At 40.3% G+C, this 70,641-nt stretch overlaps 5 protein-coding genes across 7 annotated transcripts in view; 1 reads left to right on the top strand and 4 right to left on the bottom strand.

Moving 5' to 3' along the window:
- Positions 1 to 6,159, bottom strand: part of ccdc112 (coiled-coil domain containing 112) — a 7,129-nt gene extending 970 nt beyond the window's left edge. Inside the window, exons 1-11 of one of the 2 annotated variants that reach the window (XM_028578717.1) lie at positions 5,937 to 6,159; positions 5,283 to 5,419; positions 4,076 to 4,197; positions 3,736 to 3,825; positions 3,391 to 3,466; positions 3,034 to 3,160; positions 2,645 to 2,761; positions 2,299 to 2,436; positions 715 to 836; positions 378 to 504; positions 1 to 152 (exon numbers count right to left, since the gene is read on the bottom strand). The exon at positions 1 to 152 is cut by the window's left edge and continues 16 nt beyond it. In XM_028578717.1, coding sequence (XP_028434518.1) covers positions 1 to 152; positions 378 to 504; positions 715 to 836; positions 2,299 to 2,436; positions 2,645 to 2,761; positions 3,034 to 3,160; positions 3,391 to 3,466; positions 3,736 to 3,825; positions 4,076 to 4,197; positions 5,283 to 5,419; positions 5,937 to 5,981 — 1,253 coding nt within the window. In that variant the 5' untranslated portion in view covers positions 5,982 to 6,159. The remainder of the gene's footprint in view (positions 153 to 377; positions 505 to 714; positions 837 to 2,298; positions 2,437 to 2,644; positions 2,762 to 3,033; positions 3,161 to 3,390; positions 3,467 to 3,735; positions 3,826 to 4,075; positions 4,198 to 5,282; positions 5,420 to 5,936) is intronic. The other variant, XM_028578718.1, reaches the window with a different exon arrangement.
- A 10,075-nt stretch (positions 6,160 to 16,234) lies between these two features.
- Positions 16,235 to 26,513, bottom strand: fem1c (fem-1 homolog c). The gene is made up of 6 exons (XM_028578493.1): positions 25,028 to 26,513; positions 21,593 to 21,762; positions 21,294 to 21,482; positions 19,225 to 19,736; positions 18,574 to 18,750; positions 16,235 to 18,272 (listed from the first exon to the last, which is right to left on the bottom strand). The coding sequence occupies exons 1-6, from the start codon at positions 25,569 to 25,571 to the stop codon at positions 18,008 to 18,010; spliced, it is 1,857 nt and encodes a 618-aa protein (XP_028434294.1). The 5' UTR covers positions 25,572 to 26,513; the 3' UTR covers positions 16,235 to 18,007.
- Positions 26,514 to 26,781: 268 nt separating this feature from the next.
- Positions 26,782 to 31,839, bottom strand: tmed7 (transmembrane p24 trafficking protein 7). The gene is made up of 4 exons (XM_028577279.1): positions 31,730 to 31,839; positions 31,225 to 31,428; positions 30,287 to 30,532; positions 26,782 to 29,469 (listed from the first exon to the last, which is right to left on the bottom strand). The coding sequence occupies exons 2-4, from the start codon at positions 31,381 to 31,383 to the stop codon at positions 29,233 to 29,235; spliced, it is 642 nt and encodes a 213-aa protein (XP_028433080.1). The 5' UTR covers positions 31,384 to 31,428; positions 31,730 to 31,839; the 3' UTR covers positions 26,782 to 29,232.
- Positions 31,840 to 33,766: 1,927 nt separating this feature from the next.
- LOC114555127 (RNA-binding protein MEX3B) lies at positions 33,767 to 39,605 on the top strand. The gene is made up of 5 exons (XM_028577278.1): positions 33,767 to 34,568; positions 35,592 to 35,830; positions 36,057 to 36,102; positions 37,048 to 37,772; positions 38,693 to 39,605. The coding sequence occupies exons 1-5, from the start codon at positions 33,968 to 33,970 to the stop codon at positions 39,101 to 39,103; spliced, it is 2,022 nt and encodes a 673-aa protein (XP_028433079.1). The 5' UTR covers positions 33,767 to 33,967; the 3' UTR covers positions 39,104 to 39,605.
- A 3,315-nt stretch (positions 39,606 to 42,920) lies between these two features.
- On the bottom strand, positions 42,921 to 54,116 carry LOC114555571 (mothers against decapentaplegic homolog 4). Of its 2 annotated transcripts, none has more exons than XM_028578058.1 (10): positions 53,899 to 54,116; positions 51,343 to 51,750; positions 50,811 to 50,985; positions 50,091 to 50,345; positions 49,733 to 49,840; positions 49,559 to 49,609; positions 47,965 to 48,148; positions 47,013 to 47,181; positions 46,513 to 46,651; positions 42,921 to 46,268 (listed from the first exon to the last, which is right to left on the bottom strand). In XM_028578058.1, exons 2-10 carry the CDS (start codon positions 51,580 to 51,582, stop codon positions 46,057 to 46,059), a joined length of 1,533 nt encoding a protein of 510 aa, XP_028433859.1. In that variant the 5' UTR covers positions 51,583 to 51,750; positions 53,899 to 54,116; the 3' UTR covers positions 42,921 to 46,056. The 2 variants fall into 2 exon arrangements, with proteins under 2 accessions (XP_028433859.1, XP_028433860.1); XM_028578059.1 differs by lacking the exon at positions 53,899 to 54,116 and adding an exon at positions 52,041 to 52,129.
- Between the last annotated feature and the right edge of the window lie 16,525 nt (positions 54,117 to 70,641).

Here is a 70,641-nt window from a genome sequence, read left to right as displayed (position 1 = left end):
TTGATGCCCTTTACTGCCTCCCTTCTCCTCTCGTCCATCTCCCTCTGTTCCTCCTCTATCCTCCTCCTCCCCTGTTCCTCCTCCTCCTCTCTCTTCAGTCGTAGCTGCTCCTCAACGGTCAGCTTCACTTCCAGCTGCCGGCGACGCTCTTCCTGATAAACAGAAATCATTTTGATAAAGCCAAATATTTCTTGAGGGCACCACAGATGCACTTAAATTATTTACATCAATGTATGTATGTATATCGATTATCATGCTTAATGAACTCAGAAACACACAGATGAGTACGTACCAATACAGAAGCACTATCTTTGATGATAAATAACCACAACTACAGTAAAATTAATTTTCACACACACACCCACACGCAAAATTACCTTTGCCCGTCTCCTCTTTTGTACCTCCTCAGCCAGCCTCTGCTCCTCTTCCTGTTTCTCCTTCCTTCTTTTCTCTTCCTTCCACTCCTCCAGTCGCTGTGCCGCCTCCCTCCTCTCCTCCTCAGTCCTTGAACAGAAGAGGGAAAAACACACAAAAACAGATATGTCACCAAAACATTTTAACTTCAGGTGACCAATCAAACACTTTGGGTGCACATCAGATCTGGGGGGATCTTATGACTTGTGGGTGATGTTAACGGCTTTAGCCATGGAATCAATGTCTGCTCCACCTCGTCTTTCTGTTTTTTTATTCTATTCTGATCTACTTCTGACTCACCTGTGTTGGTGGACCTGGCTCTTGTCCTCCTTCTCCCTAATCCCTGCCTCCTCCACCTCCTCCTGACTCTGTATTCTGGTCTGGCGTTCCTGATGCTTGCTGGCTTTCCACCGCTGAATAGCCTGGGTATAGTACGAAGACAAGTAGCAAAAATGAAAACTGTAAACTGCAAAAATATTTAGTGTACCACAGCTATCAAACAGCTTATTTTGAGCTCCAGGCAATGGCATGTTTATACAGAATAAAGACAGGTCTAACTGAAGTTAATGGAATACAAGTGTACAAGCAATATAGGCATACTATTGGAAACCCATCGTAAAGGTTGAACTATATCATGGAGTCGGTGGAGTGAACAAGGTAAAATGTTAATCTAAAACAAAATAATAATATAAATGACCAAAATCAGTTTGGTGTTTTTTTTATTCTGACAACTAAAAATGGCCGGGTTCTCGGTAGTAAGTCGGACTCGTTTCAGGTGAGGGTTGGCCTCCGCCAGGGCTGCGCTTTGTCACCAATCCTGTTTGTAATATTTATGGACAGGATATCGAGGCGTAGTCGGGGTGGGGAGGGGTTGCAGTTTGGTGGGCTGGGGATCTCATCGCTGCTCTTTGCAGATGATGTGGTCCTGATGGCATCATCGGCCTGCGACCTTCAGCACTCACTGGATCGGTTCGCAACCGAGTGTGAAGCGGTTGGGATGAGGATCAGCACCTCTAAATCGGAGGCCATGGTTCTCAGCAGGAAACCGATGGAATGCCTTCTCCAGGTAGGGAATGAGTCCTTACCCCAAGTGAAGGAGTTCAAGTACCTTGGGGTTTTGTTCGCGAGTGAGGGACAATGGAGCGGGAGATTGGTCGGAGAATCGGCGCAGCGGGTGCGGTATTGCATTCAATCTATCGCACCGCCAGGACGAAAAGAGAGCTGAGCCAGAAGGCAAAGCTCTCGATCTACCGGGTCAGTTTTTCGTTCCTACCCTCACCTATGGTCATGAAGGCTGGGTCATGACCGAAAAGAACGAGATCCAGGGTACAAGCGGCGAAATGGGTTTCCTCATGAGAGTGGCTGGCGTCTCCCTTAGAGATAGGGTGAGAAGCTCAGTCATCCGTGAGGAGCTCGGAGAGAGCCGCTGCTCCTTTGCGTCGAAAGGAGCCAGTTGAGGTGGTTCGGGCATCTGGTAAGGATGCCCCCTGGGCGCCTCCCTAGGGAGGTGTTCCAGGCACGTCCAGCTGGGAGGAGGCCTCGGGGAAGACCCAGGACTAGGTGGAGGGATTATATCTCCAACCTGGCCTGGGAACGCCGGGATCCCCAGTCGGAGCTGGTTAATGTTGCTCGGGAAAGGGAAGTTTGGGGTCCCCTGCTGGAGCTGCTCCCCCCGCGACCCGACACCGGATAAGCGGACGAAGATGGATGGATGGATGGATGGATGGATGGACAATCTGGATTAAATTCACTTAGCGTATTGAGGGATTTCGCTTTTTCTTTATCTTCATCTTAACATGCCAGTTCTTGTGATGCTGTTGTGACTGTTGTGTTTACCAAATGAGGTTTGCTTTCCTTTTGAGCTCATACATGTTTTGTCTCTACCTCTCTCTTTCTGTCCTGTAGGTAGATCAGCTCCTGATGCCAGTCCTCGTGTTGCTCTATCTCTTCCAATGTTTTACTAGGCAGGTACAGTTTGACCTCTTTCCTGTAGGCTGGTTGTCCACTGTGCTTTGTCCAGACCTGTAAATCAAACAGATGAGAGTAAGTCAGACCGGGATCTTAGGGCGATTTACCTTTGGCCTGGCATCTGCTGAAGTTGTCTGAAGCAGAAAACATCGAAGTCGGAGTGGTGTTCAGGGACGTGTGTGCAATGATCTGCAAGTGGAAGGTGGCAGAAGAACAAAGATACAACACAAGTTATCAAGACAGAATAAGAATAATGTCTTACTTTAAGGAAGGCTTGGTGGTCATATTGGTCCCAGCCACCACAAGGGCCTCCTGTCTTCAGCAGGAAAGCCTCCAGTGCTCTGACATCTGCAGGGAGGTCTCTGTCCAGGGGTTTGGTCTAATGAAAAAAAAAAAAAAAAAAAAGTATGAATCATATCCTGCAAGGGTCAGAATTATGGATGCATTTGGAAAAAAATACACTGAGAACAAGATACATATTTTTCTGTTGACTCCTAACAATATGTAAAGCATATTATCAACACTCTTTTTTGTGTTATTTATGTTATTACACACTCAATACTCAAACACAAACTCTCCGTTTTCTTTTCATTGTACAAAAGAAGGACAACAGAGAAAACACAGAAAGGAGAAAGATGAGGGGAGGCAGACCTTAACAGTGGGAGCTGTGGGTAGTTTGGGGTCGGATTTGACAGCAAGGCTCAAGTTTTCAATCTTCTTCTCATACGCAGCGATCTCCTGTCTGCATGTCCTCTCCTCCTTCAAAAGTTCCTCAAAGCTGAGAGGAACAGAGAAACACAGAGGACTATTCAACATATTTTTATTAGAGTACACATATTCATTCCCAGTGTGGAGCAAACACTAATCAGCAGCTGTCACTTGCCTGTAGTACAGTAAGTTAAGGTGCCATTTGTTAAAGGGTTATTGTGCACTACATTTTATAGTGGTTTCAATTAGCCTGGTTATTGAGTCAAAATTGGTCTAACGCTGTTTAATGTATCCTGTTACCATGAACGCTGTTCCTCCTTTAGGCTGTTAATTGAGATTTCCACCTCTGACATTATTTCCTTCAGTCTTTCAATTACTGAAAGTAGAAATGCAGAAACATAATTAACAATCGGATATGCATTGTACATGATTATGACACTACAATCACCATGCTTTTATTAAGCAGTGAACTACTTTACAATAGTATCTTTTATATCAATATGTAGCAGAATGGCACAAACATTGATAGAAATGATGACAACAAAGTAATGAATGTCTCACAAGAAGGCTGAATAAGTGATAGAATACAATTGCATAATTGTTTTTAAGGTACCATAAACAAACACTTCTAAGTACAAAACTTACACTCAGGAGTTGGCTTCACATCTATTAGCTGTCTCTGAAATTTCCTCACACCATTATGAATCTTCACTAGCTGCTTTTGAAGATTTGTCTCTAAAGAAAAAAATGCAAAGAACATTATAAATAGCAGTTTTGATTCAAGTGGCAGTGTGGACGGTGGATGTTTCCTTTAACATTGCTATGACTCCACTTCCACGGAGTAGGCAGAGAAAAGGAACTGGATATAAATCTTCACAGTATTTTATACCCCACGGTAACAATGCTGTCTCAGAGGGCCTGTCACCCTGCACATTAAAACATCTGGGGGAAATGTTAGGATACTGTAATTCAAACAAAGACCCACTCTCAGCATGTCTTTCTTCCTCCAGCACTTTCCCGTACTCTTCCAGTTCTCCAGGCACATCTGTCCAGCCATTCTTTCTGCACTGAGCAGTCAGCGTCCTCTCTTTCTCCAACTTTTCAATCCTGTGAGAAAAGAGGTATTTTACACCATTGTCCTGTAAAGACACACCGGATATTAAGGTTTAAATTCTTCACAAAGTTTAAGTATTAATTTGTTGTGTTAGTGGTTTAGTGATCGGTTACATATAATATAGCAAAAATACAGAATGTGCCTTACTTTTCTTATTATTACATTAAATTTTAAAGTAAAAGTATAAAATGGGTTTTGCTTGTCTCATTTACAGTGGTGACTCAGCAGCACTAAATCAGTTCTTGCTATTGTCAAGCTTGTACAAGAGTATTATCTTACTCCTCATACAAAAGATGTGTGAAAAGTAAGTAGGGCTAAAAATAAAAAACACATATGAAACACAGGCTGGACAAAACAAAACAAACACCATACAATGCAATACATTAGAAAAATAAATATATTTTTTTAAGCTTATACATAATGTACATTTTGTTTGTTGAGACTGTGTCAGACATGTACTTTATTTTGAGGCTGTAGTTTGTGGTAATGTTGGATTTCATTTATTGTAGGGCATTCTTGTCATTTTATTACCCACTGTATCTCCACAGTGAAAGTTAAATATTTAAATTCAATGTGAAATGATCCTGAGTAGCTTCACTAACTGCCTCTCAATCCAAAAAGGAAGAGTATGTTAAGAAGTAGGAGAACAAAACAGAAAGAGCAAGTAACAATAAGCAGGCTGAGAATAGGACACATCAACCTTTTTAGCACACATCACATTATAGGGAAGCATCTAACTGTTTCTGTGATCATTGTGAGGTACCTGAAACTGTACAGTATGTGGTTGTTAGTTGCAGGAAATATGTATCAGAAAGAAAGGACATGTTGGAAGAAATTAAACGAGTTGGGATAACAGGTGTGTTGAAAGTGAACAAGGCACAAGATGCTTTGGTCAGCTTCCTAATGAGAACAGGACTGATAATGAGGACAATCTGTCTTACTGGACACTGTAGGAGTTAACCAACTCCAGAAGATGGCAGTAGTGTTAAGGATTAATTAAGGATGCAAGCTACCGTTAAAACCCGTAGTTAAAACCCAAAGAAGAAGTTTTTTTTTGTTTTATATCTATGACACTTACTGCCTCCTGTTTTTCTCAGCTTCCCTGAGAAACTGAGCAGCTTTCTGCCTGGCTAGCCTCTGATCCACGCTGTCACTGCTGACAAGGGGTGATGTGCAGAGCTGCTGCTGGACACTGCTGGAGTCTCTCTCTCCCTGCTCAAATGCATTTAGTGAAAGGAAAACACAACAGCTGATCATAGTGCAATATATAACAACAAGTGCATTTATACATGTAATCCATTTTGGATGGAGCTTCCTTAACGTCAACGATGTCGATAATGTAATCTGTGCCTCGTCAATCTGGAACCACAGCACCATGTTAACCAAACCAACATATCCATTTTCGGACAGCTAGCTAGTAGGGGCGACATATCTCTTACAAAACACCAGGCAAACCATATGAGACAAACACTGCAAAATTATTACACTAATTAATGACGAGTGTACACCGGATTTCAGTAACGTTATGTCAGTAACGTTAGCTAAAGTATGCAACATCGGCTAGTATTGGTTAACGACCGCTAGCTCGTCAGTCGTTCAACAGTAGCGTTACGCCATATGTCCGCTTTCCCTGAAAATGTTAAACATTTGAAATAATTAAAATGTTGTCGACTAGCTAACTAATACAGGTCAATTGTACAACCCATGCAGTGAATAACTCTGTGATAGCTACCGGGCAATGTTTATCAGCGCATCGTGACGTTGCTAGGGTGGCCATGTTTAGCTAAATGAATTCTGTAAACAAAATAAACTTTATTTAAAAAGCGTAGTTCGCCAGTGCTCCAGCAGAGGACGCTACGTATCCCTAGCTAATCGACTGTAAACATGAAAGACTGGACTAGACTGGAACATATTAGCTGGCTCCGATAGACGTGTCTATGATAGCTTCCATCTGGATTCAGGCTACATGATGGGAGACTTTAACCAGGGGCGATTCTAGGATCAAACGTTTAGGGGGGCTCAGCCCCTTATGAGAATGTGACAAGGTGTCTGGAAAAGTGTTAACATCCCCTCCTAAATCAGTAATTTCATTAGCCGATAATCTCTGAGCTAGCTAGCTACTGAACAACAACGTCAGCTAACGTTTTTTTGACACTATTAACACTATCATGGAACTAAATTTGACACAATGTTGTAACGTTCAGCAATTTTAGTTGCTTACGTTTAATTTGGGTTCTAATCTGCGCCATGAAATTACCAATTTCCTCACTTCTTCTCTGCATGGGGATTACCAACATTAAACTTCACAACCGCACTCCTGCTCTCCCTCTGACAGATTATTAGATAGACACTCAGCCAAAAGCGGGAGTCTGGCACAACCACCTCCGATTGGCCAAAACTATGTTTCTGTTAACCCTTTCCTTGACTGGGTTACAGGTGCATAGCATTGGCGACACAGGATATTAAACTCCAAAAAAATGTCAAGCCCTTTGAACCTGTAATTGTTTGTCCTCTGTCACTAACAGACACATTCGTAAACTCTTACTTGAAGCACCAAAATTGATTTTAAAAAAAGTTTTTTGATATTATAATTTTTAGGGCTTAAATCCCCCATGACTTTAACCATGATGACAGACTTAAATTAACCAGAGTGCTTAACCATAACCAAATTACATGTTTTTTTCCATGAGATAATCAGACTATATAGCTTTCTTGAAATCAGCATGTAATAAAGTTTAGGCTCATTTCTGTGGCCCAGTTTCTGAGGTACAGACACATTTGACTGTACCCTGCTACAACTAGATGGGTAGAGTTACAGTTACCTACGCACCTCACTCTCTCAAATAACTGCCCATGTCGTCTACCGAGGCCTTGGTTTATTTCTGTAACAGCCTTTTTATGATGGCCAACAGCTATAATTATTATGAGAGCTGGCTGAATGACAATCATAGAGAAAGGAGGAGAGAGAAATACAGAGTATAAATAGAAACCTGAATCCATTATTGAGTGCAGATATTGGGGATGGTCTCTCCCATGGGTGCAGAGGCAGAGTTGTCATCGCAACATAAATAGCAACCGCTCGTCTTAATGAAGAGTGTTACAATTTCCTGTCTTCATCCTCAGCCAAGGGATTTGCTTAATTTGATAAGACAAGTAGAGGAACCGTCAACTGGTTGGCATAAAAAAATCTAACAAAACATGCTGGTATAAAACAGAGGATTTCCAAACAGGGTATATTTGGGTACAGAAATGTAAATGTCAAAGAGTGGTAAAGTTTAGGTCAGCTCTAAAAAATAAACTACTACTCTTTCTTTTGTTGCCCTTTGTGAGGGAAACCCATTTTAACTTCTGTTAGCTTTTTCTAATTAATTAGACCTTGTGAGAAAGAGTGTCAAACAGAAATACATTAGTTTGACAATAAAATATCCCAACTCAAGGTCTACTTACTAGTTTTTACAGACCTTTCAACTGCACTCTCACAGTCTTTCTTACTGGATAGACTTTTTTCAGTTGTCATGGAGATAGCTCAGTTGTCATCACGTTACCTGAGTTAACAGGTGGTTGTAAGACACAAGCACTCAGCTCTTTCATTCCAATAAAAGTAGTAATACCACAGTGTAGAAAGTACAAGTCCTGCATCCAAACTCTTACTTAAGGAAAAGCACATTAGTATTCACATCAACATATACTTACTTAAAGTACCCGTAAAAATACTCATTATAGAGAATGGCCTATTTCAGAATAATATATACTATATTATTGGATTATAATTATTGATGCATTAATGTGTAAGCATAATTAATGTTGTTCTAACTACTTCATATACTGTAGGATAGCTTAATCTTAAAATTAATTTAGGCCATGTAATGAGAACTGAGTAAACTATCTCCTTCTATATACAGTATAAAGCTCTGTAAAGAACTAGTGAGTGGACCTTGAGTTTAGATTTTCTATAGGCCTATTTATTTTGTCAAACCAGTAATTAATTGTCAAACCACTTTTTTTCCTCACAAAGGACAACAAAAAAGGGAAAGTGAGAAAGAAAGAAAGACGTGACCTTTGACCTCTTCTAAGGCACTGATGGGCTGTTTGGAATATGAGACATTATCTCTGTAAACTGAGAGGTCAGTTTTGCATTCATGGACGGTGGAACTCTGAGCTTCCTTCTTGCTGCTTCTTTGAATTAGACATGCTTATTTATAACATCTAGCACTGTTTGTGTGTGTGTGTGTGTGTGTGTGTGTGTGTGTGTGTGTGTGTGTGTGTGTGTGTGTGTGTGACTCCATTGGGAGATCCATAGTTGCGTCAGTACTCTTACACCACATGTGAGTATGTTTACGTGTGTAAACCCTCTGTCCTGCTGGCTGTGAGCCTGTTACTGAACAGGGCTGTTTGCAGTCAACATGCCTGCTTTCATTAGGGTTAACTATGTGAACAAACACACATAAACAACATGCACAGACAAAAATGCATACTGGCATGGACACACACACACACACACACACACACACACACACACACACACACACACACAAAATTTGTTCTGACACCTGACTAGAGATGTCATTTTATATGGTGTTAAAAAGAAACATGATCTGACTACGTCCTGCACATGTTGAGAATGTTTGACTCAGACAGACAACTGCTAATGTGTGTGTGTGTGTGTGTGTGTGTGTGTGTGTGTGTGTGTGTGTGTGTGTGTGTGTGTGTGTGTGTGTGTCACCCTACCCCTGGGGTTTTAATAAGTGGAATAACACTGCAGTCAGAGCAAGTGCCTAACAGAGAGAAAGTTCACCTCTTAAGGCAAGGAAAAGAGGAGAATACGATGGTTTTATTCTTATATTAAAAAAAAAATGATGTGCCTTTGAAGTCTGCCAGAAGTTGGGTCCTGGTGCTGCTGTTTTTGGAGAAGCCTTTGGAGGTTTCTGCCTTTTCATGCCTGAAGGATTGTCATGCCTTGAGGACTTCTGAGGTGTCTTCACACGAGACACAGAGAGAAAAGCTTCAAAAGAATAAATTGAAGCATAGTCAAGTGCTCTGACTGACAGGTGCTTTGATGGGCAAACTGGAATTTCTACTTTCATTCTGGCATGTGGGCAGATCAGCTCTTCCCCTCCATTTGTCACGCCTATGACATTCTGTGACTCTTCTAGTACGATTAACAATTTAGCAATGAATTCTTATAGACACATAAAAAAACAAAAGGTTCAAAACCAATGCAGCAGAACCAGACATATCCTTTTTTTTTATTCCACATATTCTTCTTTGCCAAAACCTGGCGCCCACATGACATACTATGCAACTTGACTGGCCGACAGTTCAGTCGAAGAATCAAGTGTGTGCTAGGTGTGGCTAATGTAGCCTCAAGCAGAGATGAGAAGCAAGCCACAGAGGTCTGGAAAGTTCACTTCTTTCTAACTCCACACCACCAGAAAGACTTTGCTTCACATATGTAGTTATACATCCAAAGACCTGTAAACTGACTTTGATGTGTACAATTGTTGGGAGTTCCCCTTAAAAGCACAATATGTGTCCATCTGTGTTTGCAGGTAAAGATGCGGAGAAATGGGAACACCGAGAACAAAGTTTTGAGACGAGAGAGATGAGTAATGGACACCAGCAGTTTGGCGCATCTGGTTTAACCTCTGGACACTGGATCTGTCCCTGTCTGATCCTGGCAGCTCAGGACCAGAGCAAACACTGTCGCTGCTTTTTGTGTAAATTATCAACTGCTTATGGTGCCAGGGCAGAAAAAGAGAGGCGACTGTGTGTGTGTGTGTGTTTTTACACATGCAAGTCATAATGTGTGTGGGCACTGGAGGCATGACATACTTTTCAAACAGGCAAACTCCACAATAAGGATGAGGATTAGATTAGAATAGAAAACCTAACCTTGTTCCATAAATAAAGACACCTGCATTATGTATCCACACATTTGCAGTTTTGACCATGACTGCCCTTTTATCTGCAACACTTTACGCCCACATACTCAAGTCTGTGTTTGATTAAAGAGCCACAATGAAATACTGGGGAAGGTACAGTGCATGGTGATTAGACGAAAAAGGAGGTACCTTGTGGAAATGGTGGACTCTCAAAAGAGCGTGGGTGGGCTTGATGAGTCAGTGTGGCAGATGGTTTGGCATTGGCAACAAATGTGTGCACAGCCAAATATTTAGACTGATCAAAAGGACTTGTTGTACAGGCTGAATGCTAAATGAGGGAAATTATAACAATTTTTATCTTGGACACATATAAAACAAAGGAAATAAAGACAAACAAATGCACAATATGACGAAAAAAAACAACTAAACATGCTTTCTCTTGGTCAGAGATAAATACCTAAATGGAGCTTGTAATTGGGCAGAAGGTGACCGGCCTTTTTTAATAAGTTGTCGTGATAAGGCAACTAGCCCAGATTGACATTTATCTTCTCCTGTTTGCTGAGTCGTATAACCTGTCTCGTACCTTGCTAGTTATGTGCAGAAAATGGTAATAAAACACGCTTGTTGTATGTGACGTACAATTGCAACTTCATATTAAGTACTTTATTACTGTATATCTGACACCCTAACCTGTCTACAGGTACTAAGCTGGAGTTGCTTTACGAAAGAAGCTACATCTCATTACTATGATAAACTGTGTAAAAATGACACGCACAAGTGATGGAAAAACTCACAATACATTTATTATGCTAAAACAAGAATACAACAAAAGTGAAACCCTGAGTGGCGCACAACATTCGTAAAAAAGTTTTGCTTTGGCGGCTTAACCGCTTAATCATTTCCAAGATCCCACAACCTACAGTATATACAAAGTTATACATGAAAGGATTAGGACAGGGTCAGAAAAAGTGCATTTTATGCTCATTGATAAAGGCAAAATACCAATAAACAAATGAATAAACAAAGTAAATAAATAAAGTGTGTGTATCCAGGTGGTGTGCTTGTAAGTGCAGGTGTGTGTGTGTGTGTGTGTGTGCATGTGAATACTTCAGATTATTTCTCAGCTCTCTTTTCAACACTGTACATTAGTTAGCTTTAGTGACTACCTAACCCACAGTCAAATGAGGACCACGTGTGTGTTTTTACCAGCTGCAACAGCGATGGTATTGTTGCTTGTGAGTCTGTGTGTGTGTCCTGGATACACCTAATGTAGTGAAAACCACCACAGAGGCGGATTTGAGCACTTTGCTAGGTGTTTATATATCTGTCTGTAGCCCGATTTTGTCACCGCAACTGTCCAAGATGCAGTCAGAAAATTTAACAGGTGTGTAGTTGAGATCGAAATGAAGGCTGAGTTTGAAAATGGGTGTGGTCCGAACAAGAGCACTAGAACTAGGGAGATAGAGAGTAGGGAAGGGGGCATTGCCCCCCGCTTTACGCCCCTGGCCAAATTCAGCGTTGCGACTGGTGTGGTCCTATCGCAAGATGGTCTTTAGTTTGCTTATGTGTGTGTTGAATTTGTGTATTTGTTGTTATAATCACTGCCGTGCCAGCTAATTCTCCCTCTATTTATATGAGTGTTGTTTTTACAGCTGACTCAAAGTGGAAAGTCAGAGTGCTTGGAGAAGAGCAATATCTCTTTTCACTCACTCACTCACTCACTCACTCACTCACTCACAAATTAACAGTGCCCCTGGTCCAATCAGGGAGGATATGTGTGTTAGTGAGACAGAAAGAGAAAGAGCGAGACAGAGACTGCAGTGTCCAGTCCAGACCAGTATCAGATTCAGATCACAGTGATCCCCATGTTAATACCCTACCTATCTATTTTAGCTGCTGGGACTCTTATGCAATCGGTCACGTTTTGCCAACACTACTTTATCAGTCACCACCTTCTTATGTTACATTCAGCAGGTGCACCTCTCATCCATAGCGATGCACTCTGAGAGCATCAAAGTAAACAAGAAAACAAAGTGCGGTACTCTGGTGAATCAGTGCAGATGCATCTCCATTTCAACTCTGTTTAAGAAAGACAGTGTTGATAGATTGACTGTCCCAGGGCAAGAGGAATCAAAGATGCAGTGGGGTATGGCATCAGCATTTATTCACACCAGGGAACTTGTGGAAATGTATCTGAACGTCTTTAGCTTATGTTGGCAGGTGAACCCGCTTAAATTGGTTCGTCCTGAAAAGCTGCACTGAGGAGCATATGGGTCTGAGTCCTCTCTCAAGTCAAAATGAAGTGGCAATGTGGTTTGTTTGGAATAGGAATGTAAACAAGTACAGTAAACAGCACAGAAACATCTGATTGTGTTTATATCTACCTGACTGGTAAAATATTTTAATACAATGCAATCATGGTAAAACAGGTTACCAAACCCCTGTCTGGTAATTGATTAATTGTACATCCATATAAGTGCATACATTAATCCAAAATAGTTTAGAAGAGAGAAGTCATCTTATAAACTAGATTTGTACTGTGATAAACTGCATGAAAGCATGTTTCTTTGGATTTGACATCCAAAGGGATGACAAATGTTGCAATAAACACAAATCAAAATTGTTGTACTTTAGCCCTAAATGTCACTGCACTTGATGCTTTTACCCATTTCAGTGCTGGAAGATATTCTCTGACTGGAAAATTCACAATGAAACTTGTTAATGGACCTTGTTCAGCTAGGTATTTGGGTATATGTACTGTTTAGAAGCTCAAGTATATCTATATGTTTACAATAGAGAATTAGCTCTCTTCTATATATATAATGTCCTCGTTAAAAAGGCACATTGAAAAAAAAAAAAACAATGTGTGGTTAATAATTAGTTTGTCGTTCATTGTAAAAAAAAAAAAAAAAAAAGGGGGATTTAACGTTTTGTTGAGTTGTGAGCCAATAAATTCTTATTTATTTTTTAAGATACATTTGTGGGCTTTTCCACCTTTAATGTACAGGACAGTTAGGTTAGAAAGGGTCACAGGTCAGACTTGAACCCTGGACCTCTGCGTCGAGGTATAAACCTCCATGTATATGTGCACATGCTCTACCCACTGAGCCAACCCGGCCACAAATGCTTCTTATTTATAACTGTCTCTCCTGTGAATGTGCCCCAACTTTATTGTCTGTCATGTCAGTGAAACCTGAATTAAACTGAAATGGATTGAGTGGCACGTGGAGACAGATGGAGGCACGGGGACAGGAAATGTGTCTGGTGACTGAGGCTAGTTCACCTGCAGATATTCAAAGATGGAGGAGCACACTTAATGTAGGACAGCTTTCCAACAGGGCATTCTTCAGCCCTAAATATAGACAGGACAGAAGTAGGCTGAGCGGAGAGCAGTGCCAAAGGGCCACGGAAAATAAGTCATAATGTGAAGCCTTGCGTATTCACACACATAAAACCCAAGTGTTGTCTTCCCTTGGCCACATACATGCGGATGAAGGTGACAAAACCCACAAACTTACCATAAAGCATTGTTATTACACCAAACAAAGGACAAATATTTAATATTATATTTAATTTATATTTAATAATATGATATGGTCTTTGCACAAACAAATACATATTCCTTTTGTTTGCCAAAACATCATTCACATATAAAAGGTATGTACTGTATGTTATCCTACACAGTGACTTTTCTTATACAGAGACATCTTATGAATACTGTAAACTGTTATAATGCTCTACTAACATTAAACCAAACACACTTATTTGGGGATTTAGGAGGTGAAGTGCTGCATTTAAAGTACTCATAAAACCAATCCTGACTCTGTATAATACCCACTGTATCCTGTCCATCCTACCACACAATAACAAATAATTACTCTCTTTTTGGAGCTGGTTAGGAGTCTGTATCTTTCATAAAGACAGTGCAGCAAGGTAGATTCTCACCAACTTCATGACTGGGACTTCATGGGCAACCCTCTGACTCACTACACCCCCTCCATGCAGAGCTGAGTGATTTTTCAAGAAGATCTGGCTTTTAACACACCTCCGTTATTTCAGTTCTACTCCTTTCTCTATCATTTATGTCAACATCTAGATCGACACAGAGCTGACTGCACAGCTAACCTCCAGTGTCAGTATAAGTGGGGCTGCGCCACATGAACACCTGCATGTCTTACTCTGTGCTGTGACAAGCCTTGACTTGTTCCAGGTACCAAAGCCCAGAAACACCCACACCATATACTTCACAATTACCAACAATAAGAGACGTTAACATTCCTGCTGGAGGAAATATGTTAACTGGAATGACAAGTTGGAAAGGAAGAAGAGTTAGAGATGTGTCTGATTCATTTTCCAACTGATATGGTTCACAGTTATAAGTTACTCCTCACAATACGTCAAAATTAAATAACTATGTCCTCTTTCACCTCGTAGTATCTGTGCTATTTTTAGCAGGCAATCCTGGGTGTGGTTATGATAGTTCAAAACAGCACACTCCCCAGAGTGGCCCTGCCAGTAAACCACCTGGAAGGAGAAACACAGATAAACAAAAAGTATCCTGTTGTCGTTTGTCTCTTTCTTTTTCCAGGTTAGCCAAGCTCTCTGTAGTTATAGTCCTGTTTCTGATATGTAAGAGTAACAGTATACAGTATGGTTTCAAGCAGCTGCTTGTTGTAGACATTTGTTAGAGTGCTGGTTAAAAAAGAAAAAAAAAAAGTCCCCAGTTTGCCAAATCCTTGTTTACAGATCACAAAATGGACTCGTTATGCTTACCCACATTAATGGTAAAAAATATCTACCGAAACCTGCTCTGTTCTACCTCAGCTGCCCAGTACACACACATACCGTACCTACAGTGATCGTGACTCATTAAGAAATTCTCACTGCACTTTGCCAGAGATCCTGGCAGTGACTCATCAGGTGTGACGATCTGGGACTGACTGCTGCTTTACATGTGGAGGAAACAAGTGGTGAGATCCTCACTGTGAGGGAAAAAAATAAATAAAAAAAAATAAAACTTTATTCAGCTTTGCATTGGAATTTGTTGATCAAGACATATTTCCATTGTGAATTTGATATGATGTATGATCTTTTTCATCAAGTTATTAAACATTTCTCTTATGGTCCTTTCACAATTTCAAACTGAAATACCAACTTAGATCACCTTAAAACCTGGAGAATAAACTGCAACAAATGTTTCTAACAGGTAAAGCGGTGGTTCCCAAAGTGGTGTCCGGGGACCCCCAGTTTCCAGCCTTAAGGATAATCTAGTTTCTTTATTTGAACAAATCCAATGAAAAAACCAAGACTAAAAGTGTACAGCCATGCTCATGGCTGTGTAAGTAAGAGGTTTGGTCATAAACCATACAACAATCATAAAAGTATTGGACACATCACATTTTGCCAGAAGCAAACACATTTGCATTGCTCCTATGGCTGGGTAAATTATGTCAATCACTCTCAACAAGTAATACACAGTCCATGTCCTCTGCAGAGCACCCAGTCAGCCACAGTTGCTCTTCTTCTGCTTTAAGCAACAAGTACTGAACCAACAAGCTATAAATCAGCAGGTTTTTATTTGGGACAGTTCTTGGAAGCCAATTAATGAACAACGTGAGCAACCCCTTCAGTAATGTCAAAGGTTGCTCTGGACACATTCAAGTCCAGAGGGGTCCTCTGCATACGCAGCCCCAGCTCAAGTATCTGGAAAGAGTCTACCGCTCAGTGACTCTGCAGTAAAAGTCACAGGAGAAAGCCCTCAATCAATCAGGAAATCCATCGGAAAATTTGTCAAACGATACAGAAGCCCCAAAGCCAACTAGTTGAAGGTAACTTGTGGTAATAATTGCATTTTTTTGCCAATAGCTGTGGCATGAGTTTGTAACTCATAAAAAAAATCTCTTGGGAAAATTATTCAGTACGTTTATATCAATTTCAGTCAGGAAGGAAAGCAGCCGTTACTTTATGAAATGTTATTTTCCTGATGGGCAGGATACAGTAGTAGTTTGACTGCCTTTCCTCCCAATTGGGCCATGAGAAATTGGCATCTAAAAAGGCTAAAAGACACCATCCCATCATTACTTAGAAACCTTAACATTTGCATAGAATTACACAGGTAATGAAAGGAAAAAGACACTTGGACAAGGAGACAAGTGCAACATGGGTTTATTGTCAAAATGGTTAAGACATGAACTTGATTAATGCCATATCAAATCTTAAACTCCGCTGTAGTAAAGTGCAGATTCAAATCAAGTTGCCCTGGGAGTCGTCGTACATTTTCTATGTCTGGTTTTGAACTGTCAGGTGAAATAGACTGCAATATGAAATCCTATGAATTATGAAAAGCCCTTTTTTCAACCCACACATCTAAAGCTAATGTGCAAACAAGATAATTGACAAAGCTTTACTACTCTGTACGTCGAGGCGTTCTCCCACGCATTTGTATCTTCAGTTCTCATACAGCTGGACGATAGTTGTACAAAATGAGCACAACTGTCCTAGCTGTAGTCTAGTTTGAAGTCTCAGGAGTTCTAATGAAAGATTCTGCAGTGATTGGTTGGTTGATATGCTGCTGCAGCACATGTACAGTGGGCCAATGTTGGTACCCTACCTAGATGTTTCTTTTTCCTTTTTGATCACGATTATTAAAAGAACAATGGCATTTGAAAGGTCGGCCATGTATGAACGTTAAGAGGTCACTTCTGTGTACAAGCCTGCACACTCCAGCGGTTGTAGACAGAGTTTGGCCGCTGTAGTTTGTAGTGGCAGTCATGTGCATTACGGAATCTCCACGAGAGCCACTTCACCAAAACTGTGAAACCTAAAATCATTTGTGTAAGCTCAAAAACACTGCCTACAAGAAACACACTGGGTGGCACTCACACACGTACATACACAATCACTCAAATTCATTCACACTTCTTACAACAATCAGTACAATGGTTTTGCCCCCATCCCCCCTTTCTATGCATGAAGTAAGGGGATACTGAAGGAAACTGCAGCAATGAGGTAAACACAAAAACTCATGAGATATTGCACAGACAAGTGCCGGCACAGAATACAACAGTCTCTCTTTCCAACAGCCTAGCCTGTGCATAGGAAGAATAAAGCACTTATGGTGTTTGCAGACATTAAACCCTTCTTGTAAAGCTTTGTTATACACTAAAGTGGGAACGACGGATGAGTCTAGAATCCACACCACTTGGCAGATATCCAGAGTTGCATGACAATAACTCCATGTTTTGTAGAAGTACAAAACAAGAGTAACCTAATGATGACTGAGGAAGGGTCCATGACTGTTGGCAACAGTGATGGGACTAACAAAATATAATCTGAAGTCCCAGCATATGTAGAAATGCCTCAATCCTTGCTTTGAGAAGAGAGAAGTAGGCAAAGTTGAGGCTAGGTTGGAGCCAGCATGGAGAAAAATCTCTCAAGTTTCTTTCAATAAATAGCATAGTGAAATATGCAAAAAAAAAAAAAAAAAAAAAGCACAAAAAAAGAAAAAATACGTAAACCTCTTGTTGAGTTCATCCAGAGATGGGTTTGTTGATGTTGCAATCCACTCGTAATTCATCCCCACAGATCAAGCTGCGACCAGTCAGTGCTGTGGCTTCATGAAACAGCAAACCGAAGAATAAAATGGTAACTCATTCCTCCAATTTACCCCGATCATTTTTCAGTTTATCCTGGTTGAATGAGGACATTTTTGTTCACACAAATCTTCAAGTTTATACTCTCCAAAAATAGTTTGAATTTGCAAACCTAACCCACAAAATAGTGTCTTTAAGCTCCTCAAACACCTTGTGGGTCAGGCCCTGAACTATAATGGTCCTCAGTCTGTCCAGTCCACTTGGTGTGATCAAACCCCCTCCTCTTTCCATCCATCCATCCATCCATTCCCCCCCCCTACTCACGATCATTATCTGTGGAGCAAGACGAAGGCCTCTAGTTTCTCAGGGATGTTTCCCCGGTAAACGAGGCTGTGCTTGACAATGGCCCTGGCGGCCAGGCACTGCAGCGTGGTGTGGTTTATGGGCTGGATTATATTCCTGGGAAGCTCCTTCTCATCCAGGAGGTCACAGGCTGTTTGTTTGAAGGCATTGGTGCTGTCAAAGTGAGTCCCGCATGATATCAAGAGGTTCATGATGTCAGGGTGACCATTGGATGCAGCTATGTGAAGGGGGCTGGCGGGTTGGAAAAGATAATAGATTTGCTTCATGATTATACGACAAGACATGTTATCATTGGTGGGGTCTGACATGTTTTTAACCATTTAAACAATTTCTTTGCCATTTGCTTAACTGGAGGCTGTCATAATGGCACAATTGAGGTAGTTTCATCAACCTTTCCAGTTTATAGACAAAAGAAATAAAATGATTGTTCTAATGCCTTCAACTATGGCGTTTCTTATAACTAGAAATATTGGAGAAAAAAAAATATGATAGTTGAAACTAGAAGAGAAGAAAAATAAAAACCTAAACAAACCTGTTGTCATCTTCATCGCGGCTGTTCACATCTGCCCCACACTCAAGAAGGATGGAGGCGACTGTGAGGGAGGGGAACTTGCACACGGGATAGCGGCCCACACAGGTGGTGTTGCGGTCGACTGCCAGGTGTAGTGGACTGTAGCCGTTCTTACCACACGGCTGGAGCTTCAGGAACCTGTGAAGATGTGGAAACTTTTCGGTCAAGGAATAGCAACAAGGTGAGAATGAATTTAACCGTCATGGTAACAGCACTAAGCAAGTTAGGGACAATGTCCCAACTGACAATGAGGACTGTGGGTTCGCTTGAACTATTGGCACAGGTTATGAGAGGGTCATATTAAGGTACGTGATTAATTGACAACTTTACCAAAGGCCTGTGTGGCAGAGGTGGAAGGCATTGTTTAGTTTTTACTGACACTTTATTTGCTGAAAAAAGGAGAGATATGAAAATGCGAGTTGAGACTACCAAAGCAAATACAAGGCAGGGCATGACAAATGACAATCACTGCCACAAAAAATAAAAAAAGCATTTCCCTCAAACTACTGTATATTTTTGTATTGCATGGACACACTCTACAAGATCACAGAGGCAATTTTCCTCACTGAAGACAAATTGTTGCAAATACAAATAATTTACAGAGAAACTCACTTATAGATGGTTTCCTTCTTGAAGTGGTCCTGCTCTGCAGTACAGGGCACCTTCTCTAAAAGACAAATGAGGTGCAGGATGATTGACAGGGCCTTGCTGAGCTGGGCAGGGTCAGGAGGCATCGGTCCATTTTGTTTAACTGCCCGCTCTATCTCCAACACACTCTTGGAAAGGATCCCCATCAAGTCCTCAAATGACACCGATGTTCCCAGGAGCCCTTTGGCTCGGTCCTGCAGCATGAAAGAGAAGAGCTCAGCGAACGACAGCAGGCTGGAGGCCGTCATAGGGCTGAGGGGGTCCAGGTTGCTCTGTTGCATGTCCAATGCATACTTCCACAGATTGATACAGCGCTCAAAGTTCCCAGAGTCAGCGTAGACAGCACCTCTGTAACGGATGTAATAAGACGTGTCTGGATGTTGTGGGCCGAGGATTCTTTCACGGATGAGCAGTGCCTGCATGCGCATTTCGTCCGGGTCAGATATCAGCCCATCCAGCTCTTCTCCGTTTGTTACCTAGAAAGAGGATTAGAAAAGGTCAAGACAATGGCAGGTTGCAGCCATTCACGGTTTCCATGTATGATGAAATCATGCTTTTCAAAAAATAATGGTTTTAAGACCTGACACTGGACTGCTGTAGTAAGTTATGTGTGTGTGTGTGTTTGTATAATACTACATTTGTATTTAGCATTTTTTTCCTGTTTCCTTTGTGCCTGAAACCCTTTTTTGTGTTGGCTCAAGCATGGCCCTAAATAGCCGGTTCTCTTTGTTCCATTTCTTCACAGCAAAAAGCAAAAATGTGCAGCCTGTGCCTTTGATAAAAAAGACTAGAGTGGGACTTTAAGGGATTTTCGTGCACAGGGAATTTAAAAGTAGGGTTGGATATCTTTTGTCCCCCGATACTGGTGCCTGAACCGATTAAGGCTTGGTTATTGCTAAGGCCATATGGTCAAATTTAAATGATTTATTTAAAAATGTAATAATAACTTATTTCACCAGTCAATTGCTGTTAACGACAAAAAGAAGAACCACTAGATGGCAGGATATTTAACAATAACTTTAAATACACCATAAGCTTACGAGTTGCCAGTGAATGCAACATTAAGACCCAGATGGGATTTTTCTCCAACAACAGCTGTGGTCACGTTGTCTCAAAGTGCAACTAGGCTGCAGACTGTTGTAGGTCCTGGTGTTTGAATCCTTTCCAGTGAAATAGGACCATCTGTTAAGACTATTTAGCAGTCAGCATTTTAACTGTATTTTATCCAGCTACTAGCTAATGGTAGGCTAGTCTCGCATTCCCCCAGACCTTCCTCCATAGCGCTGTGGAGGAGGGTCTGGCTAGTCCACAAAGCATTCCATGATGGTTTATTGGCATTTCTTTAAATAAATCACAATCTTCTTGGGAGGCGCTAAGCACCGGACACAATGACGGTGCCTCTGCAAAATAACCTTGAGAAGGAACTTGTTTTGGTGCAACGTGTACGTTCAAAAGTTGTATTAGTCATACAACAAAAAAACAACAGATTCGACGATAGTCTAGCTAGCTGTCTCGATCAACCCTGTATAGACCTCAGTGAACCACAGTCCTCAAATCTACCGGAGCTTAGAATGCCAACAAAAAGAAAGCGGAATGTGGGACATCCGGCCTAAAAAGGACATCTGGCAGAATATCCGGCAGCACCTGAACAATCCCAGAGGTGGAACGTTGTTGATATAGACTAATGGTAGGCTAAGGTTACCTGCTACTAAATTGCAATGTTAGTTTTAACTAGCGTCACGTGCAGCGATGCTTCGGTTGCCTAAAACGCCTGTTTCGGAGTACCAGAGAATAGTGCAGGCATTTAAGTGGCACTGAAATCTGCATTGCTATTCAGTCTGGTAGATAGCGGTTTAGGAACCGGTCTAGTATTGGCACCGGGTCTCGGGACGCAACTCTATTTAAAAGCTGCTAAACTCTGTGCTACCTTTAACAAATTTTGTCCATGTCATAAAACCTATTTCAAGAGCATGCAATGTGCAATTATTTTGGGGTGGAGCCTGGTGGAAAGACAGACTCAAACTAATACTCACTTCCCTGGCGTAGTCATATGCCATGATCAGCTGCTTGGATTCTGGTTTATGGACGATGTTGTTACCGTCCATGTACCTGAGGTCCATGGCTCTCTTCCAGTATTTTAAAGCTCCGAGCAGATCTCTCTTCTTGTCAACAAATGTGGCACCCAGAAGCTCCAGGGCATCAATGCGCTCTGTGTGGCTTGTCTGTAGGAGAAAGAATATCATTTTTTCATAAATTGCTCCAAGAGAAATATTCAATAGATTGAAAACACCATAGCCTCACACACATATGCAGACTCTAGAGAAACTCTGACCTGCTGGTGCATCGTCAGGTCGTCTACGATGTTAGTGTGGCCTGTGACGCTGGCAGAGAGCAGGGGGGTCATGCCGTAGCCGTCTTGCTCCATGGATGCTCCAAACTGCAGTAACATTCGCATGATCTCCAGACTGCCCGACTCTGCACAGTCATGAAGTGCCGTGTTGCCTGTGAACAATTGGCAATTTATGGTGACTTTCTGCTACAGAAGTAGTTACCATAAACAAGTAATGCTAGATGATGTGCAGATACATTTATTGGAGATCGTATATCCACGCTGCCAGATGAGGGGTGGCAACTGTGGCCTGTACTGATTCTGTACGACCATTGAGAAACACCAGCTGAGTCACAGAATTTTTGATAAAACAGAAATGGTTTTTGTGCTACTGGTTGGTTTTAAAATTGGCCATTATTAACTAAAATACTATTACATGTAGTATCATAAATACGTTAGCGAATGTTCTTATTGTTTCTACATAGATACCTAGAGAGTTACATCAAAGCTAGAAGTGCAGCCGTTTACTCTGCGCACTATAATTTCTTTTGGAACATATATTGAAAATGGCTACAGATCAGACCGATCTGCCACAAAGTAATTTGTTAGTTATACGCTCACTTGCCAAGGATTACCCATCAACGCATAATGGACCACATTTTACTAGAACATGTGTTCAGGTTTTGATAATTCCTCACCGAGAACAGGCAAAATGAAAATGTCAGCTTCTACAGTATACTTGTGATTAGTGCTGATGCTGAATGCAAGCTTTGAGGGAAAGACTGAAGGTATATTTATTATTAGGATAAATATATTATTTCAGGGAGGCCAACCAGGACCAAGTTCACGATCACTGCATTTCTTCAAGTTAAGCCCGAAACTCAACTCAAGCAGACCCAACCTAGTCAGGGATTAACCATTATTTATATTCTCTGCAGTGTCTGCCAAAACTACACTGATCAGATTGTTTTTTTTACTCTTAATCTTGACAAAACTTGGGGGCAGCAGGGTGGCAGGTTTTCCTCATGTTTATTAGAGACGGGTTAACATTGCATAACATTTGTTAGTGATTATATAGTCAATTAAAAATTGTATACCATTTGCGACAAAAGGAATATTATTCCATCATCATGTCAGACTTGCCACTATGGCTCTTTTGGACCTCCCTCAAAACCAGCTGCCACTAGAGTTGACAGTGACAGTTTTTGTGCGGGAATATGTTCCAACAACTTCAATAGTTTAACATAGTGAAGGAAATATGTTGACCTTCGCTTGTCTGGATGGTGAATTCACTTCCACTAACAAAACAAGTTCATCCAGAAACTTTGGAAATCCTTTCCAAAGCCAGGGATTAGTCTGAATACTCATTATGCGCTTCCAAACAGAATTGAGGCTACCTTAAGCCGAAGTGAGGAGGGCACCTCAGGTCTTTTACTGAAGGAATTTAATAAACTAAGTGTTGGTTTGTCTGGGGGAGAAAGAGAGCCGACCACTGTATTTTAAGCAGTTCAAATCAGCTGTGTTTGCAGTGTCCCGACTCCGGAACATTTTCTTCCTAACTTGCTTGCCTTCCTCCATCAACACAAGATCTATTGTTTTTGGAAATTTGCCACTTTAATTCTAATATTTTTACACATCTACCCCTTCCTGTTGGTTCAGCTGTTATGGGAAAGGGCCTGGGCTAGTAAGAGTACTTTCAACCACAATCACCACACATTATATTGACTTCACTTATTAAGCACATACATTGGTTTGTACAGATTAGAGCACCTGCCTCCTGCTCTTCTACTGTTCAGGAACTAAGTGTCTCGATTTAGGTGTTCCGGCTGAACTGAATGAACAGCGTTAACCCTGAATGCGCCGAATGTGGGTTAATCAGCAAGGCAATGATAAGCTAAAACAGCTGACTGACTAGGGCTGGGCAATATCGATATTGTGATAGGAGACTAGATATAGTCTTAAGTTTCAACATCGTAATATGGCTTAAGTTTGTTCTGTTCTGGTTTTAAAGGCTGCATTACAGTAAAGTGATTTTCTGAACTTAAGACTGAAAAGCTGTTCTATGTTTTGCCTTTAACCACTTAGTCAGTATATTCACATTGATTATTATAATCTTAAATCTAATTTTTTAGCTATTTTGTTAAAGCACCAATTGTCAAACCTACCATATCGTCCCAATATCGACATTGAGGTATTTGGTGAAGAATATGGTGATATCTGATTTTCTCTATTTCGCCCAGCCCTAGTTCTGACCAATAGAAGTGTAGGAGTTGAAGGGTCAAATGTGCACAAACCAATACGGTTTCCAAGTTTGAGAGTCCTGCATGACGATTAACACAAAACACCACATATGTAGTATATACACACATTTTGAGAGTGTAATAATTTGAAACACACCAAATCATACAGATTGTTAAAAGTGGACTACGGTTTGAGATGCTTCTAAGGACAAATTGATATTTTTTTTCATAACCATGAAAACTGTAACAAACATGAATTCAAACCAACTGCTTGGTCCATCATCTCATAAAATACCCTAGAAAAAACTGATCTACACTGGATTTCAGGTATTAAAAAAATAAATAGCATCCAAGGAGAGCTTATGACACACCCACATAATTGGTCCAAGATGATACATTACTTCAGCATTCCATTGTGAAACCAGAAGTTCATGTTATTCTGTTTAGTCTTATCACATGAAAACATGGAAATGCTTGGACTATTATCTCATATTGTTGACCCTTACTTCTTATTGCAAAATGCTTATTTAGATATCTGGGTGTAATCACCGGTGAGGGTATTTTACCCATTTATAGTCTATAGCCTTCACGTTCCACTTCCGGGATTGCTCCGGTGCTGCAGGAAATTCCGCCGGATGCATGTATTGTCCATTTCCTTCCACTTTCTTTGTGCTGGAATTATAAATTCGGTGGATTTATGAGGACTATTGTTGACTGGTCCTCAGATCTCTGCATAGTAAATTAAGACAGCTAGCTAGACTATCTGTCCAATCGGAGTTTTCGCTCGACTATCTGGCTGCGGCTCTGTGCGGAGTTTAGCACCACCCATGACGATTCTGATTGGTTTAAAGAAATGCCAATAAACCAGAGCACGTTTTCCTCCCATCCCCGAATGCTATGTGGAGTAGCCAGATCCTCCTTCAGCACGCTTTGGAGGAGGATCTGGCTAAGTGATACTAAACGGTTCACAATATAAATCAACATTTTTTCTTGGATTTTCTCAAAATTGTTGCTATGACATCATGAAACACCTTGATGTATCGTTTGTCTGGCAACACTACTGTGGAATAGGGAATTCAAACCATATTGAACGTTGAAATGTACACATCTTTTCTCATGGTCAGAGATTGACAGGTCAATAAAAGAAGGCCACTAGTATTATCTGTTGCTTATAGCTGTGAGTGTGCCATCCACTCACCTTTTACACTTTTCCTGTTGACATCTGCCCCTCTCTCCAGCAGGTACTGTGCAATCTCCTTGTGTCCTTTGTAGCAGGAAATCATGAGACACGTGTGGCCGTGTCTGTTGGCCACCTCCAGGTCAGCTTTGTGCTCCACCAGGTATTTCACAATGTCCAGGTGGCCGTCAAAGCAGGCTGCCCTTAGGGGTGTCGAGTTGGTCAGGGTCGTGCTGTTGACAGAAGCTCCGTGACCCAGCAGGGACTGCACCACCTTCAGGTGACCCGCCGCCGAGGCTGCCCAGAGAGGGGGCGCTCCCTCGATGGTCTCCCCGTCAAAGTTCACCGAGCCCCCGGCCTCGACAGGCGCGCTGCAGCACTCCAGCAGATACTCCACTAGGTCCAGGTGGCCGTACCGGGAGGCCATCAGGAGCGGGGTGGCCCCGTTTGTCTTCTCGCCCATCAACTTGGTCACCTCGTGTCCATCTTTGTTCTCCAACAGTTTCTGTAGCAGCCGGAGCTTACCGTCCCTGGCTGCGTTAAATACTGCTGTCTTTAAATCCATCTCTGAGCGTTAGTTTCACTGTTAAATAAAAAGTCAACTATGTCCGTGAAACAATCGGTCAACGATTACTCGAGGTGTAACGTTGCTGTGGCCAGGTGGATCTCGGGACTCTTTGTTTACAAGCGCCAACTCACTAACGTTAGCTACCTTTTTGGTTAAAAGCCCACGGCAAATTGTCTTTCTAATCTACGGCTTTAAAAATTGGCATCACCAGCCTGTTGTGTGAAACTCTAAATATATTAATAACTCAAACGTCTGAGACGACCCTTGGTACAGTAGTGCATTTGTCGATAGATAGCAGATAGCAAGGCTAGTCAACTTCCTTGATTAATTCAGCTAACCAACTAGCTAGCTAACTAACGTTACTTTACACCTCTTTATTGATCGTTCAGCCGATACCCACCCACTGACATGTCTTCCCCTCCGAGAAGCTCGTCTCCATTAGATCTGCATCCTGTGTCGGTCATTGTTCCACAACACACTGCAGAGACGTTATTTATATTCGCTTCCTAAGGGCCGACCTATAGACATCCACCCCCACCCGTTACGCCGTGCTGCGGTTAGCTAGCTTATTCGCTTGTTAGCCATGGAAAACGACGTTCGGTCTCTTGTTCGGCCAAACAATCAGGGGATATCCCCACTGTCCGGGTCGCTTCTGGGTAACACACACACACACGTCGAAAAACAAGCGACAGACGTTACCCCCAAAGCGGCGAACAGCACTCGTCCACGTAGCCCCTCAGCAAGCTGGCACGACAATAATCTCAGCGAAGGTAAATATGGACGGCTATCCACCCACGGCTCGACCGGATGATCACGACTCAGTTTATGTCAAATCGCAAACCCAACGCAGTCTTTTTTTTCTCGACTAGCGCAAGTGATTGACGTGTGAACGACCAATCACAGAGCTGGTAGACTGTGTCGTGGTCAAAAAAATTAAAAATAAAAAGACAATGCTGCTCTACAGGAACCTGAGAAACGAGTTTCCTGTAAAGAGCAAACAACTTCAAAAGAAAACTTAAAGTGCCTCCTAGCTACCGGATTAAGAAATATTTTTAAATATTGTATGGGTGCAAATCTGTGATGGCCTTGATTATATCTCTCCCTACAGGATAAAATAAGCATTACCTGAGAATGTATCCAAAAACTTTACCCCTCGCTGAACGGCAAGTGTTTTGTCAATAATGAATAAATAAATAAAAGCATACCCTGGCATTTTAACAGAAAGTTTATTCAGTCATCCCAATAACTTAAAAAGTTCCCAGAATGCATCAGAGATAAATTTGTGTCCAAAAATGACCCGGCAGAACATAAACCTAAAACTTAAATGGCAACTTTGCACCACCTACCAAAACTAACAATGAACATATGGTGAGAGGGGAAAAGCATACCCAGAACTAAAACATGAATAAAATAACTTCAAGTCTCTAGAATCAGTTCTGACGGTTAAACAAGACCAAACAATAAATAATTTTTGGTTTCTTTCAGTGGGTAAGGTGTAAAAGTCTGTCTTATGAATATAAAAGTTATATTTATCTCACATTACAACAGTGATGTCTTCTAGCTTTGCCAGAGGTGTTCTGTTCAGAGTCACATTCAATTCTACAGGTGAACTTCAAAATGACCACAGTATACTCAGATATTCCATGTTTCAGCATTCATTCCTGTGTCTAAGAGCTGAATTTGCAAATCAGTGAATAGTGAGAGAAAGAATGACCCAATGACTGACTCCTGGCTGAAGCGACACTACCAGGTTGAACTAAGCAGCCTCATATGTTAGGAACCAGTCATATTATATATAGACATATTAGATTTAAGCTGTCTAAATCTTCCTCCCTGTTCCTTTAGAAAATTAATTGAGTAGGCAGTCAGGGAGCACAATTTCAAATTACAACTACAACTCAAAGTTACTGGAATTACCTTATATTCCAGCAATATTTTGCAAAACATTCATTTTTACAACAGTGCTGTAGAAAACCAAGAGCAATATCAGCCTACAAGATAAATAAGTGTTTACACTTTAAACAGCAAGAACTAGATGTAACATTGTAAGGAACAAGTGAAAGACAAAGTTTGTTTTTGTTTTTTTAAATTGGTGCACTAAAAACTGCTGGCATTGCCACTTAACACTCAAATGTGTCATTTTCAAAAGAATAAATTTTTTTTGCCTTCGACATTAAGTCACATAGATAATTATAACATGTTTAGGAAATAATTCACCTAGGCGTGTTCAAACTGAAGCATGACTTTACCCCGATGTACAAATGGAATACAAATAGCAAAAACTATTTTTTTGTAAGGAATTGATTCTGCAGTCACTTAAGGGAGACCATCTGTATCTCTAAACTCAATCCTTCAACCCAAATAAAAACGGTTTCAAGCTAATATTAAAGGATGGCTTACTCTGAATACAGCATATTCTTATAACTCATCTAAAATGACAAAGCTGATAAAAGCACAACACAACGGGTGCACAGATAACTCAGTTGGTAGAGCCGGCACCCATACATAGAGGTTTACTCCTTGGCGCAGAGGGCCACGGTTTGACTCCGACCCTTTGCTGCATGTCATTCCCCCCGCCCCCTCTCTCTCCCCTTTCATGTCTTCAGCTGTCATGTTAAAATAAAGGCTGAAAATGCCCACAAAATAATCTTTAAAAAAAAAAAACCCACAACACAAAATCTACTCTCACTTAATACAGCGAGATTTAATAAAGAAAATGAAAAAAAAGCAACATTTTTCATGACCAAATGCAACGTTTGTGGGGGAACCACTCTTTGCCTTGCCAGTGTGGTTTTGGAGACCCAATGCTTTGCATGCAAGGAAATAAACAAAACCATAAACCTTACATTATATACATTTAGTCACAAATTCCACTCTGTTATTTCAGTGCACATTTTGGGCTGAAAAATGAAACGGATCAAGAAGAGAGGGTTTGAGATGACGGGGGGAAAAAAGAACACAAATAAAATCAGAACACATTTAGAAATTATTTCAAATATTTAAAGTAGGGCTGGGCAATTTATCAATATTGTGATAAAAGATATCTTCTTAAATTTTGGATATCGTAATATACTAAGTGTCGTCTTTTCCTGGTTCTACATTTTCTGAACTTACCTTACTTCTAGCTATTCTATTATTTGCCTTTAACCACTTAGTCATTATATCTCTGGTACGTCTGATTATTTGTCAAAAAAATCTCATTCTGTAAATACTTTGCAAAAGCACCAATAGGCAACCCTACAATATCGTTGTTATATCGATATCAAGCTATTTGGTCCAAAATATTGTGATATTTGATATTCTCCACATTGCCGAGCTCTACTTCAAATTATTTAGGGTTTGCTTCAACTATAAAACCTTGAACTGCCTCCAATACAGATGGTACAAGCAACACAAACAAGAAAACCTTCCTTCAGGTTTTCCATTTTACCCCTCACAACCATTTTAAACGTATTTAATCTTTTAGACTTCAAGACTCATTTGCATAATGTTTGTAAGAATACCAGTGCAGAATGAAGACGACATGTCAGATTGTACAACCTGGCAGTTTGATATGATCCAATTTTAGATCAGCACTGATATTCTAACCCACTCTATGCACACCAGTCCAGGTACGGATAAAGAAAGGGATGAATTAGATTCCGGGGCTCAGAGACCGTTACGATCCAACGCGTGTTGTAGTGGTCTTTCTGTCAGAAAAGAAGCTTCTAAGCAGGACCACCTGGCTGATGCTGACCACCAGAAGAATAATGGCCTCTCCGATGGACCAGAATGCAACACGGGTGTTGAGGTCCTCCGCCCGACTGCGTCCCTGGGCCTCACGGAGGCGGAAGTGAGTCTGGTAGTCGATGACCGACTTCAGGGCCTCGTGGATGGATACGCAAGCTGATTCCATCTAGAATGGTATAAAAAAAAAATATATATATATATATATAATAATATAGACTGTTGCTGGAAATTAATGATTGACCAACTAAGAAGAAGAAAATTCTATCTTTCTTTCACAAACTAGACAGAACAAAAAGTTAAAACATCCACCAACTTGTAAAATGAAGAGTCATACATTTATGTTAATCAGACTTTTTGAGCCCGCAATAATATTATCAGTCTTATTCTTTATTTTGGTTCGATCATACCACACACACACACTTGTGATTTATTTATTTTTTCTGACTACATGTTCATCTAGCAGTAACCAGCCCCTCGAGCCTTGCAGCACACACTGTGCTTTTCTGTTTTTCATCGGTTATTCTGCCAGGAGAAAACAAACATCAGGAAAACATAATAGGCATATTAAAACATTACTCACTGTGGGTGTTGAATAAAAACATATTTGTCCTGGTTAAAACTAACTAGAGCCGAGCACAGCCAAACAGGTGTTTCTGTCATTACAGCAGGTTAAACCTCTTTTCAGGTTAGAAATTAGGTGGAGCATGGCTGGGAATTTGAAGAAGACACCATGTACTAATAAGAACCTAGTAGTACCACCCTAAGCCCTAACAGGTGCTATGAAACCAACAGCAGAGTAAGAGAGATGTGGAAAAATGTATAATCTCATGTTGTACAACAAGCTGTCTGGAAAACGAGCCTGTAGTTTTTAAGTCTTTAAAAACAAATCGGGTTTATGTCAGAGTTACAAAAAGCATGTATACACTTGCATGCTATATACTATATAATGATTAAGCTTTTGCATCCTCACACACACAGTTTACCTGAGTGAGGGCAGTGACTCTGTTCTCATTGGGGAAGAGTGGAGGGTCATCGCCAACCTGGAAGTCAAAGTAAACCGTCTTGTGTGTGAAGGTGGAGAACTCGTTACTGAAGCAGAACTTGTAGGTGCCATTCTTGGCTGCTGTGAAGGTAAAGCTGTCATATTGCTTCTTCATCTCCTTGTAGAGTGTAGTGCCTTCTGGGTCCTCCAAACGACAGTCCACATCATAATGGCCACCGGTCACCACCTTTCAAGCCATCACACATTGTGTCAAGTAGTAAAGAGACAAAGAAGAGGGTTGGACTACGTGGACAAAACTCATGTCATGATTGTCACATCAAAATCAAATGCAGTATTTGACTACAACACAATCCAATAACTATCTAAAAATACATGTTCTCAATTATTTAAGATCTCAAATTTAAGCATGACAGACTGGGATGAAGAGACTTTAAAACAATAATTAATAATGAATTATTGCTTATCAAAAAAACAAAAACTGGCACTCACAGATGTATATGGAAATACATGATGTAAATCATATGGTTTATGTTATAAATAAAATATACAAAAACCTGCTAACTAGTGCAACATTCAGATGTATGTTATAGGAATTGTTAATGCGGACAAAATCTACCTGTTTGAGCAAACAATACTTTATGCAAGGAGTATCCCTGCTACATTAATAAAGACAATGGGACAGACAAAAGCTCCTGTGTGTTTAAAAGGAAAAAAATAGGTTTGTCCTTATATTTTAAAAAGTTGACCATGTATTCATCAGTGAGATAACTGTTGATATAACGCTGCTGATCTTTGAAGCCTGATACTGCCATCCAGATGACAGTCGGGACTCTGATATACACTTTTAAAATGAGAACTTCCTCATTAGGACGATAAATAAGGCTAGAGGGCTGAACTTTGGGCCGAAAGAAGACCCACCTGAAACTCCAGTGTACACTTGGTGCCGATGATGATGTCCTCGTAGAAACACTGTTTGGCGTTGTCTGGCAGCTCAAAGGTTAGCTCGGAGCCCAGCACCCATACACAGAGCAGCTGGGCCGACAGCACCTGCAACAGCACCCGAAAGGATCCGTACATCCTGATGTCCGAGAGCCAAGCTTCAAAGTAAAAACCTGAGCGGACCTGCCGAAATAAACATTAGCAGACTTTAAACTAAAATCAATAGCGAGGGACGAAAGAAGACAAAAATGACAAAGCAAACCCGGACATTGATATCAATTTGTTAGCTTAAAGCTAACGGTAACTAGCTAGCTTGTTGGCGTTTATATTTTAGAGACAGAAAGCTACTATGGATTTGTAACATTTTCTTATGGCTAGTGTAATTGTGTATTATGGGCGATTTCGTGGTCATTGAAGTTAAGGTAAATTCAAACATTAACATTTCTTAATTCATGTTATTTTGTCTCAGCATTAGCTTACTCACCTTAAAGCGCTCACCCGGATGCGACTAATGCTAACTAAATAGCGTTTTACAAACGTGACACAGGATTGGCTGTCATCTGTAAAAGCCCGCCCCCTTCTCTCTCTAATGGGTCTAGAAAGAAGAGGATGGCCACGTCCACCACCAGACCAACACATACTAGAGAAGCGTAGCTGCCTTTACAATACACTCCAACGTGGCTGCCACTTTGTGGTTAGACATTATACTACATCTGAACATTATGTTTTGTTAAGCAGTTTATACGATACGGTAAATTTACTTAAAGGTTTGATAGCCTAGATTAAAAAAAAATCCACACATACAAAATCTGACTGTGACTATAGTCCTAATATGCTTAGGCTTTATCAAATGATGATGATTAGGCTAATCATCATCATTTGATAAAGCCTCCAGTTATGACACAATTTCTTGGTAGTGCCCAAGTTTATGTAAGGACCATTATTATTGTAGCTGTTTTATATTCTCTTTAATATATGTTTTTTTGAAATAGTTTTTTACTGCTCTTTTATGTTTATGTTTTACTGTTCTCCGTGTTCTTTAATGTATGTATTCTTATCCATGTTCTTTTATGTTGTGCTCGTAAGAACTGATAGGGTATAGGGTATTCTATGCTACCTTTTTTTTTGTTATGAGATGTTTGTGGCGGGTTGTATCTTCATGCATGAAATCTATGTGCAAGGCACTGATGATGATGGTCACGACGATAGGAAGCATGTGGTACAGTAGCAAAATACCCAACATCAACCCTTATGAAGTGATTGACCTACAGTACACTCTGGGGTATTGTGGACAACGTACTGAGAACAGTGCCTCACTGAAGCAGAGATTTAAAAAAAGACCTGCAGGATAGGGGACTTCTTTCAGGGGGTTGGATGTGTAATGACAATTCATAATTTTCTGTTAAATTTTCATCTATGGAGTACAGCAGACATCCCAGGATAGGGTCTTTTTGCACCTAAGATGACACTGGTCCAACAGACCACTGCATATAGAGGATGGTTGTTGCCACCACAGTCACTGAATATCTGGTGCCCCACAGACTCCTCCTTAGTTAACTTCCAGTGGAGGGCATCTGCTGTCAGGCTTTTTCAGCTTGTTAGTGGACATTGACAACCAATTATTTGAAAGACTGTATAATCTCTATATCAACTATCCAGAAGCCATCTGTTGTATTTGAGGTTGCTTTTTACTTAAAAGTCAGTTTTCATCAAACCAGCTTAGAGAGGCAGCACGTTTGGACACAAGGTAGCTGGCATGGGGTCAGGCACTCATTGGTCCATTGACAGCTTCTGTACATAGTCCGTTAATATTAATTTTACAGTCAATGCTTATGCATTAGCTAGCTAATATATGTTATCCTTGCCCTCAATCTAAGCCTTATTATAAAACTTTACTTCTTCCTGTTTTTATCTTTGATCTCTCCAAGTCTGTGTAGAGTGTATCAGTGTAAATGCCACAATGGTGTCTCTAGTCTTAGGCCTTATTCACCAAATTATTCCCCAAATGTGTCGGGGTGTGTAGCCCTGGGCAGATGGGCACCAACCATAGACTGTTCATATCAATTTTACAGTCAACCAACAGATGATGTATGTATACAGATTATATATATATATATATATATATATATATATATATATATATATATATATATATATATATATATATATATATATATATATATATATATAGATAGATAGATAGATAGATAGATAGATAGATAGATAGAGTCTTCTTCTTCTTCTCTTGTTTAATGGCGGATTGCGAACAACTTTTAGGTGCATACCGCCACGTACTGTACAGGAGTGTGTAACATGTACTTTTACAATTATCTTACATTCTACCCATCAACCCTGTGTTTAAAAAAAATGTAATTAGTAATATATTATAATGAATAATTCTCATCACACCACTGCAAGATGCGCACTGAGTGCGTCTTTCGTATACACTGACCCATATAAACGTAGACAGTATATAAGAACTACATTTGGCTGTATTAAGAGAACGGGTTTGACCCCTGACCCCAAAGCAAAGTATCGCGTGAACCAGCAATACGAGATTACAGTGTTGGGAGGGCTGCATGAGCTGAAAGACAAAACAAAAGCCACACACATTTCAACCAACAGGCGCTGGTCGCTTTTTATTTTTTGTAAACCAAAACAAATTTTAATCATTATTCGTATCGATTTTCGATTAACGCCAATATTATAAAAGTTTTGCACCATGCCGAGTAGCACGTCTTTGCTGGAGGCCGACGAGGGAGAGTCCGAGGTCCCACCTCCGCTTGTGCACGCTTTCGCCGGTATGGGCCTTGAGGAGCACCACGGCACCCAGAGCCAGATTCCCGAACAAGTAGATGAGAGCCTCCACTATCACCACCACCTTCCCCCAATTTCTCATTTCAACCTCCTCGGTACGGTCCTTGACTTGAAGCCTCTGCATCGGCCGCCCTCGGGAGATGAGGTGAACATGACTGCTGCACCCGAGGACAAGGAGCCAGAAGTTGTAGCCGCCGCAGACTCCTCGATGCTAGCGCAGGCCCGCCACCGCCAACACCTCCCATCCGGGCCGGCCGGCTCGGGGATGGAGCCGCCGCACGTCGAGACGGTCTTGTTGTACAACGGAGACGAGTGGGATGATACTGGAGTCGGCGGCAGCGCCCTACCACTGGCTGGCAGCATGGCGATGCTACCGCCCGGCGTGTACGGGGAGTCGGGCTACGAGGCCGAGTCTTCGCTGTTGGCTCGGCGAAAGAGCGTCAACACGACCGAGTGTGTGGCGGTGCCGAGCTCCGAGCACGTCGCTGAGATTGTGGGCAGGCAGGGTGAGTCGTCGTTGTCTTTCTGCTGGTTTTGTTTGAAATCATTAGCTAGTTAGCGAAGTTGTTAATAGAAGTTTGGACGTAACGTTAACTTGGTGGGGAGATACTTCAGGAAGCAGTAAAGTAAGCAAACAAATAAGATGTAACGTTACACTAGAATCATGTTTGTTACAATTTTAGATATGGAATTATAGTTATATAATGTTTATAGTTTAAACATTACACTAACCCACAATTCAAATCAAAATCAAATCAAACTGTCATTTAGCTTATTCGGTAACAACAGTTAACTTAGCTTGAAAGCAGCTAGCTTAGCACTCCTCCTAACTGGGTCAACACAACACTCGTCAAACACCCTCACCAAAAGTTTGCATCACAAGTTTTATGAACCATCAGGCCCATCTGTGTCTTCTCGCTTTGACAGCTCGTCTGTATTATGGATGTTTTGTCTGTGCTTCGCGGACCGTGAGCCTGTCCTCAGTCGTGCCTTGCCGTGCTAAACCAGGCTCGGCTTTGTCTCGAAAGAGAACATGAAGACCAGTGTGTTGGGTCACCATTGCTTTGCCACATCAGCTGTAGGTTATAGTTAGCTCCGGAGCCTCCGTGACATAACCAAGGCTTCTCAGTACAACTAAACACGACCTGCTTTTCATATATACCCAACGCATTTGTCTGGTCTTTTACATAAACTTTGCATAACGCAATGGTAGAGTTTGTATAGTGTTATTATGTTTAAGAACAGTTGGGGGAGGGTGCACAGACTGCAGTGTTGACAACAACAGGAAATGGCTCTGGTAATGATGCTGGACTCTCAACCACAGCTGAAAGGAATATTTAATGTATTAGCTGTGCAACTTTTAAATGGCATTAGTGAATGCAAACTGAAATTGCATATGCTGTAGTCTTTTATTAGTTCATCAAAGTTTAATATGTTTATGTAATGCAAGGTGGTACATTTTAAAAGTGAATTTAAAGTGATCCAACGTTCCTCTCTTTCATTGTCTCGCTTTCACTTGCCCCTGACAGGCTGTAAGATTAAGGCACTTCGAGCCAAGACCAACACCTACATTAAGACACCAGTGAGGGGAGAGCAGCCTGTCTTTGTTGTGACGGGGCGCAAAGAAGATGTGGCCATGGCTAAGAGGGAGATCCTGTCTGCAGCGGAGCACTTCTCCCTCATCAGAGCCTCTCGAAACAAGACAGGCCCTGTGTCTGTTGCAACCGGTCCTGGAACCCCCTCTCTACCTGGACAGACTACCATTCAGGTCAGCAAGCATGTGATTAGGAGTCATAGTGTCATTCAGTGTTAAAAATATTAAACATATTCTTATGCAGTGATTCACATTAAGTGCAGTTGTTATAATAACTAAATGTTGTCTATGTTACTATCCAAGCACATTTTTTTTATAAAGGAGTCTCTCAGTGTTTTATGTTTTGGTTGTTTGACATTGAAAGTGTCTATAGTTACCCCGTGTCATTTCAACCCCACAGGTGCGTGTACCATATCGTGTTGTAGGGCTGGTCGTGGGTCCCAAAGGTGGGTCTTTTAAATAATCCTGTATTCAAATACATTGCTCCAGTTGCTAGCCTTTACATAACCGTTTTTTGGTTTTTCTGAGCATTTAAAGGAAATTGTGAATTGTCTAATGGTGTGCCTTAAGTTGCTTACAGCTTCTGGAAGAGTTTAATATATTCAGCCTTACTCTAGTAGGTTTCATTTTGCTCTTACTTTAACCTATTGCCCTGTTGACATTACCACCTCCGTGTCAGAAAGTCCTGGGGTTGATTTGTAAATTGAAGTGCAGTGGTTCTCAACCATGTGCCATTTGGCTGGAAAGGGTGAGGTAACAAGTCAAAATGACATCAATTTGGAAGTGGTGAGGAAACACTGTGCCATGCATACAGAAGCAATGTGGAATCTTAATATTTAATATGTGGTGTTGGCACATCAATTTTGTGAATGTACTCTCTGGTTATCCAGTCTTTTTCAAAATATGTAATATTGACAAATGTTTCTATACAAGACTGAAAGTCAGCGTTGTGTTAGCTGGTATAGGCTTTAGGTATGCACTTTAGTCAGCTGAATCACCAGGACAGCCTGAAGTGCTAAAATTATTGCACAGCTGGGTTTATTCCAATTTCAAATTTCAAGATTACTGAAAATATATAATGGTGTTAATGTGACTGCAGTCTTTAGTATTACTCTTGACTTGAAATGCTCAGGTCAAGCTGTAGTCAAAACGTGACAATGAACACAGATCTGTTCTCTAGCTAATGTATTCAGCATGACATGGAGCTATTCTTTTTTTTTTTTTTTTTGTGCCATTATGGTTACACATAATTTGTCAAACTAAATTTGAATGGTGCACTCTTGACATTCATGGTGCCATGTGATCAGAACAGTTTTTAAATTTAATTTAATACATTTTTAACCCTTGACAAGTCTTAAGTGTAAGGGTCTTGGTCTCGTCATATCTTTCAGGGGCAACCATCAAACGTATTCAGCAACAGACCCACACCTACATTGTGACGCCGAGTCGGGACAAAGAGCCTGTGTTCGAGGTCACCGGGATGCCTGAGAACGTGGACCGGGCAAGGGATGAGATAGAGGCGCACATCGCCCTCCGCACAGGAACCTGCGGAAGCATTGAGGCTCCTGGTGTAGACAACAATGACTTTCAGTTCAATGGGACAGACGTCAGCTTTGAGAATTCTGCCACAACAGCTGGGTTGGGTGAGGCCGGGTGGCTTCATGCAGGTGCATCATCACAGAGTGGTGGCTTGCTGCCAATGAGCATCAACGGTACTCAGCGAATCAATAGCAATATTAACAGTGGTGTCAGGATGTCTTCCACCTACCGCAATGACAGCTCCAGTTCCCTGGGCAGCGGCTCTAGCTCAGCTGATTCTGTCCACGGCGGCGGTAATGGGAACCGGGTGGCAGATTTAAGCCCGACTTGTCAGTTTAATGCCAATGCTAACAACAACAACAGTAATGGCAGCAATACAAGTTTCTGGTTTGGCGATAGCCTTGTTCCTGTGGGGTCTGAGGAGCTGGTCAGCCTTGGAGGTGGAGGCTCTACCTCAGGATTTGACCCATTAACCATCTCCACTGCCCAAGCCTCACACCCTTCTGCACAGCCACAAATCTGGAACCCCTTTGTGGATCACCAACCCACCCAGGCCTTTGATGCTTGTCAGTCTCAGGTAGGTGAAGTTCAACAGGAGCATACAGTTTGTGGCCTCCTTAGGGCCATGATCCCACAGTTTACAAAAATTTTAAGTATGAGCTTTTGCCTTTTTTTTTTAAATCTTTTTTATTGTAGACAATGTGCATTGGGTTTTTGGTATGTAAATATCAAAATGGGGACTACTATTACAGTTCTGGATATACCAATTGCTTTTCTCATGCACAAGCAATGTTTTATTTATTTTAAAGCAACGCTATGTAACTTTTAGCCTTACAGCTTGTCTCATTGGAACTACAACTCGCACTACCCGACGCAAGTTGTAGTTCCAATGGGACCTCATTTTACCTTGTGGGGGGAGGGAGTAGGAGACCGTTTGGCCTCTAGCAGAAAGGGGGGGGGAGGGACTGAGAAGTTGTTGATGTTCAAATTCTTTGGCTAAGTCCTGGATCTTCCCAATCCTACCTACTGCACCTTTTAAGTCACAGTTTACAATTTTGATTATTGATATAAAAAAAAAAATAAGGCCCTTTTTAAAATTGATGGTGACACACCAGTCTGTGCTGCTATACATAAATCTTGGGAGCTAGCTTCTTTCATTGAGTCACAGTAATGTAAACCCTGACCTGGACGCATGCACAGACTGGGCAGCTGGAAGTGCTCCACAAAATTAAATTTTAACCAAGATGTTTGGCTTGTGGCAGTTACCATTTGTATCTTCTGATAACCTTTTGCCCCTTTCCTGAAAAGAACAAGGACAAAGTCTGTGCCGTGACACTGACGGCCCAGAAATTACATCAGTGATGCATTATGTTGAATAAGAAATTTAGAAAACATTTGTTTTGAATCCTGAACAGGAATTTTGAAGATGCAATACAGTATGTTAATGTCATCTAATGACTGTTGTCATCTAATGACTGTTGTCATCAATGTCTTCAGACCAGTCAGCCTGGGACGCCCCGACTCTCTCCAACCTTCTCTGGGACAGAAGCCTTGGAGCACCCTCAGGCCCAGCGAGTTCACCGAGGGCCTTTTGGCTCGGCTGGGACCCTCGATGCCCACAGGTTTCCCTCTTACAGCTCGGCCTTCTCCTCTTCTAGTGAAAGCACCGCCTCCTCTTCCTCCCCACCTGAATCCTCCCTCTCCTATCGGCCGGGGCTCGGATCAGCAGGGAGAGGACAGGAGATCTGCATCCACTGTATGGATAACCAGGTGATCGCTGCCTTGGTTCCCTGCGGCCATAACCTCTTCTGTCTAGATTGTGCCACCCATATATGCCAGGGTCCAGGTGCTGTTTGTCCTGTGTGCCTGTCCCCGGTCACACAGGCCATTCAGCTCCGCAACATGTGATTTTAGTCCATTTTCTTTGATGGCTGATGAGGGTTCTGCCTCCCCAACACTTCCAATTCATGTCATATATGTGGAGAAATTACAAAACTGACCCCCAAATCAGTGTTTAGGTGTGGCCTCACCCCTGTTTTGTCCAAGCTGGTGTTTGGTTGACAAAGGTGAGGAAGAATAGTTGAATTTATAATGATCTGTATTTAGGGCGTGAGCTAGGGTGTTCAGCCCGTTCATGTGCCTGCTATTGTGAAGTCTTCTTCCATGATTGATTGATTGATTGATTGATCGATTGATTGATCGATTGATCAATGGGAGGGTTGGAAACCCTCTGTGTAGCATTGGGTGGGGTGGGATATATATATATTTTTTGCTCATTATTTTTGATTAACATTTTCTTCTCCCTGAAGCTAATAATTATCGGTTTTTGCCTACCTATCAAAAATTTTAAATATATATAGTTTATAGTTGGCTTTCGGGTCAAAGTTATTTTTTTGTCTACATTTTAATAGTTTTGTCCATTTAAAAAAAAAAAAAAAAAAAAAAAAAAGGATAAAGAATTCGCTGCTACAGTTGTTTTTAAGTGCTGAAATACGGCCCAGCCCCTTTGCCTCTCAGTTATTGTGCTCATGGCGAACTGTAAGGACAAAAAGAAAAGGTGAGCATGTTTACATATAGTGAGTTCCACATAAGAGTGTTTAAACTAATAGTATTCTCCTGGTTACCACATAATTGAATGCCTACTGCAGTAAACTGGATATAAGTGCTGTGTTATCCTGGCAAATGGCACTCTATTCCAGATTGTGTAACCAAATTATCAGGCTAGCAAAGTGTGTGTCTGTACTACCTTAAACATCATATGATGTTTAGATGCTCCAGGTCATACATGAGAATTACTGAGTATTGCTGATATTAACAGCATATTAATATGCATGCAAACAAACCCACAAAGGGTTTTTAAACCAAGTGGGTCAAACCTGCAACTGCAAAGTTGTCACACTCCGAAGGCAACCTCTCGTTGCCTCAGGATTCTTTCTTTTCCAGACTAGAACCAACAAGTGGGTAGTTTCTTTTTGTAAAGTACCAGAATTTTACACCACTTCAGTATCGCCACGTTGCTTTCCACTTTTACTTAAAAAAAAAAAAAACCTGTTTACTGTAAACTCGTGCCTAATTCCGTTCTGAGTAAACAAAAAGAAACCACTGGTTCAGCAGACGCACAGTGTTTCTCTGTCTTAAAACAAACTGGTGGCCTTTTTGTAAAAGCCTGTAATTAACTTACCAACGCTATCTACAAATCTAGATCTTGGCCCGAAAGAACACAAGCTGACAGACCGAGGTCTTGAAGTATTTGTCGAAGTTCAATCTCTTAAATGTATCCCGGTGGAACAAAGGTTATATCACAGGGATGTTTTCTTTGGCTTCCTATTTTTGTTGAGCCTTTCTAGTATTTACCACCTATTGCTTTATCTTTTCAGCACCAAACACTCCCATTTACTTTATTTCTGTTTCCATATTTTTTTCCCTCTCATTGTTTGTTTTTTTAATACCGTTTTTGTATATTTTTCGATTACGTCCTTGTTTGGGGAAGCCATGTGCTGGTTTTCAGAAGGATATGCACAGTTCATCCCTTTTTTAGAAACATTCCTCCTCCCCTGTATTGCAATCACTTTTGTAGATGGTATAAGTATGGCTAGTTAGTAGTAACTCCTCACCTGGGAATCAAAAGAGCTGATATTCTATCAAACTCTGCTACCGAAACAGGTGTAATCTGGAAAAAATCCCTTATAGACTTCTCAGCCATCTCAATGGTGTCATTTTCTTTCACGTGAACAGCTCCACCCTGTGGCCGTCTTGTCACAGCCATTTTGTGTTCTTGTTGATAAGCAGTCAGCAAAATAATGCCATTAGGATGCAAAATTGAGACGGCAGCCACCACGCTGCCTATGCAAAAAAAAAAAAACTCAGTATGTTAACTACTCAATGAAGCATTAGAGCTCAAACTACCTTGGGTGTTAATTTGTTAACAGACCTGTGTAACCATATCCCTTCTCTTTTTACTACTACATTTCAGTCGGGGTTAACCTTCATCACCTGCTCTAATGCATTGATGAGATGTTTCAATAGCACACACTTTGCTTCTCCTGTCTCATCAGCACATTTGCTGTTCTGTGCCCTACTAAGCACAGCCTTCCCCATATCTTATCGCGCTATTGACAAGTTTGGACTCCAAAAACTGACTTTTGTCCCCCCCCAACCCCTCCCCTCCATTCAATGTATGCATCTGTCCGTTCCTCCGCCTGAATAGTGAAGATAATGTATCGGTGGAAATCATCTCAAATCTTAGCTTTAAACACCAGTGTCTCTAGTCTTTGTTTTACAGGATTGAATGAATTGACGGACATTTCGAAGGGGAAGCAGCTGGAAAGATTCTTACATCTTGGACTCTGCCAACACTACATAAGATCAATACTGTTGCTTTACTTTGTGGACATTGGATCACAGTCCGTCTAGCATTCCAGCTGTGAACAGTATTTCGGAGTTATTCTATTGCTTGGCTCTCTTTCTTAAATATTGTCTTCTTTCGTGGATGATTGAGCTTTCCCGAGGAAATGGAACCAAATGAGTCCCAAAAGTGCAAAAAAAACCCATCTGCTTCTGCCCCCTGGGGTCTTCTCTCCGTCGTTTTTGTTTTACTTCTCTCAGCTCTAGAAAGGGTTGACCTCTCTTTGCTCTCTCTGAGGGAATGCAATACACTGTCAGCCCTCAGTTTATTGACATGAATCTATTGACATTTTTTGTATGTATTATATAATGTTAGTTAATGATAAATATACAGAACTTATTTTTATTTTGTTACATTTCATATATATACATAAATATATCTATATTAAAATGTTTTTTCTTTTTTACTTTGAGTGATTATGTAAATGAGGAGTTGGAAACCCAGAAATGTTGCAGGAGGAGGGTATCGACGCTATCTGCTTGTAGTCTAGTTATTAGTTTTACAGTATTGATGATAATAGTATTGATAGCTGCCGTTTTAACTTAGTGGAAAATGGAATGTGCATCACGAGCATGTCTTCATAATGTACCGCCAATGTAAAGCGTCACACTGCAACTGTAAAAAGGCCAAGGATTCAAGCTGCCGGTCATGTCTGTACGCCACCAAATTAAAAACTGTATTCTGTAAAATGGAGCTTAGATTATCTATATATAAATACATATATTGTTAAACTGTACCAACAGTTCAAAGTATTTGCTAATTTTACTACACTTTTGTTATGTATATGTAGGGGGAGTCTTATGGCATATAAATTCTTCAAATTGAGTCAGGAGTTTAAAAGCAGACTATATTTTATAACGGCCTTTTAAGTTATTGCGGCCAAAGCACTGATATTATATATTTGCTGTAAAGAGAATTTAAGAGTTTTATTTTTCTGATATTAAAGTTACTTAATAAAGACGGTTTCATTTTAAGACTTGTCAGTCTGGTGTGATTAATTCATTATGTAAATTGGTGTTGTAATGTTGCTAGCACCCATCTTCCATATTCTGCAGGATCCCTCCAGCACCGTTCAGAACTTGACTGCTTTTTGAGGAACCTGGGGCCCATTTAATTGAATTTGCAGCATTTGAGCTGCAATTTGCAACATGGCAATTTCCTCCTAATTTTGTCTACCAAAAAGCATTGGTATGGAAGTGTAATCAAAATAACTGAAAACACCTGCATGTGTATGCAGGACACCTCAAGTTAAAGTCTTACATTAAAGTGTTTCATCCTTGTAAAAATGTTACCTTGTTGAGAAAATAAACAGGTCACCACTTAGAGAATATCAGGCCATGTTTAATTAAAGACTCATAAGAAATACAGTAAAATGTATATCTGCAATCAGTCATAGTAGTCAACATACTTATTTTAGCTGTGTCTTTAGGCTCCTATAATAACTGCAAGTAATATAAAAAAGAAACATGTCCACCTTAAAGCACAACAGAACATAACAGATTAATTCTCTAGACAGGTCTTTCAGTTTCATCGATCGGATGCATAATTAAGTGAATAAATTTGACTCTTAAGCTCAGATGTAGGACAACTTTTTTGAACGATGCTTTTTTAAATTATAGTGAAATAATCAGAGGGGAGAGAAAGCAACGCACTGCTTAGTTCCGCTTAATCAACTGGATAAAAAAATGGATAATTTCCTGTGACAAATGGATCCCAAGTTTCAATTAAACCATGAAGAAATCCAATTTGTCTTTTTTCATTTCATCTGTAACCCACCAAGTCAGCACTGTCCAAAACATATTTGTTTAGGGAAATAAACACAATTTTTTTTAAAAGATGTCTTTTCATATACAGATGACCAGAAAGATGATACTGTATGACACGATGTGGAAAATAAGCATGAACATGAGGAGAGTAAATTAAATGTGTATTCCTAATCGATGCGTGTGACCTATAACAAATGTATCAAATGCAGCGCAGAGACAGGGGAACTCGTGTTAAAATCTAAATTATTTTTGTGTGTCAAATCTACCTTCACCCGTTTCAACACATGCAAGAGAAATGATCATGCTTGTACTCATTTTACTTTCAAAGAGAGGCTGCACATTAATAACTGACTGAGTTACTGTATACAAATTAGGTCTCAGGAGACAAGTTGCCTTCATAAGGAGCTTGGCTGCTAAAAAGTGAGTTATATGATTAAATTGGATCATTTCCATCAGTTAGGACCATGTAGCTTCCCTCGGTTTACCTAATGCTGTTCTCATAAACCAGCAACACACCACACCAGTATACAGCAGGTGCTGGTTTCTACTCCCCTCAGATACCAGTATCCCTGTGTAATATTTAAGTGAAGTACTTAGTATTTTAAAAAGAGGGTAGGGATAAAGGAGTCTATTTGCCATTAAGATTCATGCAAACATTGACATGCATTTCAAAAACAAAAGTTATTTACATGGATTAAAAAGGAAAGAAAAACTGCAAATCAAAAAAGACTGCATCTCAGAACAGCAAAAAACAACCTATGTGTATATGCCTTTATAGATTGAAAGGGCAAAAAATTATTTTAAAAAGATGTCTTAGTGTTTTTAACACAAATGCATCACAAAGTTGCCTCTGCTCACAACCCTACATAAAAAAAAAAAAAAAAAATGAATATCAACCAACCTAGTCACTCCCTTTCACAACCACCTCAAAATTAAGGTTACTGAATTAAAAACAAGAAAAAAAGTAAAGTGCTAAAAATATAAAACAAATCCATTAATAAAAGTAACAAATATAAAAACAAGAAAATATATCTATATTGCTGGGGAACTGTCCTAAATTCTCATATCTTTGTCAGTAAACTATACACAACAGACCTGGATCAAGTAGTATATTAGTGGGCTGCAAGTCAGAAGTAAGTACAATGATTCTCAACTAGGTTGGAGAGTCTGTCGGGTATGCTTGGGGATAAATATCAATATTCATTCAAATGAATACAAATAAACATAATCACCTTTGAAATTTAATTAAAGACACTTCCAAATTAAAGTTACAGTATGCTTCTGAGTAATTAGTACTTTGGTTTGCCAAAACATTGATAAACTGGTCCGTGTACTGTGATTAAATTAGACATCAAAGACCAACTGTCTGCCTCCTCTCTCCAGCTTACTTCAGTCTTACTGAACCAAAAGCACGCCAGCCATTTTACTTTTTTTGCTCTCAGCGTGAAAATGAGAAAAGGCGAGGAGTTCGCAGGTGTAGGAGATTCAGCCTTTGTGGCAGCATAAAAGAGGGCGTTTTCCAAAACCGTAACTGTACCTGAAACAGGTGGGAGGCGACCATGGTGGAAAGTGAACAATGATGAAAGATCACACTTCAATGAGCATCTTGTCATCACTATTTTTGAGTGAGTGAACACACGACATAATCACAGTAAGTCAGTAAAAAGCAATACATTGTATCATCAATGGGCTATTCAACTTTGCATGTCATGATGCCACACAAGGATATTCTCTGGTCCAAAACCTCAACTGGGGGCTCTTCATTTGCTCCAAAATCTTGTTTAATTCAGAGAGGGGGGGAAGGGAGGGGGGGAGAGAGACAACGATTTGTCATTGGACACCCACCAGGCCCACTACCAGATACTAAGGCCTAAACCCGTAGTTCGACGATACCTGACCTGGAAGAGTCCACAGACTTGACCTTGTTTCAGTTCAGAGGTTGTGTCGGCTTTAGGCACGGCGCTTGTCATTTCTTCTCTGTGATATTCGTGGATGGCTGTGAAGGTCTAGCATGCCCTGATCCAAGCTGGGTGGTCCTCGACTGTGTCCAGCATCTGAGAGGCAGCAACCAGCATGACGTTGAGCGGTGATCCCGTGAGTGCTGCTGCTTTTCTATTCGGCCTGACAGTTGACTGATCTTGCTGGTTAGCCCAGGTGAGAAGCAGTCTGTAACTGCTCGAATGGAAAATGACACAATAGAAAAACCAGCAGTACTCGGGTGCCCAGACACTGGATATGTGAGTCATCTCATCCCACAGCTTTCATTGTTCAGTCAATCTAATGTCTGCCAGTAGTTGGTGGTTGTGGACTCTTAAGTAGTCGCTGTACATTCCAGTTTAAATGGGATCTGCAGGTGATCTATATGCATGTTGTGGTGCTTTGTAACTGTAGTTATCTGGGACGTCTTTTTCTAGTCCTACAGTTCATCATTCCAGTCATCACAAATCAAAGCCATCTATCAAAAATAGAGATAAAGATATCTTCAATACATGGCTTTGGCTCATTTTAGTGTCACTCTTGCTTAAAAAAAAAAAGCAAAAGAAGGGGCCACAGTGCACAAAGTATTTTTTTCATGTGGGACAGCTTCAGTGCTGCAGCTGTTTCACCGGCTTCTCCACCCAAACAGTTCACTGAGGAAGACTTTCCACTGCCACTGTATGTTGCAGTGTGATGCTGCAATTGTAAAGATCTCAGTCCAGAGGTTGTGGGTCTGCTATAGGCATAGTGTGCAGAACCTCGTCCAGTAACTGTAGAGCTCTGTGCAGGTGGATCTCGATCCAGCAGGGGGTCTCCTTGATGCTCTGGCGGGGGTAGTCGGGCCCCCAGCCCTTAACAAAACTCATCCTGAGAATACACAGCCTCCGGAGGTCGTCTACCCCGATACCGGCTGCTGCTGACAGACCTGAGAGGACGGGAGGAGAGGGAATCTGGTCAGAGCAATGAAGCCAATATTAGCAAATATTTATCATCTAACAGGAATCAATATAATATTGTATTTCTGTTATTTTCATTATGTAGAAGAAGTACATATTGTAGCTCACACTTGCTGCTCATTTGCAGTAAACATTTACATCAAACCGCACTGCCTTTACTTCCCACTGTCTGCATGTGTGAATGTGCATGTGTTTGCAGTTACAGTATCTTACTAATAGCTGGAGCTATTCCTCCAACTGATCCAGGTCCAGGTATATTTCCGGCCACAGCGGCAGCTTGGGCTGCCGCTGCTGCTTGAGCCGTAGCAGCCTGCTGTTGCATCTGTCTGTGGCACTGACGGAGGTCAAACACCTGGCAGGAGAGAAGAGACTTTAAATGCTGTAGATACAGATGCAATTAGCCCCCTGTAAAGGAGAATTGTAAATACCGCCACAGGCTATCAAGAGCCTAAGTAAGCCGAAAAGGTACGATATCCCCTAATGAGAGACACAAGTGGAAAAGATGGAAAACTGTGGCAGTATGGGGAACATTTTATGTAACATACACACAACTACTGTATAAAACCAATGTAAAGGTCAGAGTGCCTGAGGAGACTGCATGCAAAGGGATGTTTAGAGCTCGCACTCAGCAGTTTCCAAAGAGGAAATTTCACATTTTATGAAACGTCTTGAGAGATGTCCTCTTTTTACAGTCCAATGACCCATGTGCTTACCTTGATGTAAGCGCTGGGGTAGATTTTGTGAACAGCGTCTCCAGGGGCTCGGCCCGCCTCTCTGTCCAGGTAATAACTCTGAACAAACACTGCGTGGTCACTTAGGCAACGCACCCACACATCTCCTTCCCCTTTACACTCCAGCTGAACCCCTTTGCCAATGTGAAGCCTGGGAGAGAAGAAAGGAGGACAGTAGAGGAAATAAAAGGAAAGCGGGAAAGAATGTGAGTTATAATAGTGTCATTTGGAGTTTTCATTGTAAACAAACCCAATTTTTGTTTACATTCAATAATTTTCACCTAAAAACATTGCCTGTATCCTTAATAGAGGTAAGGCCCAACCTAGCTATTGGTATCGGTAAAATCCACTATCGGTCGACCTCTAATCCTTAAGGCCCAGAAAGATATGCAGCATTTTAATGTTTCATATCACAGCTGCAGTAAATGTTTTCACATTCTGTGCATTCTTGTGAACTTTTTTTGTTGGGGGGAGGGCTGCTTATGAAATGTTGTTCTACAGCGCCACAAGTGTTAACATGAAAATCCACAAGCTATTTTTAAACAAACAGGAAGGGATAAAAGGAACTAAATATAAATAAAGTGTGGATGTGTTATTTTGGATCAACATGCACCTTTGAGCTTTCAACCCATGTGTTGATGGTACAGATATTGTGGTAAGGCTGTCAAGCCTCAAATATGTAGATATAGTACATACTCCAACCAGAACACACAGATAAGGAAATGCATTTTTCCTTCATATTTTGTGATATTTATATCTGTATCAACGCACATTTAAAAGATACCACCAAGCTTGTTTCTGGTTCAAATGTAAAAAAAAAAAAAATTATATAAATCTTTCTCTACTTTAAAATGCTATATTATTTCAGGGAGTACATTAGCAGTAGGTTTTTAAGTGTTTTGCTCTAAATATTGAGGGTAACTAGGTCCCCTACCTTGCTCTCTCAATAGCCTCAGTGCGATGTACATTGCTGAGCTGACCCAAACAGAACCGGTCTCCTCCTGAGGGGTCCACATAGCCGTCCACTGTCACGATGGGGCAAGAAGAGGGCACCTTAAACGTCTCCCCGACTTGAACGTCCATCTCAAAATAAGCAATGGAGCACCAGTAGTCAGGAGCTGAAAAAGAAAAGAGAACCTAAGGTCAATGGTTTTAAGTCATGAATGGGAAATGCTTCTGGTCAAGGTAATATCACACTTTTGTTCAACTTTGCGTTTTAGATTGCGTTAAGGTGCGTTTTAAGCTCGTTTTGTCTGCTTAGTTCGTGGCTCTTTGCTGAATGGGTGACACATGCCACTATATAAATGAGGACTATCGCAATTGTATTTGATAAATGATTAAAACCATTAATCAACAATGATATTTTTAATCAATTTGTTTAATTTAAATAATTTCATCACTAAAACTACATTTTTTTATTAACCATTTCAGCACTACATGCTGTGACAAAAAGGTAACCTGTAAATTTGCCATTATGACAATCGGAAGTTGTCACAGAGGCAATTAAATCATTGATCATATTAACACAACTTTATATATAATTTAGTCTGACATTTTTTGAGGCAGTTGAAATGGGCAACACTGCCTTTAGCAAGGATGAATGATAGCCAACAACGGCAGTACTCTTCAAATAATCAGTGTGGGTAAAAATGTGCAAAGAAAGATCTGTTCACGCAGTTGTCTAATATACCAGACTTAAAGATTCTGTCAAGGGTTTATATTTATTTATTTATTTTTTTGTGTAACGGCATGTATACTATTGTCCTGAAATGAGTTTAGCTCGCCATTCCCATAGATGGCGCTGCGTTGAATTCACACTGATGCCTGGGCACTCTTGTCATATTCAGAAGAAGAACGAGTGGAGGAAGTAGTTTAGTAGCAAACAATGGCAAACTTCACAGAAATAATTATTCAAGCTGCTCTATCCTCATTGAAGGCGAGAATTTGGGCAAATTTTGACTTTTATAACCCCGAGGGGAAGACGGAACTTGATAGGAATCACGCTATATGCATGCTTTGCAAAGCGAAAGTTAAGTATTTTGGAAACACCACAAACTTGAGAACTCACATGGTACGGTATCACCTGGAGATTAACATTAAAGACGTGGACGAACAACAACCTAAAGTACCGCGCCAGTCAACCAATGCACTCTTTCAATGCTCTAAACTCCCACCGAACTCTGACCAAAAAGCTCTTTTTATTTAAGAGGTTTTTTTTAATACTTGAATTAAATGTTTTTGAAAGCTGGCCAAAGCTTGGCACTTTAGTTGCAAAGGTTTTTATTTTTGTATGAAGACATATAAAAGTAATATCAAACTACATTTAATTTGTTGTGTTTCTTTTCTTTTAAATTGTAGGTCTACTGCAATCACATGAGAAAAGTAACTACATTTCCATACTGTGAATCGTTTTTTGAATCGAAAATTGATTGTGAATCGAATCTTGAGCCTAAAAATCTATATCGAATTGTGACATTTTCTGAATAGTGCACCCCTAGTTTATATACTTTTGAATTGTGTGCTCTCACCTGGATGATTAGATATAGGAGGCTGAAAGGCGAGCTCATTATGGACTGGCCCTGAAAGAAACAGAGAAAGCAAGGGAAGTGATCACCCACTTTGCAAAAAACTTATTTAAGTATGCAATTTTGTCTGCGTATTACCTTACAGCTAGCTGTAAGTCAATGACAGGGTGTACTTACAGTAGTGTGTCGGATGTGGCATAGGAGGGTGGTGCTGTAGATGGCCATTGGTGTGGTGGGGTATGTTGGGGGTGAAGCTGCTGTTCCTAGACCATGTTGAGCTGGCACCTGTGGAGAAAAGGAGAACATAAGTCGGAGATCCACAGATGGACCGATAAAGAACACAAACTCACAAATGTAGTGCAGTTGTAACAATTCATAAACAGAACCAGAAAATGCCTTAAATATGAATGATTTAAAATGAGACAACAATGTCAAACTGTCAATTACAGACACAATTTTGCATGTACAATATGTGTCTGTTTATGTCTGAGTTTGTTTGTCCTGTATCCCTGTATATTTTACAACTGTATCTTACTGCCTGATCCAGCAGCAATGGCAGGGAAGGATGATGTTGAGGCAGAGGTGGAGGCCTCAGCAGATGGGAGCAGGTTTGGGGTCGCAAACGGTTCAGAGGGTGTTGGGCGGCCGGCAGATGGGGGGTGTTGGATGGTCTGGATGGAGTGCCCTCCCTCAATTGAGGGCATACTCTGAGGTCCATCAAAATCGTACTCATCCTTAACCATCTGTGCAGAGCTAGGCCCAGAACTGGTCAGTGTCAGTCCTGATAAGTCTGTAGACCAATGAAAAGCATGAAGAGGTGAAACAGGTTATTGACAATGCCAGCTTCTTATCTGCATTGCTAAAAAATAGTTCCTTGTGATACAGATGGTGGGTTAGATAATGCTAACTAAAAAACGGGATAAACTAAACGGGCACATGCACAGTGCAATGTCACTACCTCAAGAAAAGTCACAACAGTTGAATGATTTTAAGTAAAGCTACTGGACCACACCAGTAATTCTGCATGTTTTAGCTCTTAAAGCAACTGTGTTGCTGACAATTGCTAAAACCCAGTGTTTACATCAATTTCCTCCTTTAAAAAGGCAGCTTTTGGTGTCAGTTCAGTTTAGTATGCTGTAACAGAGAACTGAAATTTTGGCTTACCGTTATGTAAAGATTCAATGGATTCTACGGCATCCGGTATACATTTTATCAGATTTTAAAAACACTAACTGAAAACCTCCACGTTACTCACCTATGCCAGGCGACACCACTCTCTCATAGTGATAGGGGTTGACACACACATTGTCACACTTGAGGTCAAAGGCAAACTGGCAGTATTTGACGTGCTTCAGTTCATTCTTATGCAGGTCAGGCCACCGCCACAGCCGGGCGTAGATTACATGAGGAAACCCTTTACGTCCAGCCACCTGGGAACAACAACAACATAGAGAAACAATACCGGAAAACAGAGTTAATTAATTTGGAAACTTACTGTCCTTATAGCTGAGGTCAAACACAGCTTGTTTTCCACAGGTGTAGCGAACATTATGCTGAATAAGGGACTGCCATGGGTTTTATTTTAATTCATGAAACAAACAAATTGTAATGCGGCTAAATGGTATTTGATGTTTTTGTTTAAATGTTACTTCATTGATAAGCAATTGAATTTGATGCCTTGATAGTTTATTGTAGATGAAAATGACTTGAAAAAAACATCCAAACATCAAAAGGTTTATCATTTGACAAAGCTTGTCAAAACTAATCAACACTACGGTGTTGCCTACCTGCAGGCGTCCATCCAGTGTCCTTTGAATGGTAACACACTTGCTGGGATGGGCCCCATTGGTGGTGATAGCTGTGATGAGGGAGTCAAGCTCGTCTTTTTTCTCCTTTAGCTTTTTCACCAGGCTCTCGATGGCCCGCTTGGCAAACGTCTCGCTCTCACCACCCTGTCTGTGACACATCAGGCTGTGCACAATGCTCAGACAGGCATCATTGCTGGTAGGTGTGTTGGTGATGGACATCTTGACTTCTGTGTCTGACTGCAGTTTCTGAGAATATATATGTTGTTGACACAGTTTCACTTAATCAGGAAGCCGGGGCAGAGACAATCTTCACAGCAATACAGCTGTAGTTGAGGCAGTTGTGTGACCACACAAACCTCTCAGCATCAGGAGGAAAGGCGACAAGGTCTGAAAAAGAGGACAACATGCAAGTTGATCAAACTGTTTTAAAGAGGTGTTCATTCAACGTTACGGTGGTTTAGGTGGCTGTAGTTTGTGGTGCTGTTGAGTTGTATAGCATTTTACAAGGTCATTCTATTCAGTAAACCTCAATGAATATACTGTATTAGACAATCACTAAAGGTCCCATATAATGCTAATTTTCAGGTTCATACTTATACTTCTGTGTTTCTACTAGAACATTTACATGCTTTAATGTTCTAAAAACACATTATTTTTCTCATACTGTCTGAATATACCTGTATATTCGTGTCTGAAAAGCTCTGTTTTAGTGACTGTCTCTTTAAACTCCAACTTCCTTTAGCTCTGATTGGTCAGTGCTTCCAGGCCTTCCGCATCTGCGCTCTCTGCGTCATTGTAGGCGTTGAATGACTTTAATGGCACTGTAGCAGCACTTTATATTTATACATAGTATAGCTGTGATATCACAACTCCCCAAAAGTCCTGATGGCTTGTTTAAATGGACCGCTTCTGAATACAGGCTGCGTGCATTTCTCTGTGGATTAAGCATTTTGATACTTTCATAGTATTTATACAACGTTAGCACCTCAACTTGCTTTAAAATAAGAAAATACATGGAAATCTCACTTTAAACAAAAACTGAACATTATAATCTATATATTAGATTACATGGATTTAGATATTTATTGCAGGGCAGTTGTTAGAGCTGCAAATATTAATCGATTGATTGACAACTATTAAATTAATCTGCAACTATTTTGATAAATCGTTTTGAGCCATAGCTCAAGATTCTTTGTTAATGCAGCTTCTTAAGTGTGAATGTTTCCTGGTTTCTTTAATCCCTTTATTTATTTTTTTGTGGACGAAACAAGACATTTGAGGACGTCATGTTGGGCTTTGGGAAACACTGATCGAGATTTTACACAATTTTCTGACATTTTATAGACCAAACAACTAATCGCGAAAATAATTGACGGATTAGCTAATCAAATATGAAAATAGTCCGTTAGTTGCAGCCCTAGCTAGCTAGCTAGCTATTGTATTAGCTAGATGACATTAGTTATAGCTAGATCACCTAGCTAGGTGTAAACTGGCAACTAAGCGTAGAACTGACCAAGTAAGTTAAATTAAAAATAGGCTGTAACGTTATAATATTACCTCTTTATTATTTACTTATTTTGATGATGTCAGTTACTGTCATGTTGCTATTGTGCTGTAGCTAATGTTGAGCAAATCTGGATGACAGATTAGCTTTCTAGCGAAAACCGACAAACGCACAATAATTCTGTTAGGATGTGGGTGGCAGACAGGAGGCATGAACCATCTATAACCTAACGTTTTAACGAAGTTTTAGCAGTATACTGATAACGCTAGCTTGCCAACAACATAATAACAAGACCAAACAGCATTTTTACATATGCGTTTCAATTTAGAAAAACCCGGAACTATTTATCCTAAGTTTAAGTAGTTGTACTCGCTTGCCTTGTCTAGGCGCCACTCTGGCTGCCGTCAACCCGGGGAAGTTAGAGACAAAACTAGCCGGAAGTAAACAGTTCTCGTCTTCAAAATAAAGGTAACACTTCTTACAAGCAAAAGGGCAAAACCCTTATTTAGTGTAGGCCTATTAGTTATGTAAAAGTTGATGGTTGACACATATTTAATATATCTAATGTGTTGTGTAAAACAATAGAGGCTATTGTTTTTTTGCGTGTAAGTGGATTACTGATCAGGTAAGGTTTTACCCTGAAGAGCCTAACCGGAAATATCCGGGTTTTTTTTTTTTTTTAATATCTTGACTTCTGATTGGCTAGCTACCTGCTAGTAAAAACATCAGCTAGCACCAACGCATCCATGACTAGCACCAATGATTGTTGATATAGCAAACTAGCTAACGTAGCATGCTACTATATGGCTAGCAGGCGTGTTTGTTTATTATGCCGCAGCACAAACATTCGTTGGCCACTTAGTTCGATATGTAGCGTCTAAATAACGTTATGCTGCGAAAAACATTGGTTCACAAGTGAGCGCTATGTAGTTTATACATTGAAAACGAATTAAAACTATGTAAACAGCTAGCGAACTGGAGTTAGCTGGTGTGGCAGCTAGCAGGAGAGCCCTGCTTCTGTCCCAAATTACCGTGCCGACGGGGCCAGCGGTGGGGTGTGCAGATCCTGTATACCTCCTGGATTATCCTCATAAAATTCACCGCCTGTTTACAAAAACATGGTGAATTGCATCCCTTGTCGGCAAGCCATAGATTTCCATTCTCAAAACTAGAGCGCGGATCAAGTCAAATCTCAGATTTTGTATCAAGTCCCGACCCACTCACGCACTTCTCGTTCTAGTTCCTTAAAGGCGCGGTGCGCATGCGTAACATGAGTTTGGGGTTTGTCTACATAGCCCGAGCGAGCACCGACATCGTCGGGGGAGAAAGAAAGAAAGAAAAAGAAAGAAAGAACATTAGACGAGCAATATTGCTCTTCTAGTTCTTTCTTTCTTTCTTATTATTTTTATTCTATGCGTTTGAACACAGTTTTGAGGTGCCGGGCTACTTGGAAATGTAAGAAAATTGGTATGCGGAACTCTTCCTAGAGATTTCACCCGATTAACTTCAAAATTGGTGATTAGAATCTAAAGACCTTGGCGAAGGTATATTGCGAAGCTTTTTAGTGCACGCCAAAACGTTGTGGGTGGGACATGGCATTGATTTTTCATGCTTCATGCCATGAAACAATAAGGGGATAGTAACTAGACCTAATATTGTCCAAACTGCTCAGATTGTATAAGGTACCTGGCCTGAAGACATCTACATGTTAATATTGAGATATTATCATAGCGCCCCCTCCCCCAATGGCAATAGGAATGTCCTCTCTACCTAATGGGTTTACCAGATCCACCTCAAATGTGTTGAGAAAAGCCTTTAGACCGTGATGATGCTTAATTTAGAACAGTGTGATTTTTTGTTGAAGAGCGTTGCTGTGGCGGCACGGTGAACTTCGATGTTAAGTCATGGAACAAAAAGTTGTTGTAACTTGAACATCTATTGTCTGATCTGGCCCAAATCTCTCAAACATGATGTTAGCCCAAGCCTTAAGTGAATCACATGGGCCCCAGACTTGATTATGGTAAATTGGTTCAATAGCGCCCCCTACAAAATTTCAAAGAAGTAGCCCCTGCACTGAGTTTCACCTAGACTGCATCATGTCCAGACTCACAAAAAAGCCTCTTGGAGCCATACCCTTAACCTGTCAGAATATCAGATATATTAATCTTAAAGTGCAAATTATGGACACAAGACCTTTTTTAGGGGTTATACTCTAACAAACTCCTCCTACAGATTTGACTTGACTGACCTAAAAATTTGTCAGTATAATCGAAAGACCTTGGCGGAGCATAATTGCGAAGCTTTTTCGTTATCATCATACCGTGTGGGCGGAGCAGGGCAGCGATTTTGATGTTTCCTAAAAAACAGGAAGTTACAGTCCTTATGATTTGATGTCCTCTTCCTAGCTGTTTTACCAGATCCACCTCAAAAGTGATTAGGAAAGCCTTAAGACCTTGATGGTGTGTCAATTTAAAGATTGTGATTTTTTTTATGAAGGGCGTCGCCATGCTGGCACGGCGAACTTCGATGTTACATCATGAAACAAAATGTTGTTGTAACTTGAACATACATTGTCAGATCTCACACAAATCTTTAATACATGATGCTGCGTTCCAGACACAGTTTTTAGCCTGTAAGTCACGACTGCAAGTCACGACTCACGAGTTGGTAGCATTCCAGGCAAAGTTACCACAAACCCTTCTACCTAGCGGCTACCATTGACGTTAGCTATCTATGATACTTTATGTTGCCTATTTATGTCTATTTATTTCTACTTATCACTTGTTAATAAACGGCGTCTGTACAGCATCAACGGGGTCGCCATTGTTGTTCATGTGTGTGTGTGACGTCAAAAACTGTAACTGGGAGTATAACGATCTGGTACGAGTTCACGAGTAACGGGTTTGACTGCCGTTCCAGGGCACTTTCACTGGTAGAAGGTTGTGAAAACACCAGTTAGGATTGCCTGGAACGCAGGGTCCAGGCCTAAAGTCATACACAGGATCTCAGGCTTGATTATGGTAAATTGGCTCAATTGCACCCCCTACAACATTTAAAAAAATGTAGCCCCTGCACTGTGTTTCACCTAGACCTATGAGATTTGGTATGCATGTTTCATGTCCACATTAACAAAAAAGCCTATTGGAGCCATACCCTAAACCTAACAGAATCTCAGCTACATTAATATTAATGTGCAAATTATGGATGATTTTTACCATTTGCAGGCTACTTTAACGAACTTCTCCTACAGATTTAATCCAATTGACTTAAAAATTGGTCCAATGGTGTGGGCGTGGCTAGGTGTCAAATTACCAAATAACGCTGCAAAACAGGTAGTTGTTTGTAACTCCAGTGTACATTGTCTAATCTGGTTCAAATTTGTTATGTTGTTATGTTAGTAGAGGCCAGGCCTGAGAGAATCTATGAGTCAATAATAGCGCCACCTACTGGCAACAGGAAGTATGCCCTAATTAAAATCTTTCGATTTAGCTGAAATTTACATGTTGTTTAAACATGATATACAGCAATATGACTATAAATAGTGTGTTCTCTAGCGCCACATAGTGGACACAGGAAATGGTGCACAATTTGAAATATGTAATTTCCGACGCTATGCACTACATGGAGGGAATAAGTCAAGGGGCTTTAGCTACTTAAATACTACTTTTACTGTTCTAGCTTCTAAATTATATATTACTGTTATTACTGCAGGTGCTGGTAGTCTATTTCTTTTACCACTACTGCTAGTGTATTGCTTCCACTGAGCTACCTACTTTTATTTCTACTACTGCTGTTACATGGCAACACAAAGAAAGCACGACCAGTGAAAAACAAACAAAATAATGATAGATAAATAGATAGATAGAAAGATAGATAGATAGATAGGTAGGTCAAAAAGAAAGTCAACTAAAATGAATAGTAAAAATGTAGACACTGATAGAATACTTTTAACATACACAATGTAACATACAAGGTATTACATCAAAACAGAGAGCCAGCGTTGAGGTATAATTTTTTTGGTTGCGGTTGAGCCGGATAGCCAAACTGTCTGATGTCATTGAGTAACAAAACAATCGGATCAGTAGGAATTCGACATCCTATCACATCAGATAGTATTGATGTTGTTTTATTCCAAAACTCATGGACCTGTTCACACTCCCAGACCATGTGCAGGAAAGTTCCAGTTTGTTCAAGTTGACAGAATGTGCAATAGGGAGTGAGAATTACTTTAGAGACGTATCTCTTCTGAGATGTTCAATATGTCCTATGACATATGTTAAAGTGGATCTGCTGCTGATTTGGGTTCTTGGAAAAGTGGAAAATGTCCCAAACTGTCTCCCAATTTCCCATTTCCTTGCTAATGGGAGTTCTCCTATGGATATTTGCATCAGTTTAGCATAGATCTTGGACACTAATCCTCTCACAGGAAAATCAACAAACCATTTAATAACTGGGTGTGCCTCAAGACTGTTTCCCCATGCCACTCCATAACATTTTGGGGCTGATCTTATGCGCAGATACAAGAACAAGGATGTCCTGGGACCTCAAAACTAGCTCTTAGGTCTTCAAAACGCAACATACCTTTCTCACTGAATAGCTGGTTTACAGTATAAATGCTTCTGTCACTCCACTGCTTACAAGCAAAGGGTTTGTTACCAGACGTTAATTGTGTGTTGGGCCAAATTGGGGTGTTCAAATGCCACTTGTTGGTGTAGCCTAGTTGCTCCTCCACCGGTTATAATAGGGCCATAGGCTAGCATACACTTTTTTTGGACACACACCTGCAAAGGCAAGGTCTTGCAGTCTTAGACTTCCAGTGAGGTTTTACTCTATTTCTCTCCATGGGACTGTAGATGAGGGGTCCATCCACACTCTGAGGGCCCGTAGCTGAAAGGCTCTGTTTGTTCTGTATGTCTGAATGATAAATTCAATTCAATTCAATTCAATTCAATTTTATTTATAGTATCAAATCATAACCGAGTTATCTCGAGACACTTTACAGATAGAGTAGGTCTAGACCACACTCTATAATTTACAAAGCCCCAACAATTACAGTAATTCCCTCAAGAGCAAGCATTATAAATGGCTATTGTGACAGTGGCGAGGAAAAACTCCCTCTTGGGAAGAAACCTCGGCAGACCCAGACTCTTGGTAGGCAGTGTCTGACGGGGTCGGTTGGGGGTGTGAAGGCGATGATAGTCGCATTGAAGATAGTGGAACAGTGACTTTGAAGGTAGTCGTTGTAGTTCATGTCACAGCAGGACGTTGCGGGATGAAACGTGGCGCTGCAGAGCACCGGTGGGTGTAGCAGACGCAGCAGGACGCGGCCGGGCGTTGAAGGGAATCGCAGAGCATAGCTCTGCGAAGAAGAAACATAAGGACTCCGGGGAGTAAACTCCCCAGAGCTAGGTTAGTAACAAGCAATTCTGGGACAGGATGCATGCAAAAGGAAACAAATGAAAACATTGATGAGAGGCTGTACTGGCCTGCCCCCCTATACTCACACTATATTATTGATTATATGATCAATAAATCTGATGACTACGAAGAGAAGCAGGTGGGCCGGGTTAGGCGGACGCTGCAACTCCTCACTCCACTATAGACCCATATCTAACCTAACTATAAGCTTTATCAAAGAGGAGAGTTTTCAGTTTACTCTTAAATGAGGCAATGGTGTCTGCCCCCCGAACCCAGACTGGGAGCTGGTTCCACAGGAAAGGAGCCTGGTAGCTGAAGGCTCTGGCTCCCATTCTACTTTTGGAGACTCTAGGAACCACAAGTAACTCTGCAGTTAATTGAGTGTTTCCTAATGATATTACCAAGAGGAAGCATATACAAGGAGAACAAAACTGGTCCAAGCACCGAACCCTGTGGAACGCCATGCATAACCCTTGCGTACTTAGAGGTAGTAAATGGTGCTAATAAAAAAATTATCTAAAAATAATTACTATAATAAAATAGACAGTAAAATATAACATGCATTTTGCTCTCATTGAGTCAGCCCCCCCTAACTTCAGTTTTATGAGTGAGAATAGAGTGAATAAGAAAGGAGGTGGAGTCGCCATTTTGTTTAATGTCTCATTCCAATGTACGCAAATATCTTACGGAAATTTTGCTTCTTTTGAATATGTGGCTCTTCAGTTAAGATCCTCCCCTCAAGCTCTACTTCTAAATATCTACAGGCCACCTAAATACTGTGCAACCTTCTTTGACGACTTTACTGAACTGTTGTCTATAATCTGTATTAACTTTGACCGTGTAATTATTGCTGGTGATTTCAACATTCATGTTGACAACCCCCAGGACCGAGGGACCAAAGAACTGTGTTGTGTTTTTGAGAGCTATGGACTGACTCAGCATGTGACACAGCCCACGCACAATAAGGGGCACACTCTGGACTTGATTATCTCCAAGGGTCTGAACATTTCCAAGGTTGTGGTGACTGATGTTGCTCTCTGATCATTCCTGTGTTTTCTTTAACGGCACTATCTCTCTGCCCAAAAGTGCTCAAACAAAGTTAATCAGAAAACGGTATATCACTGAAAACACCAGTGAATCATTCATTCAGCTTTTCTCCTCTACACCCACCCTCACTGGGGCCTCAGTCACTGAGCTTGTAGATAATTTCAACTGTAAAATTACGAATGTTATTGATGCTATTGCTCCCATTAAGGTCAAAGCTGTCTCTGGTAAGGAAAGATCTCCATGGAGAAATTTTATAGTTGTGAGAACAGAAAAAAGAGTGTCGAAAAGCTGAACGCAGTTGGCGAAAATCTAATCTCCAGGTCCATTATAACACTTATAAAGAGAGACTTCGCATTTATAATCTGGAACTAAGGAATGCAAGGCGGTCCTTTTTCTCTGACATTATTGCCAGAAACAATAATAATTCACGTGCTTTGTTTGCTACTGTTGATAGATTAACAAACCCTCCAGTACCAATAGCATCTGAACTGTTGTCTACCAAGGCTTGCAATGACTTTGCCTCCTTCTTCACAGACAAAATTCAGAAAATTAGACAAACAGTCAGTGCTTCCATATCAAGTACAGGATATGTGTTGTCACAGTGTGCACGCGAAACAAATTCCAACATGACACAATTTCATACGATCAACCTTAAAAACCTGGAGGACATAATACAAAATCTGAAAACCTCCTCCTGTTGCCTTGATATTCTACCAACGGGTGTTTTCAAAAATGTTTCGAATTGTTTGGCTTCTGATCTTCTACAGATTGTAAACACATCTCTGCTCTCAGGTATCTTCCCACAGGCCTTGAAAACGGCAGTCATCAAGCCACTCCTAAAAAGAACAATCTAGACATGACACTAATGAGCAACTATAGGCCAATATCAAACCTTCCATTTTTAAGTAAAATCATAGAAAAAGTGGTTTTTCAACAACTCAACCTTTTCTTATCGCTAAACAACAGTTTTGATGCCTTCCAGTCAGGTTTTCGACCACACCACAGCACTGAGACAGCTCTTGTTAAAGTCTTTAATGACATCCACTTAAACACAGATAGTGGCAAAATTTCAGTCTTAGTATTACTTGATCTCAGTGCTGCATTTGATACGGTAGACCATGACATATTGCTTGACCGATTGGAAAACTGGGTTGGTCTTTCTGGCTCAGTACTAAAGTGGTTTGAATCCTATTTAAAGAATAGGGACTACTTTGTGTCTATAGGTAATTATACATCTGAGCATACAAATGTGACGTGCGGAGTTCCCCAAGGCTCAGTTCTGGGGCCTCTTCTGTTCAACATCTACATGCTTCCACTGTCTCAGATTATGGAAAACAACAAAATAAGTTACCATAGTTATGCGGATGACACACAAATTTACATAACCTTATCGCCAGGGAACTATAGCCCAATACAACAATTAAATATGTGCATTGAACAGATTAATGATTGGATGTGCCAGAACTTTCTTAAATTAAATGAAGAAAAAACGGAGGTGGTTGTTTTTGGAGCAAAAGGAACGATTGAAAGTCAGCGCTCAGCTTCAAACGACAATGTTAAAAACAACAGACAAAGCAAGAAATCTTGGTGTAGTCATGGACTCAGACCTAAATTTTAAAAGCCACATTAACATAATTAAAAAATCAGCCTATTATCACCTTAAAAATATATCAAGGGTTACAGGGCTTATGTCTCAGCAGGATCTGGAAAAACTTGTCCATGCTTTTATCTTCAGTAGACTTGACTACTGTAACGGTGTCTTTACAGGTCTCCCTAAAAAATCAATCAGACAGCTGCAGCTGATTCAAAACACTGCTGCTCGAGTCCTCACTAAAACCAAGAAAGTGGATCACATCGCTCCAGTACTGAAGTCTCTACACTGGCTTCCAGTGCCTCAAAGAATTGATTTCAAAATACTTTTACTGGTTTATAAATCACTAAACGGTTTAGGGCCAAAATACATTTCTGATCTGTTACTACATTATGACCCACCCAGACCTCTCAGGTCGTCTGGGACAGGTCTACTTGTTGTCCCCAGAGTCAGAACTAAACAGGGGGAAGCAGCGTTCAGTTTTTATGCTCCACATATCTGGAACAAACTCCCAGAAACCTGTAGGTCCGCTGCAACTCTCAGTTCTTTTAAATCTAAGCTAAAGACCTATCTTTTTGATGTTGCTTTTCTTTAAATAATCTATTTTATTAACTTTAATTTCTTATACTGCACTGTAACTTTTATTCTTATACTGCACTATCAATTTTATTATTGTCTTTTAATGTTTTTAATTTGTTTATTATTGTTTTTTAATTGTTTTCTAACTGCTCTTTAATGTTTTATGTAAAGCACTTTGAATTGCCCTGTTGCTGAAATGTGCTATATAAATAAAGCTGCCTTGCCTTGCCTTGCCTCAACCTCATCCAAATCATAATTTCTGTGTTCGCATGGGTGCTCTAGTTTCCACCCACAATCAAAACCATGTATGTTAGTATATGATGGGTTAATGCAGAGGATACATTTAATTTCAGTCTATGTAAGTGCTGAGAAATGTCAATAATTATTGAATGCATGCCCTACACCACTGACTCCTTGGCTTTTGGAATTTTGGTGTCTTAAGTGGACTGCCTCTTGTTACAAGCCTAAGCCAAGTTTGCAACAGCTTCATGACTCCGTACCATACAGACAATAAAAAAAAAATTCAAAACAATATGGCCTTCAAAAAAAATACTCTTGAAAGACTAACTTTTTGGAGATACTATACACCCAACATTTATGGCATGTTAATGTTGACTGGTGTTTTGCAGTCTTTTCTCCAATATAATAGGCTACTCAATTTCTGCACTTCAATATGATATTATTGTTTTAACCTTGAGGTAGTTTTTAATCCATGTAAAACTGGAATGAATGGCTCTACGTTTTGGGAATCGCCATACAAATTGAATTTCACTAATTTTTAGCTCCTAGCATGGATAACAAATAAGTCATAGGAGGCTAATAATTTATTTAGCTTGAACTGATCATAAAGCGTAATGCATCTGTTGTCCTCATGACTACCATTCATCCTGCATTAGATGCAGTGGATGTAATTTTGCAGATGTTTGTCTGACAGTAACCATAGCTGTCATTAGCACCATCTGAATATCACATGAAAAAACTGGAATTACACTTTAGTTTGTCTCATTTCTCACATGGCTGACAGAAAATTACCAAGTAAATATCTGCTGTGGCCAGGTAATACTGACACTTTCAAAGCAGTTTATGGGGGTAGTGAAGTTTAATGATTCTGGAACAGCTGGCAGATAATGGAATAGGACTTGATTACAACAGCACATACCAAAGATATTCAGATATTCAGATTTTCTTCAGGGTCTCCACAATGATGATGCTGAGGTTGATCAGACCATTATACATCCCTGTGACAACAACCATCCCTCAGAGGCAAGACCCATGGCTGCTCTGTGTGTGTGTGTGTGTGTGTGTGTGTGTGTGTGTGTGTGTGTGTGTGTGTGTGTGTGTGTAATGAGTATTACACTGTACATCCATCAACAGAGTCAGAAACATAAATGCAAATGGACAGGCAAGAGGGGAGCTTAAGGGATGTGATCTGAATGTCTCTCTATCAGACTGAGGGGAAAAAAACATACAGGATAAAGTGACAGCAGCTTTCCAACTCAGCACCCTGGAACACTTGTTTATAATCACATCGCTTCTTCACCTCTGCATTTTTTAAATTTCCTCTAAATTCTCAAGCCCTCTAATCTAAAAATGAAAATATTGAGATTTTATGTATTTGTAGATTTTATGCCCCTTAATTACTGTTGCAATGCTTATCAAGGTTTCCGTTCTAGCACAGCACACATACAGCTTAGCCTACACTGATAATGCAGGCAGATTTGTAGTTTTTTAGTGTCTTTGTTCTTTTTAAAACAATGAGTCCTTGATTTCATAAGGAGGTAGACAAAAGTAGGCTTCTCATTTCTAGCCAGCGAATCTGAAAACTTACTGGCAGGTGTATCTATCTAAAATTGGTGGCTAACTCATTATAGCTTCATAAATTGGTGAAAACACAGTGTCTGGCTGACTTTTTAATGTTTCAAGCTGACTTTGTTTTAAAATAAAAAAATAAAAAAATGTAAACTGTGTGTGACATAGATGGCTTTTCACAAAACCTTCCACAGGCTAATCAATAATAATAATAATCACAACAATCTATCAGGTCAACATTTCACTTTGTCAAAACACTTTGGTTTATGACCAAATACTTGCCAACTAATGACATTCCTACTATCCTCGGCTGTAGTTTATCTTTAGTGCTAATTAGCAAATGTTAGCATGTTAACACATTAAGCATTGCTGTAGACTCAGTAGTCTCGTTAAACAGTATGTTTCACTTTTTATGTTACCAGAGAAAAGGCTGTTTAGGATTAAGACTAACTGACATGTTTGATTAACATATGGCTACTTAGGTAACATCCATCTACTCATCCAAAAGCTTTCTTCACACTTTCTGCTCCTTCTACTTTCCTCTCCACTTTTGAACCCCTTCCTCTGAAGCCTGAGCACGTCACATGAGTGGGGGTTGTGTTAAATCTAAAAAATTTCCACTTCAGTGGGATTCAGGAAATTGTCTTCCCTGCGGGGAAGTTAACGCAGATGGAGGGATGGATATATGGAAACATGGAGAGATGGATGGAGGAGTAAAATTGGTGGAAGGATTTAGAGAAGGGAGGTATTTGGAGGATGGATGGATTGATGGTGAGCATCAGAGAGTGGAGGGAGAGAGGGATGGAAAAAAGAGAAGAGAGGTGTGTGAGAGGAGATGGCTGAGCGGTCTGTTTGAAGATAAGTCAGAGAGGCAGTAGTGAGGAGGTCTGTAACCATAAACACACACACACACACACACACACACACACACACACACACACACACACACACACAAACAAACAGATGTGTGTGCGCACTCACGCTTGAACTCACACACATGCAAACACACACAAACACAAATACACTCACTTACTGAACTTGCGCACACTCTGCCCCACGGCGAGGTGGTAAAAGGCCACGGCTGATTGGGTGCTGCAGGCTTATTTTGCCTCGAGTGGCAGAGCAGTGCATGTTGGGATGTTTGGATAAAAATGCAGTCATCCATGCAGGCATGAGGTAGGTCACCCTCTTCTCTCACTCATCACTCTTTTTTTAACATCTCCCACTTAGTCTTTCCTTCCATACATTTCTCATTTCTTTTCTTCCACTTTTCTCTTTCTTTTCTTATCCTATACCTTCCACACATTTCCCTACAGAGTCCACCAACACATCTCCAAATCTGCCCTTCCCTCTGTTCCTATCAATCCATCTTTCATACAGACAGTGTATTCTCTCTGGGTGTTAACAGTTAGCTCTCGGTTGTCCTCTCTTTCTCCCTCTCTTTTGTCTGGCTCAATTTATTTCCATCTGTCGCCCATCTCTCTCTTTATCTTTTTCTAGCTTTACTCTCCCTTCATCTTTTTCCCGCCTGCAGCCACACACACACACACACACACACAAACACACACACACACACACACACACACACACACACACACACACATCCCTGTGTGTAGTGTGCGCTAACAGAATAATTAGCTGTGCTTGATGTCTCTGACAGTTCTAATCCTTCTAAATGGCCACCACATGCCTCCCCTCATCAGCCCAGGGCTAGGCACACGCACACATAAACCATACACACTCATGCTCGTACATGAACACACAAACACACACACAGACACACACTTGCAAATACGCATAGTTACAAATGAGATGCTTCCATTTATGTTCAGAGTCGTTTTTTGATGCTTCTGTGTTAAAGATGTTATGCTCCCAAACATTAAAACTAGTAGCTGTCAGGGCGCCGCCAGGAATTTTGGGCCCCATGACAGAAAATCTAATTGGGCCCCCTCTGCGCAGCTGTTGTCACCACATCTCTAGGACCTAACTGTCCCATCAAAAGCTTTACATAACTCTAATTAATGGCTTGCAACTGTCTTGCTTCTTGTAGTTCAATACTAGTACTAGCACAATATTTACTGCTATTGATTTGTACATGCACAATACCTAAAAAATGTTTTTAACAGTTTTTAACCCCACATTTTTTAATTTTTAATTTTAAGTAATCTTTACTTATTGACGATGGTACCAGACCTAGCAACCTCACTATGATGGCAAGACTTCAGGAAGCTGTGCATAGTCAATAAATAATTACAGCACGCAGCTCGTACTAAAATGTCACGTGGTTGCTTTTACATTTCTATGTATACACAAATTTAATAAGAAACCTTCTTACGTAATTTAACAAAGTACATAGGAGTATTTGAGGGATTAAAGTCTCACAATTTGTTTTATTGTGAAAACTATTATAACTAAACAGATGGTAACATTATCAACTATTACTAACTTTTTTTTGGAAAGAAAGGCCTTGTACCTTTTACTTATTAACCGTTTTCCTCCTGTCAGTGTTAATTGTATGAAGCTATATGTTTATATAACAAGACTTGCACAGGTGTTTGTTGGTTGACACGGATGATTCTTTTCATACTGTATCTAGTCATTATATGATCAATTCACATGAAAGAATATATTCTATCTATGCAGTATGTGATGTGACATAATTTCACATCACAATATTTGTTCAAATGTAAATATTTTTCACATGCAAAAAAAGTTCAAAGGAAAAAAATGTTTTTTGGAAAATTCCATGTTTGGTTACTGTTATAATAGTTTATTGTTTGTCTTCTAGGTTTGTTTTTGCAACATCTGGGCCCATGATCTAAATGTTGAAAGTCCAGATCAATCTGTGTTTTAGTAAGTGCACTGTCATGCCATGATAATGCAAATGCAAATAATAATGTAAACTAAATTGAGGTTGACGTTATTACAAAGAGATTTTTCATAGTGAAGTGAAATTAAGGAAAGTATATTTCACACACTTCCTAATTGGGCTAAAATATGCAAAAACAGCACTATGATCCTTTGAGTCAATCAATGATACTTTACTAAAGTTTTTAACTGCCATTGCTGTGTGTGTGTGTGTGTGTGTGTGTGTGTGTGTGTGTGTGTGTGTGTGTGTGTGTGTGTGTGTGTGTGTGTGTGTGTGACCAGTAACTCATCACATGTGTACATTGAACGTATTTACTGCTGGTGATTTGTACATGCATGCAAGTCTAGTATGTAGTTCACTATTTGATGCAAGATTAAAAGCAACCATAAAAAATGCTGAAGGCCATCTTTTACAGTCAATGTAATACTCAATGTATTTTTATTGTAAAATTTGACAAAATGGAAAATTATCTTAACAAAATTATTATTATTATTAATTATTATAATTATTAATGAAAGATTTAAAAAAAGAAAAACGAACAAACTTAAATATATATTAACTTTTCAATCAAAATAAATTAACATCATCCTCTCAAAACAATGAAAACAGCTGATTTTTTTTAACTTAGCTGCACTTAGCTGTAAAATGGAATTTCCACACCAGGGTTATTATAGTGCTACACAACAGATCAAGTGATCACTAAATCAAAAGGTTTTGAGGTTTGGAATATGGTCATAACAAACTAACAGTAGGCTACCAGTGACATCAAATTAAGAGGTATGAATAAGAACAAAGGACTCCTGGAAACCCAAACTTTTCTCTCAAATAACAGGCATGTCATTGAACACAATGTTGCTCACCTTCTTCACTGGGACAGGGAGGGGCAGTGGCACAGTTAGGGGGAGACTGGGGTGCTGCTGACTCATCTGTTGTTAAGGCTGCTAAAAGGGGCAGGGACAATGATTTAATATGAATATCTTGCTAAACGTTTCCCTGCACTGATTATATGGTGATTAAATGTAGGCTAACACTAGTCTGTAGCTATGGACATTAAGCCAACAGGTTAATACCACTCACAGACTATAGGCTACCCACCTTTCTTGGTGAAAAACAGATTTTGATTTGACGTTACTTGGCAACATTGTGGTCACTGTGGTTCTGGCGCATCTGCTGACTGCAACTAAACTAGGGGTGGGCGATACTGGGAATTTTGGTATCGATCCGATACCAAGTAAATACAGGGCTAGTATCGCCGATACCGATACTTTTTACTTGTAACGTCACGATCATTGAATAATTTTGTGATTTTTGCCTTTAGTTAGTTGATTATGGTTATGATAAAACACAGGACAGAGATCTTTGGCAAATTTTTTAATGTGTTTATACAAATTGGTGGTGTTACCACAGTGGCGAATTACTTTTTTTGCACACATCACAGGGGGAGGAGAGAGAGAGAGAGAGAGAGAGAGAGAGAGAGAGAGAGAGAGAGAGAGAGGGGTGCGCTGTTTGCACACTGTGCACAGACTTGGAGAGACGCTGTGCTGGCATGAACTCTGAGAGAAACTGCAACAAAAGTATCGATCTCATCATGACAGTATTGATCCGATACCAATACTCATCTTGGTATCGATACTATCGATATTTAGATCGATACGCCCAGCCCTAAACTAAACACCGTTGTCACTGAGCATGGTCACTGAGTGCGCTAAGGCAGGACCAAACTATTTCATGCAGATACAGGGGGGTGGTTGGTCAATATGGATGTTTACTTTTTGGTCAATGGGGATATTTAACTTTTACTGCCAAAAACAAGTAAAAACAAAGATATAATTAATTGTATTATTATATTTGAAACATATATACTGAATGATAATGGTTTAATAATTTTATATTAGTTTTTACCTATTTTTTGGGGCCCCTGTCAGTTATGGGCCTTTGAAATTGTCCTAACTTTTCCCCCCTATACGGCGCCCGTGAGCTGACCATGGCTACAAGAAGCCTGCATCCAATTTAAGTTTTTAATATTAGAATAAAAAACAAAACAAATCTCACAATAATAGGAGTAGGAAAGATGACTAAATTATAGCATTTAGATGTGCCATTTGGAAAAATAGTTTCATGGTGTTGCATTGAAATAAAACAAATGCAGTGAACAAAGCACAATGCTTGTGAAGGCCATCTTACTGTAATTTCTCAATGCACCGATATTTGTTGTTATTTAGAGATTTTTACTATATTTAGTATTATATATTTTTTTGTTTTGTAGTAATAAAAAGATGCTCTGTGGTCAGGTTGACTATGTCTTCTGTTACCTAAACATTGCACGCATCCTCAAAAATGAATGCTTGCAAGATGCAATTACGTAAGCTCATGACCAGTGTATATCAGGATAAGAACGAAGGTCAGCAGCAGCAGACTCTGAACATTTGAAGCAGAAGCAGAAGCATTTGAAGAGAAACTGCTGTACGATGGCTCTATTGCTGATTTATCTGACATGATATCAACATTAACTATTGACCTGTGTGTATGAGGACTCTACTGCAAACAAAATCTACCTCTGGGTACAAATAAAGTAACTTGAACTTGAACTTATACGTTGTAATTCTCCAGGTATGGGAACAATGGTGATTGTGTCACAGCTGCTATATGCATCCACACTGGTAAAAAGCAAGTATTAAATGCTGAGTCATTACGCACCAATTTTGCACTGGGACTTTATCATTTTTCTACAAACAACAATTGGTATTTGAAAGATGCCATCATCACATATACATTTTACACAAAGTAGCTTTAAAGATCAGAGAGGATTAACTTAAAATCCAAGTGTCAATTTACACCCATACGTTCCTAGAGGGAGCACCCTCACTGAGAGTGGAAATGCAATTCTGAAAGAGGTAATGAATCTCACCTCATCTGCTGTAAAATGGATGTGGTTTGAAGCCCTCTGGATTTCATTCAGGACTGTAACAGTCTCTGAAAGCTTTGTGCCTGGACAACAATATGTGTTGTGTGTTTGTTGGCTGCAACATTTGTGTTGGTTTGGATATTTCACATATCCATTTTGTGTCTGTGAGTGTATGTTTTAATATCTATGTGGTTTGTGAGTAAGCTCTTTTTTCCCAGTGGAACATGACAAGCATCATTACAGTGTTGCTCAGAGTCAACATGGAATAAATACAAACAGATAGATGTGTTTTCTCTGTTTCGCTCTATTAAACATGCACACACGCGCACACACACGTGCACACGCACACACGCATACAGACACACACACACACACACACACACACACACACACACACACAAAGCTGCTGTAATGTAATCCTTTGATGCAATGTGTGTGTGTCATTGTGTTTGCATGGCTGTGTACTGTGTGTGTGCTCTCTGTGAATCCTGTAAGGACGTGATAGGAAACAGAGACAGAGTCATGGCGAGGTTTACAGCTTTGTGCTGCTCTTCTGTGAGATTTCCCCTGAGAAAAGACTATCAGCACAAGAGAGCCACTGGTGAGAAACAGACAAAACATTAGAAGGAGTAGAGAGGGAACGAGAGACACAGAGTGAGAGATATCTCATATTCCTGCACTGACCATCTGCATTGTGCTGATCTCTGTACATAGACATACTGTACATAACAGATACCTTGAAGTACCTAAAAAATGTTTTTAACAGTTTTTAACCCCACATTTTTCAATTTTTAATTTTAAGTAATCTTTACTTATTGACGATGGTACCAGACCTAGCATCCTCACTATGATGGCAAGACTTCAGGAAGCTGTGCATAGTCAATAAATAATTACAGCACGCAGCTCGTACTAAAATGTCACGTGGTTGCTTTTACATTTCTATGTATACACAAATTTAATAAAAAACCTTCTTACGTAATTTAACAAAGTACATAGGAGTATTTGAGGGATTAAAGTCTCACAATTTGTTTTATTGTGAAAACTATTATAACTAAACAGATGGTAACATTATCAACTATTACTAACTTTTGGAAAGAAAGGCCTTGTACCTTTTACTTATTAACCGTTTTTCCTCCTGTCAGTGTTAATTGTATGAAGCTATATGTTTATATAACAAGACTTGCACAGGTGTTTGTTGGTTGACACGGATGATTCTTTTCATACTGTATCTAGTCATCATATGATCAATTCACATGAAAGAATATATTCTATCTATGCAGTATGTGATGTGACATAATTACACATCACAATATTTGTTCAAATGTAAATATTTTTCACATGCAAAAAAAGTTCAAAGGAAAAAAATGTTTTTTGGAAAATTCCATGTTTGGTTACTGTTATAATAGTTTATTGTTTGTCTTCTAGGTTTGTTTTTGCAACATCTGGGCCCATGATCTAAATGTTGAAAGTCCAGATCAATCTGTGTTTTAGTAAGTGCACTGTCATGCCATGATAATGCAAATGCAAATAATAATGTAAACTAAATTGAGGTTGAC

The sequence above is a fragment of the Perca flavescens genome, chromosome 5 (genome assembly GCF_004354835.1).
Source record: "Perca flavescens isolate YP-PL-M2 chromosome 5, PFLA_1.0, whole genome shotgun sequence".
NCBI lineage: Eukaryota > Metazoa > Chordata > Actinopteri > Perciformes > Percidae > Perca > Perca flavescens.
Note: the sequence above shows the minus strand (reverse complement) of the source record. Positions and strands in the feature narration are given on the sequence as shown.

What these genes read in the sequence shown, in the direction of transcription:
- LOC114555571 (XM_028578058.1), bottom strand. Translation starts at nt 51,582, where the DNA reads ATGTCCATCACCAACACACCTACCAGCAATGATGCCTGTCTGAGCATT. An exon ending in CATTGCTGCTGGATCAGGCA is followed by an intron (nt 49,841 to 50,090) that starts GTAAGATACAGT and finishes TTTTCTCCACAG; the next exon opens with GTGCCAGCTCAACATGGTCT. An exon ending in TCCTATATCTAATCATCCAG is followed by an intron (nt 48,149 to 49,558) that starts GTGAGAGCACAC and finishes TTTCTTTTTCAG; the next exon opens with CTCCTGACTACTGGTGCTCC.
- tmed7 (XM_028577279.1), bottom strand. Translation starts at nt 31,383, where the DNA reads ATGTACGGATCCTTTCGGGTGCTGTTGCAGGTGCTGTCGGCCCAGCTG. An exon ending in AGTGTACACTGGAGTTTCAG is followed by an intron (nt 30,533 to 31,224) that starts GTGGGTCTTCTT and finishes ATGGCTTGAAAG; the next exon opens with GTGGTGACCGGTGGCCATTA. An exon ending in GAGTCACTGCCCTCACTCAG is followed by an intron (nt 29,470 to 30,286) that starts GTAAACTGTGTG and finishes ATACCATTCTAG; the next exon opens with ATGGAATCAGCTTGCGTATC.
- LOC114555127 (XM_028577278.1), top strand. Translation starts at nt 33,968, where the DNA reads ATGCCGAGTAGCACGTCTTTGCTGGAGGCCGACGAGGGAGAGTCCGAG. An exon ending in TGAGATTGTGGGCAGGCAGG is followed by an intron (nt 34,569 to 35,591) that starts GTGAGTCGTCGT and finishes TGCCCCTGACAG; the next exon opens with GCTGTAAGATTAAGGCACTT. An exon ending in TTGATGCTTGTCAGTCTCAG is followed by an intron (nt 37,773 to 38,692) that starts GTAGGTGAAGTT and finishes CAATGTCTTCAG; the next exon opens with ACCAGTCAGCCTGGGACGCC.
- fem1c (XM_028578493.1), bottom strand. Translation starts at nt 25,571, where the DNA reads ATGGATTTAAAGACAGCAGTATTTAACGCAGCCAGGGACGGTAAGCTC. An exon ending in AAGAAGGAAACCATCTATAA is followed by an intron (nt 18,751 to 19,224) that starts GTGAGTTTCTCT and finishes ACATCTTCACAG; the next exon opens with GTTCCTGAAGCTCCAGCCGT. An exon ending in CGCGATGAAGATGACAACAG is followed by an intron (nt 18,273 to 18,573) that starts GTTTGTTTAGGT and finishes CCAACCCGCCAG; the next exon opens with CCCCCTTCACATAGCTGCAT.